This window comes from Emys orbicularis, chromosome 8 (assembly GCF_028017835.1).
Source record: "Emys orbicularis isolate rEmyOrb1 chromosome 8, rEmyOrb1.hap1, whole genome shotgun sequence".
Classification (NCBI taxonomy): Eukaryota; Metazoa; Chordata; order Testudines; family Emydidae; genus Emys; species Emys orbicularis.
Genome location: NC_088690.1, coordinates 29,638,530 through 29,710,618, shown reverse-complemented (window position 1 = coordinate 29,710,618; position 72,089 = coordinate 29,638,530). Strand labels below are relative to the sequence as shown.

The 72,089-nt window shown below is 41.5% G+C and overlaps 1 protein-coding gene across 1 annotated transcript; it reads left to right on the top strand.

The window, feature by feature from the left end:
* The first annotated feature begins 45,027 nt into the window (after window positions 1–45,027).
* Window positions 45,028–65,765, top strand: SSX2IP (SSX family member 2 interacting protein). The gene is made up of 13 exons (XM_065409808.1): window positions 45,028–45,102; window positions 45,867–46,069; window positions 46,315–46,515; window positions 48,233–48,343; window positions 49,399–49,534; window positions 50,726–50,801; window positions 50,885–51,062; window positions 54,495–54,645; window positions 60,645–60,781; window positions 61,262–61,435; window positions 63,214–63,325; window positions 65,317–65,437; window positions 65,681–65,765. Exons 1-13 carry the CDS (start codon window positions 45,060–45,062, stop codon window positions 65,763–65,765), a joined length of 1,728 nt encoding a protein of 575 aa, XP_065265880.1. The 5' UTR covers window positions 45,028–45,059.
* The last annotated feature ends 6,324 nt before the right edge of the window (window positions 65,766–72,089 follow it).

The window sequence follows — 72,089 nt, the reverse complement described above, 5'->3', positions numbered from 1 at the left end:
GGAATCACTTTGTGCATAAAAAAACAAGGATCCAGTGCTTAGCACAATAGGGTCCTGGTCCGTGATTGGGGCGACTAGGTGCTATGAGAATACAATGTAAAATAATAAATAACTCAGCACAGAAGAGCACTAACTACCCTTCTTCACTCTGACTCCCACGGGTGGGGCCAGAAATTGCAAACTGACTGGTTGTCAGGCTGTCATTTTTTGAGGGATTGCCTGGAAAGTGAGCAGAGGCTGCAGCTTTTCACATCTGGCAAAGGATTCCTAAGAAATTCTGGCTTTAGCTGTGCAGATCCCGATTCCGTGCTAATTTTCGTGGCCTTGACTCAAAACCTCTCCCCATGAGTCTATTGGTTCAGGGATTCAAATGCAACCCTGTTAAAGAACTTGGGGCTATTTTGGTCCCCTTTGTGCATTTTTGTACAGGTCAGGGAAATTAGAGTTGGAAAAGAGGTATTAAGTCATCTAGTCTTTTACCTTCCCCTAATGCAGAAGTGTTCCCAGCAGTATATTCCTGAGCACTTTGTCCAGCCTAGTTTTAAATGACTCTGTCAATGCAGTTTTCCCTACTTCTCCTGGGAGACTTGGTTCATTAGGCCCATTAGCGCTATTAAGGATTCCACACAGCACAGTTTGAAAAACATTAGTCCAAAGAGCAGTTATCTGACAGCTGATCCAGCTTCTATGTTACCTACCAATTCCACCAGGAGAGACAGTCTAGTGAAAAATGAATCAGAGAAAAAGTAGATGATGCTCCTGGAGGAGCTTTCATGTGCCCTTTGGTAGTAAAAATGTATATACCAAAAAGGCTGCATACTTTGAAAATCACTTCCCTAAATACGTTTTCAAGAGTTTATTTTATGCAGGAAACTTTTACCAGTCAAAGCAGAAGTCTTAAGTCAAAGACACTGTTTTGTGCAAAATCAAGTTTTTGGTGTCATTTGCATTCAATTTATTGACTTCAAAAAGAGCAGAATTAGGCCCTTTATTTATAAAGGGCCAAATTGTGACTGGCCCAGGGAAAGAAGAATAGAGCTCCTATCACATGGCCCATGCATGAGTCCATCGCAGTTACAGTCCCCGTACTTGGGTGAGTGGCAGAATGTGCACCTTAGGTTCACGGAGGGAGCAAATATAGAAAAGAAGAAGGGGGAAGAGCTAGATGGGGGCTCTGTCTGACCACTCCCTGCACTGCCAGACCAGAGGGGAGCATGTTTCCCCTTCCTAAGACTCCTTACTGCTGAGTGGGAGGTTGCAAAGGGTTGTGGGTTTTTTGCATTACTTGTACAAGAAGAAAGAATGGTCAGAATATTTTATATTGTGGGCAAAGTGCATTTTAATTCAAGGCCTCTTAACTCAGCCAAAGCTGAAAGGATTTTGCTTCATCTTTCAAAACCAACAAAATCTTCATTCTCAAGCAAAGATAAAGCATGTAAAATACAGCCCAACACATGAAAAATGTTGGAAAGTTACAAGCATGTAAAACGGGGGGTTGTGGGTGAGACCCTGAACCACGGAGGTTAATGGTAGCCAGACCGGGCCAATAATTTCAAATTGTTTTGAAACCCTAACTACATGACTTGCTAATAGAGATTTCTATAATAATATTTAGTCATTTATATCTTTGATTTGCTATCCAAATTGTAACTAAAGGTCTAATTCTGCTCACGTGCGCCAGGTTTGAATGATTTTTGGTGGTGCCCAGAATGGGTCCAAGCAGAGCCGTCCCATCCATAGGACAGACCGGGGCAACTGCCCCAGGCCCCGCGCTTTGGGGGGCCCCACACTTCAGGGGGATGTGGGGTCCAGGGCAGCCGGGAGGGTTAGTGGGGGGCCTGGCACTGGCAGCAGCAAGCGACCTGGTGTCGCTCAAGGGAGGGGGCGGGAACTTAGGGGTAGGGGTGGAATTGGGGCAGGAAGAGGCGGGGTGGGGGCGGAGCAGGGGTGGGAAGAGGTAGGGGCTTGGGGAAAGGGGTGGAGTGGGGGGGAGTAGGAGCCAGAAGAGGCAGGGCGGGGTGGAGCGGGGCGGGCTGGGGCCGGGTCGCTCGCTGCTGCCTGCCGCTAACCCCCTAGGCTGCCCTGGACCCCGCATCCCACTGAAGCCTGGGGCCCCCAAAAGCACAGGACACGGGTGGTTGCTCCTGTCCATCCTATGGACAGGACGGCTCTGAAAATTATAAGCCCAAACATTGGTGGAGCTGGGCCCACATTCCTGAATATTGGTGGAGCACGGGCAACATGGGCCCATATAACTCGCCGCCTATGATTTTCTGCTAACACTGCCAGGCACAGTGCTTACTACTTATTAGGATCAATGGGACTATTGGTTAATTATCAGCTAGTATTAAATCTTCTATTACTGTGTAAGGTTATAAAGTGGCAAGATGAATAACATGATTAGAAGTGTCCCAGATACACCAAAACACCATCACCATTGGTTTCCCGGTTTGCAGTCTCAGCAGAGAGGCCAGTGATTGAATAGCCCTGGAAACCAAACAGCCATCTCATCTCTAGAGGGGCTACCTCCAGGATGGATTTGAGGCATATTGGCAGGGTGATATGGGGAAGCTTGCACTTCTACAGTCCAGACTGCATCTGTTCTGTAGTGACAAAGAGGAATTCAGCCTTTAGTGTGGCAACTTTCAGTAGCACTAAAAGAACCAAAATGTGTTACATAAACTCTGTATTTCTAGCAAATCCCCCTGGCACCCAGCAGAATATTTCCTCATGCATGTGTGTGCTGTATATACAAATGAGTCACTTTGTGGGGCAGTGTCACTTTATTAGAGTATCGTTTGCTGTAGTAATCCCCTCTATGACATGTTTGGCTTTTTGTGTTGAAGTTAACATTATAATTGCTTCATTTCTTAAAAAAGTTTGTCTTTTAAAATTGTGTGGGTTAGGAGTTTGTGTCTTAGGGTTTTTTCTGGGGGTTTGATCATGGTTTTATTTTTAATTATTAAAGCCCACATTTTCAAAAGAGTTCACTAATTTTGAGTACCTCCATTTTTGGGTGCCCAACTTAAGAAACTAATGGCCTGATGTTCAGAGGTGCTGGGAACCACAGTTGTCAACTTCAGCTGGAATTCTGGGTGCTCATCACCTTTGAAAGTCAGGCCTGAGGTGTCTCAAACTAGGCATCCAGGAAATGAAGGGACTCAAAATTACAGGCCACTTTTGAAAACGTGGGCTTGTTTCTCTAGCTTTGTTTCCAACTGACTGTTGATTCTGATGCTGTCTCTGAAGGCAAGCACATTATATAACTGATCATTTATAAGTAATGAACAAGAGATTAAAAAGAAACTAGTGATTTTTGGGCCCTTCCATTTTTCAGTGGACAACCTGACATCTTAAAGGGGGCCTGATTTTCAGAAACTGAAAAGCCTCTGCCCTCTGAAATACAGCCCCTTTAAGATGTCCCCAAAATTGAAGCACTCCAAATCACCAATCATTTTGAAACTTTTGGATTGAATGCTGCCCTGGAAACACATGAAGTATGGTAGAGACAGGAATAGAACCTAGCTCTAAGAACCCACTCTCTACAAAACTGCTCCTTTTAAAGTGTCCGAAGTTGGATACCCAAAAATTAAGGTACCAAAAATCATTCACCTTTGAAAATCCTGGCTATTGGTTCCATAATATGACTATATAATGTACATATTTATAAGATGGGTAGATATTGATTTTTATATTTTAATTTAAAAAACCTTCTGAAACATGTGACGTTTGTATATTTTTCTTACAAAAAACATTAAAAAATAGAATCAATGACAAATATATCTCCCTGCTCAACCCACTAGCTAATGGCCTATTCACCTTTAATAGCCTATTTACCACCCTTTTGAGGAAAGCCTGGTAAAACATGTAACTCTTCCAGCTTAAAGTGAACATTGACAAACCTGGGCTGTGTCAGACCAAGGATGGAGGTGAGTTCTAGCTGAGGGTATAATAAGAACTGTCACTGATGGACTACGTGGTTTCTCTTTATAACTGCACATGCTGGGGTTTGCTGGCTAATAAAACCTTCTGAAAAGTTGCCTTATGAAATAGGTTTTTTTAAAGGCATACTCATTATTAGGGTATTTTCCTTCACAGTTTGTTCAGAATTAAAAACATTGCAGGTGAGACTGGCTTCTAAAAATCTCTGGGTTCCTTTTGTTAAAATTCCATTGGCAAGGCTCAGTCATATGAACTGAATGTTACAAGTGTTCTGACAACTTTGTCAAAGGCTGCATTTCCTGCTGCCATGGAAATGGACAGGAGATCAGGGAAAGCTGGGTAATGGGTTTTAAAACCAAGTATATTAAAAAAAACCCCATCAGCTGCTTTAGGTAAAAATAGATGTCCAGTACTGTTATGTTCCCTGTGATATTATTTTGTAACCATGGGTTCTCCTCGGTCTTTGTACTCTCTATCTAATCTAATCATTTATAGTGAACTCATCACCTGGCATTGCTGTGGAGTATGGTTCCTTTTTATGTAGCTCCTGTAATGCTAAAGACAGAGAATCACTGGTTTGGTGGTTTTGATATCTAAAAAGGCACATGGACACAACTGATCATTTCCTTTATTTAAACTGACATTCATAAAGGAATCTAGTACTGCAGGCATTTTCTTTTAGCCAGGGATTTACAGACAGCTTTCCCCAAATTTAATGCCATTCTAGGTTTGTCTGGTGGGTCATGTCCAATATATAGCTAGCAAGTTAATTATATTCTTCATCAGTGCCCCTTAATTATGCTGTATTTAGACTTCGTCTGGCTGAGTCCTAGATTTCCAGGTTTGCAGATGCTTGACTACAGCACCACAGTAACATCTTACTAATCAAATCATCAGAATTGTGCTGGTGAGGCAAATTATGTTCTGCAGATAAACCAGACTGTGAGAATTAATTAATGTTTTAAAAAATAAAGCACGTGGTTGTGGTCATGGGATGAGATGCAGGGATGCAGATAAGCAAGAAGAATAAGTACTAATTGGAAGCTATCCGCTTCTCCACCATCTCTTTGTAAAAACATCTTCTATATTGACCTGTGATTTCTGGATAATAGTGCTCATATGCATTTCCTAACAGTTTATTAAATTTGGAATATCTAGAAAGGCTGTCCACTACATTACTTGCCCCTTCCCCAATATCAGCAAAAGTGCGCTGTAAGCAAAATGATTTAGATTTTTGCACTTAATCTCAGGTGTTGGGCAACAATATTGTACATATGACACTGTTTTCTGATTGCTGTAACATCTTAGGGCCTGATCCTGAAAACACATGCATATGAGTAATAAGTGGCTCCACTCGTATTGGCAGAATTACTCATATATACAAGTGCTGGTCCTGAAACAGTGTCTGGAAATGTTTTAATGTGACTGATGCTGTAAAATTGCAATGTGTAGATAACTGTTCACCTTAATTCACAGACCATGCCACCCCCTGTGTGTTTTACACTATGCTCATTTTTAATTGCCTTTCAGCAGTTTGATTTGCAGCTAAATGAGTCCTCCAGTCTATTTCCTTAAACAAGTCTTTTATGAGTCCTGTCATTTTAAACATCTCCCCCTCAGCCTGACTCATCTCCTTATGCAGCCTTATAGTGTTATTTAGAATTGTTTCTACGTACATTCAACAGACAAATGATTCCTGCTACATTTGTTTAAAAAATCTTTTTTTTTTTTAACCTTAGCATTTACAGAGAACAAGCTGAAACCGGCTTAGTACATTCAGATAGGGCCATGGGAAGAAAGATGGTTACTGCTCTTCTTGCTGAAGTCATTAGGTATGCAGCTAAATTCAATAGCTTATAGCATTCCTCCAGGCTGCAGTTGTGAGACTTTACTCTGATCATACTGTCTCTTTCAGGTAGGTTATAAAGGTACAGCATTGTGCTGTTTTCCTCTAATGCCTACTTTGCCAGCCATGCTTAGATGCCAAGTGTTAGATTACTGATGTGTAAGCAATTTCTGTATATCTTGCTGATTCCTACTAGATGTTTCCTATGGTTTTTGCACACAAGTGTTTCAGGATTATAAAGCAGAAAGCTGAGGTGCTACAAATTTTCATTTGGAGAATGGAGTTCAAATTCTCGTTTACATCAGTAATTCTTGATGTAACGAATAAAGCCCCACTCATTCCAGGTCCCTTTTCACAAGCAGCATAAAACCACCACACACTTTTAGTCTCTGCTCAGGGCCGGCTCTAGGTTTTTTGCCGCCCCAAGCAAAAAATTTGCCACCGCAAGCTCCGAAAGCGCAACTGCCCAAACAAAAACAAACAAACAAAAAAAAGAATGCCGCCCCTGGAACTGTGCCACCTCAAGCACGTGCTTGCTTTGCTGGTGCCTAGAACTGGTCCTGCTCTGGTCAAGAGAGGTTCAGAACTGGAATATAAAGGGACCATTGTAGGTCAAGAATGAAATTCATTAGCAGAGATATGGTAGATACCACACCTACCTGCACTCTGAATGGTTTGAAACCATTTCATGAGTTTACAGATTCAGGGCCAAATTGAAGGCAAACTGCCATTGACTTCAACAAGATAAGGATTTGACACTTAGAGGAAACAATATTAAGAATAATGATATGCTATAAATACTTTGTTATGAATGTGAAATATAAATAACACATATGTACCGTGTATACTCGTTCATAAGCCAAATATTTCTGGTAAAAAAGTGATGCATCAAAGAGCGGGGGTCGGCTTATAAACGGGTCTACACCAAAATTTGATGATTTTAAACTCTATGGAATCATTGAATTGGATATCTAATACATTGTCTATCTAATACATTGAATATCTAATACATTTTGTTTACCTGCAGAGTCTGCAGGCATGGAGCCCCTCAGCTCCCTGTGGCTGCAGTTCGCCATTCCCAGCCAATGGGAGCTGAGGGAAGTGGTGATTTTTCACACTTGCTGTCTGGTCACCCTACCTTCTGATATACGCACAAAATGACTGGGGAAACAGCATCTTAGAGGGTAGAAAAGCTCTAATGATCTTCACAGAACCTGAAGAAATCTTTCCACCCACTAGTATGCCTGTTCAGGTTACACTGCTCTACAGCCAAAATGCTTCTGAAATAAATGTAGTCAAACTTTACTAATTCTGGGTCACTGAGAACGAAAATGATGCTTAAAATTGTTGATTGGCTCTAGTTTTCAAGATATGCTATTGGGTCAGTATATACGACCCTTGACTTGGGAATGGCGGAGGATAAGTGAGTTATAAAGGGAAGGGATCTCAATTTAAACCAGAAATGACAAAAATACATCTTTGACTGGATCTATGAATAAATTTATGACTGGGTTTGGACAGTACTTGCTTTTTAGGCAAAACAATGAATGATGCAATCTGAAGCTGGTATTGCGTCATACATGATATGAATTGCATCATGTTATTCCTAGAAGTCATGGATGATGCAATCATAACGAAGCTTACATCACTCTGCTGAACAAATTGCCCTATATCAGCTCTAGAAATCATACAGTGTCGTGCTCTCTTATTTGTCAGTGTTTGATTTTGCAAAGGGACACATTTCTGTTTAGCCAAAGTGAGCAGAGATGCCTCGTACTTGTGTGAACAGTGCAGATAACTTCTGCTATGTTTGTGGTGAAGTGACTTTTGCATCACAAATGCGCAGTATAATCACTATGGTTAAGAAAGCCTATCACCTTTATTTTGGCTGCAAAATTGGAGATCAGGACAAGAGGTCGGCCCCACACATATGCTGCAACACTTGTGCAACAAATCTTCGCCAGTGGTTGAACAGGAAAAGGAAATCTATGCCTTTTGCAGTGCCAATGATTTGGAGAGAGCCAACAGATCATACCAGCAATTGTTACTTCTGCATGGTGCCTCCAGTTGGGAAAGGTGTGTCAAAAAAGAAAAAGTGGACTGTGCATTATCCAAACATTCCATCAGCTATACGGCCAGTACCCTACGGAGAAGGACTGCCGGTTCCTGATGCACCAGAATCATTCTCACTTGAGTCAGATGAGGAAGAGGAAGAGGATGAAACTTCTGGTCCTGAACCATCAATGTCACAGGACCCACATTTTCTCCCATCCTCCTCCTCTGAACCACACCTCATAACACAAGGTGAACTGAATGACCTTGTCAGGGATTTGGAACTACCCAAGAGTAAGGCAGAGCTGCTGGGCTCCAGACTACAGCAGTGGAATTTCCTGGCAGGTGATGTTAGGGTTTCCATGTTCCGTGACCGTCAAAAGGATCTTGTCCCATTCTTCTTCATGGAAGGTGATCTTGTAGCCTGCAACAACATCGATGGTGTGATGGCAGCCCTCAACATCGTTCACGATCCAGATGAGTGGAGACTGTTCATTGATTCATCGAAGACGAGTCTTAAAGCTGTTTTACTGCATAATGGCAATGTTTTGCCATCAATTCCAGTTGGTCATGCAGTCCATATGAAGGAAACCTATGACAACATGAAACAACTTTTGAGGTGCATAAACTATGACCAATATCAGTGGCAGCTTTGTGGCGATTTGAAGGTTGTTGCTCTCTTGCTTGGTCTGCAGACTGGATACACAAAGTACTGCTGTTTTCTCTGCGAATGGGATAGTCGTGCAAGAGATTCCCACTCCATCAAGAAAGATTGGCCACTCCGACAGTCATTGGAGCCTGGGAGGAAAAGTGTTCAGCATCCACCACTTGTTGAATCAAGGAAGATTTTGTTACCACCCTTACACATCAAGCTGGGTCTGATGAAGAACTTTGTCAAGGCCATTGACAAAACACAAGCAGCTTTCAAGTACCTCCGTGGAAAATTTCCAAGGTTAAGTGAAGCTAAGATAAAGGAAGGTGTCTTTGTTGGTCCTCAGATTCGTGAACTTCTTCGAGATGATGCATTTGACCATGCACTGCGTGGCAAGGAAAAGACGGCATGGAAAGCCTTCCAGTTAGTGGCAATAAATTTTCTCGGAAACAACAAGGCAGACAACTACAGGTTGTTGGTGGAAAACCTCCTCAAGGCATACAAAAGCCTTGGTTGCAACATGTCACTAAAGATACATTTTTTGCACTCTCATCTAGATTTTTTTCCACCGAACTGCGGAGCAGTGAGCGACGAGCACGGCGAGCGATTTCAAAGGAAAGCGCCGAGTAGACACTGAATAGGACTAAACTATGTACAGAATAGTTTTTTGCCTTTTGTTTCATAATAAATTTTATTTATATAACCCTTTTGCTGATTTTTAAAGTGTTACATAAACAGGATAGGTGAAATATTATCATGCAAAGCAACCATAAACACATGAAAAGACCTAGGTTTACAATTTATGATTAAAACTCTACTATCTACACAATATACATAGACATAAAATGTAAAAACTTAAATATCTTAGAAACAGTAGCCAATCAGTTGTTTTAATTGTCATATTTGAATTCAGCACATCAAAATACATAATAAATAGCACATTTTATCTCTGAAGCAGACGACTTCTCAAAAATTGTAGACCAGTGTTATCTACAAAAATTTGACTTATCCAAATATTTAAAAGTAGAGGCCCAAAGATCTAACTCACACAGATTTGAGTTCAAGATTTAAAAACATTTCTCATTCACTAATCCTCTTGGTTGACTGGCAGATGTGTAATTAATATGAAGAAATGCAATTCAAAACTATTTTTATTCCATGCCCTTACTTACCAGATAAGTCTTTAAAACATTAAGTTCATAGGGAGTGTCTGAGTGGAAGTTAGTTCATGTCCCTTCCTGCTAAATCTATGTAGTATCATTTGCTTGTCTGTTTTCCCTGAAATTTCTCTTACCTCCTATAGAACTGAGACTGTTACAGCTGCCTTTTTCTCTATCAAACCAAAGTTGAAATCTAATAAATATAGTAGAGGATAGAAACAAATGATCAATTTGTATGGGTTGCTAGAGTAAGTACACCTGTTCTGATTTCTTTTAAATTGGTTTCTGTTCTCCAGTTCAGCAATGGTGACAAGCAAAAGCAAAGGGGCAGGTGCCCCAGGCAATCAGTGTCATTCTTCTCTTAGGCCTGGTCTACACTACGACTTTAATTCGGATTTAGCTGCTTTAATTCGAATTAACGCTTGACCCGTCCACACAACGAAGCCATTTAATTCGAATTAAAGAGCCCTTTAATTCGATTTCTGTACTCCTCCTCGACGAGAGGAGTAGCGTCAAAATCGGTATTGTTAATCCGAATTAAGGTTAGTGTGGCCGCAAATCGATGTTATTGGCAATTAGATGTTATTGGCTACCCACAATGCAACGCTCTGGAAATCGATGCTACTACGGTAGCTTGGACGCACACCACCGAATTAATGGTGCCTAGTGTGGCCGAATACATTCGAATTTATAAAATCGGTTTCCTAAATTCGAATTATATAAATTCGGATTAATCCTGTAGTGTAGACATACCCTTATTGAGGACTAGCAGTTGCCACAATAGTTTATCCATGTACATAGGGAGCTAAAATCATCAATCTGTTTGTGAATACAAACTCTAATTGCAGACTTTAAGGGCAAGACTGACATTTTTGTGGTCAATCACAGCTTAACATTAAAGATCAAATCTGCTTTTTAAAAAAAAAAATTACATTTTGATTAGGTATGAACTGTGGGTTCAGTATACGCTGCATATTGAGGAATCACAAAGCAACCCACTTCAATTGCATGTTAAAGGTTTCCAAGGAGTAATAGCAATCAAAACAGTAGTTTCATCAATTTACAAGCCAGCGAACAGTTCTTCAGCACAGCTACCTGCAGACTAATCAATCATAGGTGCAAATTACAATAGTAATTGCAACAATGTATAACATTTTGACTATTTCCATGCACTTCTAGCTAACAGGAACACAACAGGGATCTTAGACCACGGGTTCTCAAACTGGGGGTTGGGACCCCTCAGGGGGTCACGAGTTTATTACACGGGGAGTCGTGAGCTGTCAGCGTGCATCCCAAACCCCGCTTCACCTCCAGCATTTATAATAGTGTTAAATATTTAAAAAAGTGTTTTTAATTTATAAGGGGGGTCGTACTCAGAGGCTTGTTGTGTGAAAGGGGTCCCCAGTACAAAAGTTTGAGAACCACTGTCTTAGATCATCCCGATTTATGCCAGGGATGACTCTGCATTCGCTGTAATCTAATTAATTAATCTGAAATAGACTCAAAGATAATTAACCCTTTAGATGCTGGATTAACATACCGCTGTACAAGGTATATATCTAAAATTAAAGGAAAATGACTCATTCCATAGCACAGCATGTGTTTTACGCTTTTATCTCAGGATCTCAAAGGCATTTCCAAGCATTAATTAATCTAATCTCACAAAAGCCTGGCCTGAGCTCCCAAACAACTGGACATTTGCCTGGTGGACCAGTCCCCACAGTGACCACTTTGTGCCCTCCACCAAGCTTGCACATGAACTGCACTGGCAGCATCTCTCTTCCTCTTCCTTAGGGAAGGCTAATGGGTGTAGTAGGCCTCACACCATACCTGGCTTTTGATACACGATTCAGGCATTTGAGAGATTTCTAGGAGTCGGACAACTGCCTCCAAAATCTTGGCCCATTCAGTTGAACTGCAGCCTGGGGCTGCAGGTGATGAAACGGCAAGAGATGCAAGCATAAAAGTGACCTTGAATAGATTAGAGAAGAAATAGAGAAATGAATCCTGTTTCGGCAGGCTGCAGGGAAAATAGTTCTGGTAGGATTTTGCATGGATTGGCTTCCTGAGTGTCTCATTCTGACTCACACTGTAAAGTGCTCTTCTATTTATATGCATTTTACAGATAGGCAGATGCCTTTCAGCCAATCTCAAGAAGGACACCCAAAAACAGAGGCAACCCATATCAGACACTAGAAAAGTTGGGCTGAGGTTTTGTGCAACAGTTTTTGCTGTAATTAATAAAAAGCACCAAAGCAGCTACATGATCCCCAGCAATGCTAGATGCCTTGTTTAGGAAATAAACTGGCTCACAACACATGAAATTTTCAAGGGGAAATCTATTTTTTTTTTCTGAAGCAGAATTAAACAAGGAAAGGTCAGAAATAATGTGGGTGACTGCCATCTTTCCTATGAGAAGAAACCAGAATCAAATGTAATAGCCTGTAAATTGCTTGGGAATTAATGTTTTGAATTATGGTAACTGACCACTGGATGCCACTATTGTTCTACTGAAATAGGTTGCCAGGTGTCGTCTTTTTCTGGTTTGTTTGCAAGGATCTCCTCAAAGGCAGAAGTGTGAATAGGGAAGAATAGAGATCTTCACTATAAAATATGACCTAAATCTGGAATTGTTTATGTTTTGCTTTACTTGAGTATTTGATGTTTTCCATCACAAGAAAGCCCTCTCACCAGGTATCAGAGCACAGTGTGTGTGTGTGTGGGCGGGGGGGGCACTCTCCCTTCAAAGGCCCTGTGAAGATGACCCATGCTTTTGGCTAAAAAGCACTTGTTGTGTCTCCCCCTTCATCCAACCAAAGCCAATGCTGAGTAGGGCTTGTCCACAAAAATGTGAGGTGCTTTCTATAGTATTCTCAGGGCCTGCTGGACCTGTGTGAAGGACCATAAACTGTATTCCAATCCAGCTCGTTCCCTACCTTGGACCAAACTCCTCCCACCTCCACTTATCCACAGTATTCCCCCCATCTTCTATTTGTGACTCCACCCCTCCAGCATGTGGCAATCCCATCTCACCTGCCTTTCAAGCTTCATCACCTCTAATGAGGCCTCTGCACAAATGAGAAAGCTAATACTGTAGGTGGTCAAATCTCAACTTACTTTCCAATTTGGGAATTGGGGATTTTTTTCTTCTTTTTTTTGGTAAATTGCTTTGTGTCCCTGTGAGATCTGCTGGGAAAACCATGGAAATATATACTTCTATTTATTTTGCATCTGACGAAGTGGGTATTCACCCACGAAAGCTTATGCTCCAATACGTCTGTTAGTCTATAAGGTGCCACAGGACACTTTGTCGCTTTGTACAGATCCAGACTAACATGGTTACCCCTCTGATACTTCTATGTTATGATTAATATTCTGATAAGGAAATGTGAGGTAATATCTTGCATTCCTGAAAGCAGGCTAGTAAAAACAGCTGGTTCAAGGAAGTCTGTGAGGGGTGAATAAGATAAAAATGAAGTAAGACTAAAAAATTGTACTAATGGCACACGGAATAGAATGCAACATGTTTAGAAGTAGATGGCATGAGTATGAAGCAAACTGGATGGCAGACGTGAAAGATACTCCCTCCCCAAAGGTGAATTTCTAAATCATTGCTGGAGAAGGGGAAACATTCACTGACTGTAACATGTTGGTATTATTCGCTGGCATCTCTGAATAGAAGAGAATGGCTTACTTCTTCCCCCATCAAATTAGAAACGATCCTACAGTTGCAGAGAGAGATTGATAATGCAACAAATGGAAGCTATCTATAGAAGATACCTATCTGAATGGAGCACCTAGCAAAGGAAGAAGCATTTCATTTGAAGAGATGAATTAGAATTAGCTTCTGGGCAAAATGGGCTTCCAAGCTGTGAACCACCTGTACCTGCAGTTAACTATTAATCTCCATTCTGTTCCTGTTGTAGAGAGATGCAGGCTATCCTGATTATGGATTTAAGTAGAGCTGAGAGCCTGTTTGCAGTAACCATGTAACAGAGAAAGGAACTGTGCAGCAGATAATTCAGTGAAGCAATTTTTAACATTTGTGTTTTCATGTTATTTTGGTTTCTAAGCCTTTTACCATGTACTGCTTTTTTTAATTAAAAAATAATAGTAAGTTTGAAAAATAGGGCCAGTTCATGCCATCTCAATGGACTCATTCCATTATGGAGCATGGACTGGCACTCTCCTTACAATCAACTAGGCAGGGTGTGTGGCTTTTTGAACCCACAGATGGCCCCAAATCTATAGGAAACTACATTGGAGGTCAGGACAAAGCGCAGCATTCATAGAGCTGACCAGTGCCTGTATGCTAATTGCAGGACCCTTGTACTCCACCAATGCCATGGCATGGCAGTACTGCTCTCTCAGGAGCAATGACCAGCAACAGCTGCCCCAGCTGCACCCTCATGAAGCACTTGTAGTTGCAGAGAAGTGGGTGTTAGTATATTATGTTTCACTGGAAATAGTTCCACAAGTTTCAAGGAGAATGCTACAGAGCATGGTCTGGGCTTGTCCCTGCCCCCTCCTCACCTCCATGGAGCCCCAAACATACTATTGGAGTGGGAAGAAAAAGACTCTTAGGCTCATCCTCCAATTCCTTTGATACAAATGGGCTTTTATTTCCTTTTCCCCAGAAATTCTAAAGTTTCTTCATGAGATTTTTCAGATAGCATGATCTAGCCTGATACTGGGTCTTCCAGCTCATTAGTGAATAGAGGTAAGCAGACGAGGCTTATAATAGTAATGTTACAGAATATTGCTATCTGTTTATGTAAAGGGTCATTAACTCCCATAACTACCATGGACTTCAGTGGGTATTTGGGTGCTGTGTACTCCCCAAGATCAGGTTCAGTGATGGCATTTTTTATTATGATCAAAGAACAGGATTTTCCACTTACATTTATGAGAGTTACAAATTATTTTATTTTTATTGGTTTTGTTTAATTACAAATTTAGGCCCCAATTCTGCAAGAAGTTCCATGCAGCAGGACCATTGCACCATGAAGATCAGATTGTAGGATCAGGGCCTCAATATCCAGACTGGTATAATTTTTAACTAAACATTCATCGTTTTCTCTCCAAAAATTATATAAAGGTCAGTCAGATCATTTGTGAGAGGTAAACAATATTTTTTCCATTTAGGCTTAGTATGGCACACAGCCAGTATTTTAAACCATTTAAGTATTTCTTAGGTTTGGAGATTTTAATCCCTAATTATGTCTTGTGTTATAAAAATAGATAAGGGATGATAATAATTAACAGCTACGTCCTTCCTCCAGCAATGGGTAAGTGACTGATGCCATGTTTACACTGCCGAGCCTATGCTGGTATAGCTATACCGACAGAGCCCCCTAGTATAGATACTGCGTACGCAGACAGGAGGATCTTTTTTGCCAGTGTAAGAACGCCCCCTCCCCGAATGATATTCATTTATGCTGACAGAAGCTCTCTTCTGTCAGCATAGCTGCAACTCACTGGGGTTTAGTTGGCATAGCTATATCACTAGTGGTGGTTTTTTTCACACCCCTGACTGATGTAGCTAGCCCGGAATAAGTATTAAGAGTACACCAAGCCGCAAAAAGTGAGGCCTAACGCTCGACCCAATGGCATTTTTGTTTGCCTGACTGCAATGCAATAACTTTTGAAAACCACATCCAATCAATTCCAAAATGTCAGGAAACATGGTGATAAAGTTGCCCACTCCCTTTTTTAAAAAAAAAAAAAGTCCTGCTAGGGTATTTGTTTCCATGCACTCTTGTGGCAGTGAATTCCATAAATTAGCTATAGACTACATATTGTTTTTAAATCAATTTATCACAAATTCTCATTGTTATTTTTTATTATTTGTATTACCATAGTGCCCCAGTCATGGACTAAGTGCTAGCACTGTGCTAGGTGCTGTACATACTGTGTGAGTATGCAGAGACAAAGGAATAACTTCTGTCTGGGACTAAAGGCAAGCAAGCCTTTCCTTCATTGAAAACAGGTCTATTGTAAACACTTATTCCAAACTAAAATTCCTAATAGCACATAGATAGCTTGCAAGTGTAGCTGGGAGAAGCATATGATCCAGATGTTACCATAATCACAAAGTATAGACTTGATTCTGCAAGCATGTGTGTGCATAACTATAAGCTTTGAGCAACCTGTTTGCATAACTGGGGCTCTGATAAGTATTCTCCATAAAAATTGTTTTGCTAAGACATGTTTTTAAAGATCTACATGTTTGTCTCCCAACAATCTTGTTTTTTGTTGTTGTTTTTTTGGCAACAGTTTAGCTCGTTATCAAATACTGTGAAACCTTTCTTAAACTAGTACTCAAGGGACCTGCAAAAATCGATTGCTTATTCACACTTGTCTTTCTAACTAAAGATTGAACACTATTGTACTAGAAATATTGGTGATATTTTAAATGAGATGTGTGAGGAAATTAGGTGATTCTTCATGCAGGTTTCAATATCAGTTCCAAATATTGGAGGTATTCTGACCAGCAAAGGAAAATTAGTTATAGTAAATTACTAAAACTGTCTGAATCTTAAAGCATTTCAAAGAGATCTTTGTAGTTTCTGCAATGCATGTGAAGAATAAAGAAGGCATATAGATTCTCTTTTGGAGAAGGAATTTATCCTGCTGGTCCTGGCAAAAACCCACTTATTTATATATTGTCTTGTCTCATTTTTAAAATATATTTTAATATGGTAAATGACTCATGATACTATTAAAATAGTCATTTGAATCTGGCATTTCCCCAAAAGTCTCTTTTTGGGCTGCAGTGTGTTTCTAGTGCCTTTCTTAACTAACAGGAAAATGTAAATTTGAACTCCATTCAACTTGTGTGCATTAGTATTTGCAGGACTGAGGCCTAAGATGGAATCATAGATATAATTTTATCTCTCAAATGCTTTAGTTGAGGTCAACCTTAGGTGTAAAAGGGATTCTTACTTGATTAGGCATTCTTAGCTATATACTCACTCCATTTCAGGCTGTTCTCATGTGGTCTGACATGAGGCACCTCTCTTGAGGGAGGCAACATTTCTTCTTGCAGCTGAGAACACTTTAAAAACAGAAGCACCAGCTGTGTTCACAGTGGATAGTTGCCGTTTATTTGCTCAGTGAGCTAGTCACAGGATGGCTTAGGTTAAGCTGACCCTGGGCTGAAGTAAAGTTGTCATATTGTTTTATTTTCCTAGTATTATTCTGTGGGTGTCGCATAAAAAGGACTGTACTTTGGTGAACTCCCGTTCTAAAAACGTCCTGGGACTATGTGGTGTTTTTCCCAGTTGTTTTCTTAGCATGGTTGGTAACTTGGTAGTAACCACTGAGTAAAGGTTTAAAGGCTGGCTTCCATCCTGATGCTTGCATAGTTGTTTTTACATTCAGGAAGTGATGCTGCAGTATCTTCATACAGATGGAACCTATCTATACATACATGCATACCCCCGAGGGTGGCATTTTAACTGCAAATAATTACTACTCCCATCCTACTGCGGGTTATGTGGAGAATGGTGAGAACCCATGCTGTGGAGTTAAAGGCACATTTCTCCTGGAACTGGACGCTTCAGAAGTATGTCATGATCAGGAATGGGAGTCAAGAGATCTGAGTTCAATTCCTGGCTTGGGCAGGACTGCCTGTGGAACCTTTGAAAAATTCTTAAAACATTTGGTCCCTCAGTTTCCCCATTTGTAAAATTGTGTTAATATTTTACAGGGGGGCTGTGAGATTAATGTTTGTAAAACTCTTTCTGATCCTGGGATGAAAAATGTTACAGACGTGCAACAAATTAACATGTTTTCTGTCCACATTTTATATTCTAAATGGGAGGTGAGAAGTACTAATTTAATCTTTCATGTCCCAACTTGTTATGCCCACAAGGATTTAGTGTTTTCCTGCATATACTGTAGATCTTTGAAACCCTTTTAATAGTTACTAGCCTCAGTATGTCTGTGTTGCTCCTAATGAGCCTAATCCTCCAGTTCTACCACCTATGAGGAGTGCTATTGATTTTTGATTAAGCTGGGATTTTAGTGGGATTTGTTTTAAAACTGCAGAAGTGGGCCCTTCATGGCTGAAGGCATTGCAGTCAGGTAACATTTTTATATTCCTTCAAAATATTTAGGCCCCAATCCTGCAATAAGCTCAGCACAGGCACTCTGTCTGTGGGGAGCTCATTTTACAGCTGGGGGCTTTAGTGTGCTGACTGAACCAGGAAACAGTAATTAAACATTGGTCACTTACCAGTGGAGAGCACAACCACTAGGTGGTATTTTTAATTGCATAATTCAATCCATAAATCATATGGGTGTGGCTTTGTTGAACATGCTTATGTTCAGAGGTTCTAAGAAGGTTGTTGGACTTAAAAAAAATAATCCAGTAGCCTAGTGCAGAGGTTCTCAAACTGGACAGTGGGCAGAATGTATTGGGGAGGGGGGAAGAAGCTTTAGGGGAAAAAAAACTTACTGCACACATTCAGAGCTGGGTGGGCAGAGAACAGACGCCTCTCCCCAGCTGTCCAGCTCTGAAGGCAGTGGCACTGCCAGCAGCAGAGAAGTAAGAGTGGCAATACCATATCATGCCACTCTTATTTCTCCACTGTTGCTGGTGGCGGCGCTGCCTTCAGAGCTGGGTGCTTGGCCAGCAGTCACCACTCTCTGCTCTGCCTTCAGAGTTGGGTGGCCGGAGAGCGGTGGCTGCTGGCCATGTGCTGGGGGGGAGGGGGAGGGAGTGGGGGCTAAATTACTACAGACACAAAGAAGGGGGGCATGATCAAATAAGTTTGAGAACCACTGTGGCCTATTGCATGACATGATCAGACATTTTAATGAGCTTGTTCTGACAGTCAACATGTCGTTCATCAGCCCTACTGATTTATAAGGATAAAACTAAAGAAAATGTATTCATCTTGAAAGTGACCATTTCTTGAATGTAAACATATAAGAACAAGAGAAGTTTAATACTATTTTAACTTAAGTTTTTTTCAAGATGTACTTCCTCCTCCTCATTTCCCAAAAGATCAACAGTTTTCCTCACTTTTTAATATTTATTGTTAAATTTCTTAACTCCCTTTCTTACTCCAGGATGTCAATGAAAATAGAGGGGAAAAAACCCCAAAACAACAACAGAACTTTGAATGACTTTAATCATCATATGTATCAACACTTCTAATAAATCAGAATTAAAATAAATCAAAGTTAACTTTACCAAGGAAGTCACAAGGTAATGGAGAAATCACAATGAATTAACCCAAGAACTTTTTGATGTACTACTGAATTATAAATAAAAATGAAGTCTCCAAATAGTTCTTACAATTAGATACAAGCAAGTACAGAGAATTAAACTGTTGATGATTTTGTTCATCATACGTAGATTAAATTCAGAGATAGTATGCATTATGGGAAATGTATATGTTTACTTGCTAAAGGACAAGAAGTATCTGATGTGTTCCTCCAATGTATCCAATGACAACAGAAGTTTCCAGTGAGACAATCCCTCCCCCCACAACTTCCTAAATATATCATCCCATTTCTTAATGACAAGAGGCTCAGAAGTATATTTTAATTGTTCTCAATGGGGTTTCATGAAGACTGTCAAACTCATTTGATCCTTTATAAACTAATACAGTGTATGTATACATAATTTTCCATGAGATAAAATATTATCTCTATATATTTCCTGACCAAGAGCTTTCCCAAAAGACTTCTGGTCCCTTCCTCACAGTCTATTTAAAAGAAAAAAAAAAACACATGATCCACAGCAAAGCGCTTGGGGAGCTGTCTTCTGAATGACATCCTTTAGGAACAGCTGCTAAGATCAAATAGACTACCAGAATTCAGCCACAGCATGTGTGGTATCTCTTAAAGATACAGGAGCATAATCCTCTCCAGTGCACAAAGTCAGTCATCCAACTTGCCACTGTCATTAATATATGTACTCTGTACAATCCTGCTTTGGAGGAAGCTAGAATCAACCACATCTGCAGCAAATACTCTGCAGTATAAAGTGTTTACAGTGCATCTGATTCATTAAGGCATGTCTTGCTGTATTATGAGGAATGATGGACAGGTTCCAAACACCTTTTAAAAAGTGTATGTATGTTTTTTTAAAGAACATCTATCACTAGGGTGCAAAAGTATTCATAACCAAAATATCAGTATTTCTGCAAGATCTACACAAAATCAGGGTTATGCTTTCTCCCTGGCAAGAATTAACTCCATTTACTAAGCCTGCAAAATTCTACTTGTCCACTTGCGTGGAGAAAATAACTGTTTTTTGACAAACAAGAAAAATATCTTGAGCTTTTCATCTTGGGGACTTAAGCTTTCATGACTATTTTGAAAAGCTGATCTTGACCGTATCCATGGTTTTGCCATCCTCCAACAGATATTTGGGTATGTTTTATTGAGCTAAAAAGGGAATCCAAACACCGTACATATAGTGGATCACAGATGTGAAAGTGTAGTACAATCAAATCTGTGGCAGGAAAATAAAGAAGACTCACTTTCTTCAGGGACTCCTTCCTTCCTGACTGTGGAGAATGTTGTGCAGATTGTTGCTGAAAATGCTGGTGTATAAACAGCTGCAGTATAAAAGAAGCATGTTGCCACCTTCTGCATTAGAAACACAGAAAAAGAACCACTGGGAGAATAACCCCTAATTTACAGATTTGAAAAAGGACATTGTGAACAAAGAAGTATAAGCTACTCAGTGTTAATCTTTTCAATTTTATTTTATGCTTTCACATCTTTGATACCAAAGTTTTCCTAGTGGTATGATCAATCCTGTACACTGTATATTAAGCCTATTTTTTCCTCTCGAAATTGACTCCTCCTGTACCCACCTCTTGTACACTAGCTTTTGACTAATTGGTTAAACTCCTGCCCATCAATCTACCCTTTTATTTATTTATTTATTTGATTTTGATTTTTTTGAGTCAGTGACTATTTGTGTTGGATCCTTTGACAGAAATACTTTCCTCAAAAGCTATAAATGGAGTACTGAACACAGAAGGTATAGTTTAAGGATAGAAGATTTAAATTGCCGAAGACAAAGTTTAAGAGTAACTAGAAATGAAGATGTTTGCCAAAAAAAAAAAAAAAAAAGTTGGGTGTATTAAAAAGAGAAAGAAAATGGTATGCTTCTCAGCTGAACTAGTGTCTAGTTTTGGTCACCTCATCTTCAGAAAACCAGAGCAGAATCATGACAAATGCATCAAAGATAATTAGAGGCTATAACAGGATTTATGTAAAATGAGGATTATTCAACCTGGAAAGAGCTAAAAAGAAGGTAAATTAAGTATTTAAAATTATAAAGGGCATAGTAAAAACTGATTCGTTCCTCTTGTTTACTTTGCGCAAAAATACGAGGACAAGGAGACTTCAGATAAAGGTCAGCAAATTTAGTATAAATAAACTAAGATATTACTTAATACACATGACCTGCAGAATTCAATGTTCTTAGATATCAAAATAATTATCTTACAAATACCTTTGATAGATTCATTAGGAGGTCCTTGAGTCAAATATTGTGGGCTGAGTTTTATAATTATCAGTAGCACTTTTAGATTTGCAAGCAATGACAACAAAGGTAACCAAAACATGCATCAGGATACAAGATAATAAATGAAACCTGGAAGGAATGCCTTTCTCTGCTATGTATAGCACTGCACAACTAGCAAGATAAATTTTAGGTAAGTTACAACTTCTTCTGACATATTAGGTATGGGTCCTGGTTAGAAGCAGCATATTAGACTAGCTGGACCAATGATCTAATTTGGGAACAGCTCTGTAAGAGACATGAGGATAGCTATCACTATAGAGTTAAAGAAGATAAAAATTTGGGTCAATCACTACTTGAGGGTTCCTTTTAGGTCAGGAGTGGACAAAGAATAGTTTGTGAGCCATATGTGGCCCTCCAATGTAATGGTAGCATAGGATTTCATGATATTACACGCGAGTAGAAAAAGTTTCTTGCATTTGAGCTCTCTCCTATTGTATTGATTGCATAATCCAGAGGTGGCCAACCTGTGGCTCCAGAGCCACATGCGGCTCTTCAGAAGTTAATATGTAGCTCCTTGTATAGGCACCGACTCCGGGGCTGGAGCTACAGGCGCCAACTTTCCAATGTGCCAGGAGGTGCTCACTGCTCAACCCTGGCTCTGCCACAGGCTCTGCCCCTACTCCACCCCTTCCCATCCCCTCCCCTGAGCCTGCTGTGCCCTCACTCCTCCCCACCACAGCCTCCTGCATGCCACGAAACAGCTAATCGGGAGGTGCGGGGATGCACTGATTGGCGGGGCTGCTGGTAGATGGAAGACGCTGAGAGCGGGTGATGCGAGCTGCTGGGGGGTTGCTGACGTATTACTGTGGCTCTTTGGCAATGTACATTGGTAAATTCTGGCTCCTTCTCAGGCTCAGGTTGGCCACATCTGGCATAGTCATTCTGGATTTGTCAAGAAAAAATCATGCCAAACAATCTAATTTCCTTCTTTGACAGGTTTACAGGCCTAACGGATGGGGGAGGGGCAAGGGGAAGATGTAAATGTGATATATTTTGATTGTAGTAAGGCTTTTGACATAGTCCCACATGACAGTCTCATAAGCAAACTAGGAAAATGTGGTCTAGATGAAATTACTATAAAGTGGGCAAAAAACTGGTTGAAAGACCATACTCAAAAGAGTTATCAATGGTTTGCTGATGTACTGAGAGGAGACAGCTAGTGCGATCCCGCAGGCGTCAGTCCTGGGTCCAGTATTATTCAAAATTTTCATTAATGACATAGATAATGGAGTGGACAGTATGTTTATAACATTTGCAGATGACACCAAGAGTGGGGAGGAGGGTGCTAGGACTTTTGAGGACAGGATTAGAATTAAAAATGATCTTGACAAATTGAAGAATTGGTCTGAAACCACATGATGAAATTCAATAAAGACAAGTGCAAAATACTTTACTTAGGAAAAATAAAATGCACAACTACATACTGAGGAATAACTGGGTAGGCGGTAGTACTGCTGAAAAGAATTGGCAGGTTATAGTAGATCACAAACTGAATATGAGTCAACATATTGCAGTTGTGAAAAAGGCTAATATCCTTTTGTGGTATATTAACAGGCGCAGGGCCGTCCTTAGGCATATGCAGCTGCATAGGGCACCATGAAATTTGGGGCACCAAATTGCCCCAAATTTCATGGTGCCCTAGGCAGCTGCGTGCTGCATATGCGGCAGCACCAGCCCCGGCGACCAGCCCTATCCCTCGGCCGGCCCCCCCTGCAAGGGGCAGGGCCGTCCCTATGGCGATGTGGGGCCCCAGACAACTCCCTCCACCCTGCCTCTTACCCTTCCCCACAGCCCGCCCCCATTCCACCTCTTCCCCCAGCAACCACGCACTGACCGGCAGCGGCAGGAAGCGGAGCAACCCGGCCCCAGCCCGCTCTACTCTGCCAGCTCCCAGCCGCGGCACTCTGCTTCCCACTACCAGTGAGTGCGGGGAAAGGATTGCCCTCCGCACTCACCGGCGGTGGGAAGCGGAGAGACGCGGCCCCAGCCCGCTTTGCTTCCCTTGCCCCGGCCCCAGCCATGTCACTCGGGTTGGGGAAAGGACCGCCCCCGGCTCTCACTGGCGGCAGGAAGCGGAGCGCCGTGGCTGGGAGCTGGCGGAGTAGAGTGGGCTGGGGCCGGGCTGCTCCGCTTCCCACTGCTGCTGGTGAGTGGGGGGGTGGGGTGGATCCCTTCCCCCAAGCCCTCTCCCCCGAGCAACACGGCTGGGCCAGAGCGAGGGAAGCGGAGCGGGCTGCTCTTGGCCCCCTGCTAATCCCCCAGGCCACTCTGGGCCTGTGGGGCCCCCACAACTGCTGCCACTCAGATCCTGGGGGGGGAGGGGGTAGCGGGCTGCGTAGGGCAACCAAATGGCTAGGGACAGCCCTGAACAGGCGTTTCATATGTAAGACATGGAATATAAGTGTCCCACTGTACTTGGCACTGGTGAGACCTCAGCTGCAATACTGTGTCCAGTTCTGGGTGTCACACTTTAAGAAAGATGTGGACAAACTGCAGAGTCCAGAGGAGAGCAACAAAAATGATAAAAAGTTTAAAAAACCTGACCTAAGAGAAAGTTTTTTTTTTTAAAAAAAGGGAATGTTTTATCTTGTGAAAATAAGACTGAAGAGAGAAACTAATAAGTCTCCAAATACGTTAAGGGGCATTATAAAGAGGACAGTGATCAACTGTTCTCTATGTCCACTAAAGGTAGGACAAGATATAATCAGATTAATCTGCAGCAAGGGAGATTTAGGTTAGATATTAGGAAAAACTATAAGGATAGTTAAGCAGCAGGGGCACTATTTAGGGCTCCCTCCCCCGAGTTTTGCACAGGAGCATGTCCTAGCCCCAGGCAGAGCTCTTAACTGCCATGCAGCCTGATGAGTGTGCAATGAGAGCTCATCAGAGAAGGGCTGGTCTCAGCTTGTGCTCTGGGGGCAGGGAGTCAGCATTTTGTTTACAAACTGAGGCAGAATGATTAAGATAAGAAAGGGCTGGTAATTAAATTAAGGATCTGGAAGTGAAGACAGAACACAGGGGACTGGGAAGAAATACAGCCAAGTCCTCAGAGCCCAGGTTTCATTCAGAAAAGATGGAGATGTGAGGGCGATGGGTGAAAAGGGGCCAAAACCCAGGGAAGGGCTAGCAGTGATAGAGGAAAAACCCATGCTACCTGTGGTACTTATATGGCCCCATCACCGTAGTATCTGAGCACCTCACAATGTCTAACCTATTTCTCCTCACAGCACCTCTGAAGTAGAGCAGTGCTGTTATCTCCAGTGTACAGATGGGGGCACTGAGGCACACGCTGACTACCAGGCAGATTTTCAAAGGTATCTAGGCACCTAGTAAAACCCACTAGATACCTAGCTGCATCTCTGGTGCCTAAAAACCTTTGAAACTCTGTCCCTAAGGTACTGGCCTGATGTCATACAGGAGGTCCAAGGGGAAGTAGAACCCAGGTCTCTGAAAGCTTGCTCCCTAGCCAGTGCAACAGCCTCTCTCTCTGCTGTATGCTGCAAAAAAAAACAAAAACAAACAAAAAACCACAAGAGGACTCTGATAGATGGGAGCAAAACCAAGAAGGCCAGTTCTCTAAGACTTCAGCAAACAGTCCCAAGCGATTGGGAAGGATGTCATGGTTGACAACATGTAAAGCAGCATACAGGTCAGGAAAGATGAAGAGAGAGAGAGAATGAGAGTCTGATGATAAGAGATCACTTAACCCCCAATGGGTGGCAGGTTCTGCCTCAGGCTGGGCTGTATAGCGCTGGCTGCTGTGAAATTTTATATTTTTAACTGAAAACCATTTTGTTTTGTCATGTTTTGTTCTGAGTTTGAGAAAAGGAAGGAATGAGTATCAAATGTGTTTATGCCTCAAATTCTTAGGGTTTCAGCTGTATCCAGGCCAATTCCAGAACAAAGAACAGAAACTGCATCCACAGAGTCCATAAAGTCGACAATTATTGTCATGATTTGTATTATTCTTTATATAGTATTATTGTATCCCTAGCCTCTGTTTGCAGAAGCTGGGAATGGGCGACAAAGGATGGATCAGTTAATGATTACCTGTACTGTTCATTCCCTCTGAAGCACTTGGCATTAGCCACTGTTAGAAGACAGGTCACTGGGCTAAATTTTCAACCTAACCAGTGTCATCACACAAGATGTAAGAACACGTTAAGATTAGAGCTATTTTATATATATATATAAGCTAATTTCTAAGTTATTGTTTGCAAAATAAGTAGAGCTTTTAGTTGCCTAAGTAGCCTTTGGAATCACAGTTAAAGTTGCCCTCCTCTATCAAAATCTGAAATGGCACCCCTATTAACCAGGGGAATAGGCTTGCAAAGGCTGCAAAATCCCCATCATTGGAGTTTTTAAATAAAAGGTTAGAAAAATACCTGTCAGAACTGGTCTAGGTTTACTTGTTCCTGCCTCAGCACAGGCGACTGGACTAACTGATCTTGCCAAGGTCCCCCCGGCCCTGCGTTTCCGTGATTCTTCTTTATAACTCTACTATACTTTGTCACCCACGTCTTTGTGCTCACTGATTCTATACTTTATTAGGATTTGTCTGTATTTTTCATCCTTGTCTGAGCGGTGACTAGACACACCTCGTGAGAGCGTTGTACAGTATTTCTTGTCCTTTGCCTAAATGAGATCTGACATATATAGGTAATAAGGACTTTAGTTTTCATGCAAGTCTGCACATATTAACATATTAATCAGGGATATGGAAGGTGAGCGATCAGCTGTTGTAACCTGCACAGGTTGTGCCATGTTTGTCTTTCTTCCACAGGACAGAAGCGACTTTGTCTGTACAAAGTGCAAGCTGGTCTCCATATTGGAAGAGAAGGTTCGAGGGCTGGAGAAACGAGTATCAACACTGCGTTGCATAAGGGAAAATGAAGATTTCCTGGACAGACGTCAAGAGATGCTTCTACGGCCACAATGTTCTGAAGATTCAGAGCAGGCACAGCAGGGACAGAAGGATTGTGAAGAGGTTTGGCAGCATGTGACTTCCAGAAGGAGAAAGAGGAGCGTCCATGCACCAGCAATGGAGATACAGGTGAGAAATCGTTTCCATGTTCTCTCCACAGGTACTAATGCGGAGAGTGGACTAGATGACCCATCTGAGGGAAGGGAGCAGAAGGAGACTCCACCGATTGGAAGGCAAAAGATGCACTGTCCTAGGGATGGGGGTTCCACGACCACCACTCCCAAGAGGAGGAGGAGGGTGGTGGTGGTCGGGGACTCCCTCCTCAGGGGGACTGAGTCATCTATCTGCCGCCCCGACCGGGAAAACCGAGAGGTCTGCTGCTTGCCAGGAGCTAGGATACACGATGTGACAGAGAGACTGCCGAGACTCATCAAGCCCTCGGATCGCTACCCCTTCCTGCTTCTCCATGTGGGCACCAATGATACTGCCAAGAATGACCTTGAGCGGATCACTGCAGACTACGTGGCTCTGGGAAGAAGGATAAAGGAGTTTGAGGCGCAAGTGGTGTTCTCGTCCATCCTCCCTGTGCAAGGAAAAGGCCTGGGTAGAGACCGTCGAATCGTGGAAGTCAATGAATGGCTACGCAGGTGGTGTCGGAGAGAAGGCTTTGGATTCTTCGACCATGGGATGGTGTTCCAAGAAGGAGGAGTGCTGGGCAGAGACGGGCTCCACCTAACGAAGAGAGGGAAGAGCATCTTCGCCAGCAGGCTGGCTAACCTAGTGAGGAGGGCTTTAAACTAGGTTCACCGGGGGAAGGAGACCAAAGCCCTGAGGTAAGTGGGGAAATGGGATCCTGGGAGGAAGCACAAGCAGGAGAGCGCAAGAGGGGAGGACTCCTGTCTCATGCTGATAAAGAGGGACGATCGATGAGTTATCTTAAGTGCCTATACACAAATGCAAGAAGCCTGGGAAACAAGCAGGGAGAACTGGAAGTCCTGGCACAATCAGGGAACTATGATGCGATTGGAATAACAGAGACTTGGTGGGATAACTCACATGACTGGAGTACTGTCATGGATGGATATAAACTGTTCAGGAAGGACAGGCAGGGCAGAAAAGGTGGGGGAGTTGCGTTGTATGTAAGAGAGGAGTATGACTGCTCAGAGCTCCGATATGAAACTGCAGAAAAACCTGAGAGTCTCTGGATAAAGTTGAGAAGTGTGAGCAACAAGGGTGATGTCGTGGTTGGAGTCTGCTATAGACCACCAGACCAGGGGGATGAGGTGGATGAGGCTTTCTTCTGGCAACTAGCAGAAGTTGCTAGATCGCAGGCCCTGGTTCTCATGGGAGACTTTAATCACCCTGATATCTGCTGGGAGAGCAATACAGCGGTGCACAGACAATCCAGGAAGTTTTTGGAAAGTGTAGGGGACAATTTCCTGGTGCAAGTGCTGGAGGAACCAACTAGGGGCAGAGCTTTTCTTGACCTGCTGCTCACAAACAGGGAAGAATTAGTAGGGGAAGCAAAAGTGGATGGGAACCTGGGAGGCAGTGACCATGAGATGGTCGAGTTCAGGATCCTGACACAAGGAAGAAAGGAGAGCAGCAGAATACGGACCCTGGACTTCAGAAAAGCAGACTTTGACTCCCTCAGGGAACAGATGGGCAGGATCCCCTGGGAGAATAACATGAAGGGCAAAGGGGTCCAGGAGAGCTGGCTGTATTTTAAAGAATCCTTATTGCGGTTGCAGGAAAAAAACATCCCGATGTGTAGAAAGAATAGTAAATATGGCAGGCGACCAGCTTGGCTAAACAGTGAAATCCTTGCTGAACTTAAACGCAAAAAAGAAGCTTACAAGAAGTGGAAGATTGGACAAATGACCAGGGAGGAGTATAAAACTATTGCTCAGGCATGCAGGAATGAAATCAGGAAGGCCAAATCACACTTGGAGTTGCAGCTAGCAAGAGATGTTAAGAGTAACAAGAAAGGTTTCTTCAGGTATGTTAGCAACAAGAAGAAAGTCAAGGAAAGTGTGGGCCCCTTACTGAATGTGGGAGGCAACCTAGTGACCGAGGATGTGGAAAAAGCTAATGTACTCAATGATTTTTTTGCCTCTGTCTTCACAAACAAGGTCAGCTCCCAGACTGCTGCACTGGGCAGCACAATATGGGGAGAAGGTGACCAGCCCTATGTGGAGAAAGAAGTGGTTCGGGACTATTTAGAAAGACTGGACGTGCACAAGTCCATGGGGCCGGATGCGCTGCATCCGAGGGTGCTAAAGGAGTTGGCGGATGAGATTGCAGAGCCATTAGCCATTATTTTTGAAAACTCATGGCGATCGGGGGAGGTCCCGGATGACTGGAAAAAGGCTAATGTAGTGCCCATCTTTAAAAAAGGGAAGAAGGAGGATCCGGGGAACTACAGGCCAGTCAGCCTCACCTCAGTCCCTGGAAAAATCATGGAACAGGTCCTCAAGGAATCAATTATGAAACACTTAGAGGAGAGGAAAGTGATCAGGAACAGTCAGCATGGATTCACCAAAGGGAAGTCGTGCCTGACTAACCTAATTGCCTTCTATGATGAGATAACTGGCTCTGTGGATGAGGGGAAAGCAGTGGATGTGTTATTCCTTGACTTTAGCAAAGCTTTTGATACAGTCTCCCACAGTATTCTTGCCGCCAAGTTAAAGAAATATGGGCTGGATGAATGGACTGTAAGGTGGATAGAAAGCTGGCTAGATCGTCGGGCTCAACGGGTAGTGATCAATGGCTCCATGTCTAGTTGGCAGCCGGTTTCAAGCGGAGTGCCCCAAGGGTCGGTCCTGGGGCCGGTTTTGTTTAATATCTTTATTAATGATCTGGAGGATGGTGTGGACTGCACTCTCAGCAAGTTTGCAGATGACACTAAACTAGGAGGCGTGGTAGATACACTAGAGGGTAGGGATCGGATACAGAGGGACCTAGACAAATTAGAGGATTGGGCCAAAAAAAACCTGATGAGGTTCAACAAGGATAAGTGCAGAGTCCTGCACTTAGGACGGAAGAATCCCATGCACTGCTACAGACTAGGGACCGAATGGCTAGGTAGCAGTTCTGCAGAAAAGGACCTAGGGGTCACAGTGGACGAGAAGCTGGATATGAGTCAACAGTGTGCTCTTGTTGCCAAGAAGGCTAACGGCATTTTGGGCTGTATAAGTAGGGGCATTGCCAGCAGATCGAGGAACGTGATCGTTCCCCTTTATTCGACATTGGTGAGGCCTCATCTGGAATACTGTGTCCAATTTTGGGCCCCACACTACAAGAAGGATGTGGAAAAATTGGAAAGAGTCCAGCGGAGGGCAACAAAAATGATTAGGGGTCTGGAGCACATGACTTATGAGGAGAGGCTGAGGGAACTGGGATTGTTTAGTCTCCAGAAGAGAAGAATGAGGGGGGATTTGATAGCAGCCTTCAACTACCTGAAGGGAGGTTCCAAAGAGGATGGAGCTCGGCTGTTCTCAGTGGTGGCAGATGACAGAACAAGGAGCAATGGTCTCAAGTTGCAGTGGGGGAGGTCCAGGTTGGATATTAGGAAACACTATTTCACTAGGAGGGTGGTGAAGCACTGGAATGCGTTACCTAGGGAGGTGGTGGAGTCTCCTTCCTTGGAGGTTTTTAAGGCCCGGCTTGACACAGCCCTGGCTGGGATGATTTAGTTGGGAATTGGTCCTGCTTTGAGCAGGGGGTTGGACTAGATGACCTCTTGAGGTCCCTTCCAACCCTGATATTCTATGATTCTATGATTCTATGAACCCTATCACGCCTCTCTCCTTCCCCTCCCCCAAGCAGGACTATTCTTTCACGCATATAACACAAACCTCCCTTGGGGCCGGAAAAGCAGCGCTTCTCTCCACACCCTTCAGCTATAAACAGGGAGAGCGGCACCTTTCCTTAGCCCCATTGCGCCTTCCTGGAACAGGTCAGCACCTCCCCATTCCAGCGCGGAGAAGGGGCCGTTCCCAGCCGCCTTCGCGCCTGCACTCACCCACCCCCCGCCCCAGGCGCTACACTTTTAGGCCGCACGGGCTGGATGAGCGCTGACCCGAGGGGCGGCCCGGCTTAGGCGGGCTGAGTACACACGCCGGGCAGCTCCGTGGCCCGGCCGAGCCGCGGCTCCGCTACTATTTCCCCTGGGGCCGCTGGAGCGTGTGCAGGCAAACCCTGTCCTGAGGGCGGGGCCCCTCCCGGCACAGCGCGGGCTCAGGCAGGCGTGCGGCGCGCAGCCCGGGCCCCCCGAGCCAGTCAGGCGGAAGGGCCCCTGCCCGGAGCGCAGCCCCTTCGCCCGCTTGTCCTCGCCCCCTCCCTCGGCGCGGTTCACTGGGCCCCGCGGGCGGAGGAGGAGGTAGGTGTCGCGGCTCAGGATTCGGCCTGTCAGGCCTGCGCAGGCCCTTGTTGAAGGTCTCCTAGCAACAGCCCGGCCAATGGGAGCAGCGCAGTGTCGGGGAGGGGGCGGGGCGATTAACCCTGCGGGGCCCGGGCGGCAGCGCGGAGCGGCGGCGGCGGCTGGGCTCGCTCGGGAGTCAGCCCCCCGGCAGCAGCAGGTGGTGCCATGCGGGTGAGTGAGCCCGCACCCGGCCATGGCTGCTCCGGTTGAGACGCTGGGGCCGTTCGGCTCCCTGCGTTTCCAGCCGGGCCAGGCGGCTCTGGGGCCGACCAGGGGCTGCCGGCAGGGGGGTCTTTGCAGACGTGGGGGACACTCGCGCGCGCGCACACGGGGGGGAGGGGGTTTGTAGACGGGAGGGACGCGCGCGGGCGCGCACACGGGAGGGGGGAGTTTGCAGACTGGGGGGCCGCTCACGCACACACAAGGGGAATTGGCAGACGGGGGGCATTCATGGGGGCGGGGTTGCTCCTGCACACACAGGCGGGGTGTTGGAACAATTTGTATAGCGGGGGGTGCTGAGAGCTAATGAGCCAAACTGTATGTGATGGAAACCCCTTGAAGCCAGGCGGTGCCTGCGGCAGCACCCCTACTTTCACCACTTATGCGGGGGGGGGTGGGAGGGAGGGAGTTTGCAGATGTGGGCGCTCTTACACACACCAATGGGTTGCCAGTTTTGGTTGGATGTATTCCTGGAGATTTCATCACGTGACATAATCTTTAATTAAAAATTAATTCCTGGAGACTCCAGGACACTCCTCGGGGGCAGGGACTTTTGTGTGCAAATGGCTGAGGGGATGCTTGTGCACACACGAGGGGGGAGTTTCCAGATGGTGGAGGGATGCTCATGCACACATGGGGGGAGTTGGCAGGCAGTGGGGGGATGAGGAGTTTGTGGGGGGAGGCACCTGCGCATGCACATACTGGGGGGGACGGGAGTTTGGAGGTAGGGGGAGGTGCCCATACCCACACCAAGGGGGGAGTTTGCAGACTGGAGTGGGGGGGGGACGCTGGGAAGAACACGTGTGTACACACACGTTGGGGGGGGGTTAGCAGGTGGTGGGAAGCTCGGGGGACATGCTTGTGTACACGGGGGAGATTGTAGGTGGTGGTGGCGGTTGGCGGATGCCTGTACGTACATGGGAGAAGATTGCAGGTGGTGGTGGGGAAGTGCGTTCACACACAGTTTGCAAGGGATGCGGGGGATGCACTTGCACTCACGGGGGAATTTACAGGTGGTAGGGGGAGTTAGTATGTGGTGGCAGCTTGGAGGGGATGTGTGTGCACAGGGGGAGGGGAGTTTGCATATGGTGGGGATGTGTGCATATGGTGGGTGGGAGAGTTTGCAGGTGGGGGGGACGCACGTACTCCTGGCAGTGGGGAATGCGCCTGTAGTGGTCACACACATGGGGAGAGTTTGCAGGCATTTGGGTGCACATAGTTTGTGTTGGGGGAGGGTACTGCAAACTGTCTCCAAACACAGTATTGTAATTGCTTTAGGGAATTAGGCTAGTGTGGGCAACTGAACTGCATAACCTCTTAGCAGTAGCGCCTAAAGTGCCAGTGTAGCATCTGTTCTTGTCTCTTTTTTTTTTTTTTTTTTTAAAGCTGGGGGTGGATAGGAGGGAGGCTGGTAAGTGGTGTGTGAGTGTATGTGAATTTTATTTGTATTGTGGGTTTTCCTTGCTGTTCCAAGCTTTATAACTAAGTACTGTGTTCCCAACCTCTGTATTCCTCGCTGTCAGTCATGTTTGGAAGCAGGGTGGAGTGGTAAAGATATATTCCATGGTGTCAAATTTCTCAGGGGCAACATTTTGTTGATGCTTAGGCTCTAACTACACCAACTGTCAGTGACGATCTTGTAAATCCTGATGTGCACACCCTGTCAGATTCAGGGTAATCTGTAGGGATGATGCTGTACTGGATTATCCAGTCTGTGTACAGTTTTCAGGTTGCTAGCTGGACCCCTTCTATCAGGCCAAACATGTTGATCTGTGTGAAGCTGAAAGTAGCAGATGCTTCTAGGCTGGTGAAGGTCTTACATCTGTTTTAAGAGTCCTGTGAATTTGCAAAATTATTCTGGGTTTTGCTGCTAAATTGGTTTAACATTGGAAATCAGGAGTTGTAGGAGGTAAGAGGCCATGGTGTTTATATTGCATTATCTTGACCCTTGTTTTGCTTTTTAAAAATAATAATTGTTGATCAGGATTTTCTTTTTATTTATAGCAAGATACAGAGTAAATTGTTTAAGATCAAATTACAATGCAAGACCATTTTAATATTATCTATTTTTGTATATCTTTAGTCATACAGAGCACTTCTCAGTTACCAGGCTAGCATGCAAATAAATATAAGTAACTTTGTAGCATCCAGTATGTCCTTCCTGTAGGTATGATGGACACCTTGCTCAAGTTTCAGGGGAATGGTTTGGATATGGGTAGAATGGGAGGTCCATGAAGTAGGATTTGACTTTATTAGATGACAGATTCTTAGTAGTAAACCAGGAGGAAAAGTGGTTTTGAGAGGGGACTTGATATCATTTGAAGCCATCATCAAATGAGGAGGAGTAGCATGGAAGCAGGATTTTTTTCCACACTGGAGAGATGGAGAAATGGGGGAGCAAGAGACAGACCCCTGGTATTTGAAGTGAGTAGAACTTGGGCTGGAGAATAGAAAGACCTAGGTAGGTAGGAAAATATCTTATCTGTATCTTGCAAACAAAATTAAAAGGAAAAGCCAAAAAAAATTTTTTAGAAAAAAAGTTGAATTCAGAAAGAAGGCTCAGGGAGTGTTCGGGGACTAAATGGAAAAGTACCAATGCTAAAATCTTGGTGATCATTAAAGTGAGGTATAGTGGAAGAAGAATGTTTTGTGCTAGTCACATGTAGTAGGTGTTTTGAATACAGAGAAACAAGAATTAGGTACCCAAGATCTCCACAAAGAATACTTGGTTGGATTTTGTCATGGTCAAATGCAGCATTGAGGATGAGGTAAAAGTCAGAAGAGAAGATTGACTAAATAGATCATATCAGATTCAATACCATAAAGCCCATTGTAAGCTATTAAAAATGCTAAAATGGCCACCAAGTGCTGCCTAATAGGGCCAGAAAGAGATACCTAATAGGGAGATGGTAATGCTCTCACAGTAGAGGGATGCTAATGTGGAGATGAACTGGGTAAATGTTCAAGGCAGGATGAGGATTTGGGAGCTGGATGGAATATTTCTCCAGTGGCTGAGTGAAAAGAAAAGATCAGTCATCTGTAAAGGCAGAAGGCATGGTTGAATCTTGCAATAGTAGACGATGCTGTATGAAAAGAGTACTGAATGTACTTAGTAAAGGGGTGTGTGGGGGGGGACGGGACGGTAACTTTGCAGCTCAGTATTTAATGTTATTCTAACTTCATGGTGTAAGGAGCTAGGAACGTGATGGAGCAATTGTCTAACATTCAGGCATATGAGTTAACTTTTACCAGATGTAAGTGTATGTGTTTCTGTGTGATTGTAGGTGTATAACTGGTCAACTTCAAATGAACATTTTACTTGTTAAATTGCAAGTCTTCTTAAAATGCAAATTAAATTGAGAAATGCAAAATAAGAACATAAGAATGAACCTACTGGATCAGACCAATGGTCCATCTAGTCCAGTATCCTGTCTTCCGGCTGTGGCAAGTGCTTCAGAGGAAAGAAACAGAACATTGCAATTTATCGAGTGATCCATGCCCTGTCATCTAGTTCCAGTTTCTGGCAGTCAGAGGTTTAGTGATACCCAGAGTATGGGTTCCTGATCTTCTTGGCTAATAGCCATTGATGGACTTATACCATTAATTTATCAATTTCTTTTTTTGAACCCACTTATAGTTTTGGCCTTCACAACTTCTCCTGGCAATGAGTTCCATAGGTTGACTGTGTGTTGTGTGAAGTACTTCCTTATGTTTATTTTAAAGCTGCTGCCTGTTAATTTCATTGGGTGACCCCTGGTTCTTGTATTATGTGAAGGGGTAAATAACTCTTCTCTATTCACTTTCTCTACATCATTCATGGTTTTATAGACCTCTGTCATATCCCCCCATAGTCTCTCTTTCTGAGCTGAGCAGTCCCAGCCTTGTTATTCTCTCCTCATATGGGAGCTGTTCTATACCCCTAATCATTTTTGGTGCCCTTCTCTGTACTTTCTCCAATTCTAATAGATCTTTTTTTGAGATGGGGCAACCAGAACTGCATGCAGTATTCAAGGTGTGGGCATACCATGGATTTATATAGTGGCATTATGGTATGGGTACCCAAACTCCAAAATGGGTCTGTCTCACAAGACCATAATATACAGATGCATTGAGTGAATACTACAGTACTGCAGGCTGAAAAATTTGTGATTTGCTTTTTTCAAATTAACTTTGACGAGTTTGAATAGCTTAGACGGACACACAAAACTCCTTAATTAAAAACTCTGAATGTAGAAAAATGTTGGCAAAATATGACCCATGCATATTTCTGTGATTAATATAACTGACCTCACTAAACTAGGTTAAATAGTTACCAACTAGTAAACTAGGGTTTATGAATTTCTGGGGTCCATTTTTGACTATCCAGTAGTAACTTTTTATTATAACTATAATGAAAATAGACTTTTAAAATAGAGTTAGCACTAATTGCAAACTAGATTATTAAAATCTGCAGTAAAATAATGAGCAGCTGTCAAGTTTTAAAGGGGGGGGGGAACCTGGATTTTCAAAAAATAAAGCAAGTTTCTTACGGCATTTTGATAGGCATAAAGTTGTAATTTAATGACTTCTGTGTGCCCTAAATTTCCATAGGCTGATATGTTTTTGTTTCATCTGGATAACAGCCATCTGTGGAGGGGATTACTAGGCAAATGTAAAAGCTTTAAGCAGCTTTACATCTCCTTTTGGAATTTAATCGTAGCAGAAGTAATAGTGTTGTATTTTAAGTAAATGTTACCATATTTTTTTTTGTTCTGTTTTATGAACAGCTGTCTGTGTATTTTCTGTGAGGCAACTTACAAGTTGCAACATACCTGCATTCTGCAAAATGTAGTGACTAAAATATTTGGAGAGTGGCTGTTTATATTTGTGATATTCGTTGGCTGGTTGAAGTTGAGTATTTTCTTTTTGTAGAGTAGTTCTGACATCAGGAAAAATTAAAACTTTCTGAGAGAAGAGAACTAGTTTTGGAGAGGAATTTTCTGAACAACTTTATATTTTATTTTACTTTCGTGAAACTGCCCATCTGGTGTTGAGCGACCAGATGGTGTAATGTGACTACATTGCAGTACTATGAAAAGCTATTATTTTCTGACACTTGTTTGCCTGAACTAGTTCTGAAAACTCAATTGAGTAGGAGTAGCAGTCTACATAAGTTCAAACTTGACATTCAAAATCTGTGTGCTTCAAACAACTAGCATTATATGTTGTATATGGTGAGCCCTGTAATCTAGCTACTACACCTCTGACCCGATATAACACGAATTCGGATATAACGCGGTAAAGCAGTGCTCCGGGGGGGCGGGGCTGCGCACTCCGGCGGATCAAAGCAAGTTCAATATAACGCGGTTTCACCTATAACGCGGTAAGATTTTTTGGCTCCCGAGGACAGCGTTATATCGGGGTAGAGGTGTATATATAATTTTAAATTGTGCCACAAATTGAACTCATAAAACTAATTTATGACTGTAGATCTGATTTCCATTTTAAATCATTTTTGTATATAAGAACGGCCATATTGGGTCAGGCTAATAGTCCAGCTAGCTCAGTATCCAGTCTTCTGACGGTGGCCAGTGCCAGATGCTTCAGAGGGAATGAACAGAACAGGGCAATTTATCGAGTGATCCATCCATTGTCCACTCCCAGCTTCTGGCATTCAGAGACTAGAGACACACTGAGTGTGGGATTGCGTCCCTGACCATCTTGGCTAATGGCCATTGATGCTCCATGAACTAATCAGATTCTTTTTTTGAATCCACTTACACTTTTGGCCTTCACAACATGCCCAGGCAACGAGTTCCACAGGTTGACTGAGTTTTGTGTGAAGAAGTACTTCCTTTTGTTTCTTTTAAACCTTCTGCCTATTAATTTCATTGGGTGACTCCGGTTCTTGTGTTATATAAAGGAGTAAATAACACTTCCTTATTCACTTTCTCTACACCATTCATGATTTTATAGATCTCTCATATCGCCCCTTATTTGTCTCTTTTCCAAGCTGAAAAGTCCCAGTCTTTGTAATCTCTCCTCATAAAGCTGTTCCATACCCTTAATCATTTTTGTTACCCTTCTCTACCTTTTCCAGTTCTAATAGATCTTTTTTGAGATTGGGCGACCAGAACTGCATGCAGTATTCCAGGTGTGGGCATACCAGGGTTTTATATAATGGCATTATGATATTTACTATCTTATTATCTATCCCTTTTCCAATGGTTCCTAATATTTTGTTAGGAATGCATTAGCAAACAAACAAGAAATAGTTTTATGAATTGTTTGTCAAAGAAAAAGGAAAAACAGGCATATCTCCAATGTGTCTTTGACATTTTGGGGTTCAACCCAGACCAGCGAGAGGTTGTGTTCCTGCCTGCCCTGTAACCCTGGGTGCCTTAAATGCTCTCCTGCTGTGGCTCACAGCCCAGATACCAAGAGCCAGCAAACAGGTATGCAATTCCTTAAGTGTCTGTGTGCTATGCAGCCCTGGTTTAGCACTCTGACCTCAGCAGCCTGCCTACAGCACAACAGCCCCACCAGCTTTGGCTACTAGTTGCAGGATGACCACAACATGCTTCCAAATTTCCCCCAAACTCTCTGTCCTAATGTCCCTAAATAAAGAGACATTATAAAGTTCATTGCTCCCATAAAGAGAGAAAAGCACAGTTTGTTACTTTAACTGGTGCTATCAATCACGTCAGTTCAAATATAGCACTAGGTTGGTTTAGATTAAAAGTAAAACAAGTTTGTTTAATCAAAAAGAGGCTTTAAATGCAGTCAAGTATAGAGGTAAAGACAAAAATGGTTATAAGCAGATAAAATTAAAAATACATTTTCTAATGTCTCAGACCTAACTTAACAAGTACAGTCTTTGTTCAGGATTTCTTACCCATGGCTGACTTTCTCTCAGTCAGGACCTTCCACGGAAGTATGAGGTGCTGGTTTCCCTTGTTTTCGTAGGTGAAATGTAAATTAGGAGCTCTCTGCTCCTCTCCTTATAATCCAGCAAACCTTTGACAAGTGTCTCTCCTGAAGTTCATTGATCTCTTGCTGTTCTTCCCTTCCTGTGGACTTCCCATCCCTCTGTTGATTTGTATATAAATGGGGCTTCTATTGTTTTGATTCTATAATGCTTACCTTACATTGGAGCCAGGTAGATATCCCTTCTCTCTTGTCTGGGGGAAATCCTGTTTCTCCCTGTGTTTAGACTTTAAAGCATAATATTAGTGAGTATTCATAGTGCCTCATATGGTGATAGTCATCACCAGTGTGTCACAGGGTTTCATAAAATACATCACTCAATACACTTTTATAACAGTAATATTGTATAGAATCAGTTGATTCAATTGCTTATCATTTGAGGTTCAGACCCCCGCCAGAGCTCTTTCCCCCACTCACTAAGTTGATGGCTTTGTTTGCTTTTTATGTAAATGTGCCTTTATTGTCTCTGCCTGATGGCCAGGCTGGTCAGACACACAAATACACATTCCATTGTCTAGGGCAGGCTGGGTTTATGCTTTGCTTGCCAAACACATTTTAAGAACATAAATCTAGCACACATCCATAATGCTTTGTACACACCTCATGCAAAAATATTAATGATTAGGATCAGTCAGTTTTTAGTTTTCCAATGATATTACATGCCACTTCTTGGGTATATATCATGGCAGTGGTGTATTTAGGTGTAGTGGGCGTGTCAGGTCTGACAAGAGTTGCTGACACAGAGTAGTTAACCACCAGTGGGCCTCTGCATCACTGTGCCGCTATTAAAGGGGTATTTTTATTTTGGAGAAACGTAATCTGAGTGAGGCAGAATATTCAGAAAGTGCTGAAACTATTTTTTTTTTTTTTTTTTTTGGAAGGGAAAATAAACTACACAAGCAAATGCTCAGTAGGTAGGGAGGGTGATTGGGGTGGAAGAATAGGAGGGAATGGGGGGAAGGGTTTGGGGGATCAGAGAGAGGATGGGGAGCAGTGGGAGGGGAGCAGTGGGATACTAGAAAGGAGGACATGGGCGTGCGTGACAGGGGCACTGGAGGAAAATAGGGGTGGGACACCTTTCAGCCACACATCCCCCACCGTGTGTGTGCCATAATCTAGGGACTCCCAGCCCATCTACAGGGGTGTGACAATCCGTTCCTCCTGGAAGCCAGGTTCTGAGAGGGCTTGCCTTTTGGGGGGGTCTGAACCCGTATCCCCCTTGTGATATGAGATCTGGGGGGGTCCCTTGCCCATTTATGGGGATGTGACCTCCTTCCTTGCCTCCCCGTATAAGCCAGGTTCTGGGGGCGTGCCTTGCCTTTCTGAGGTTGTCTGAGATCTCTCTCCCCCCTCCCATGTGAACAAGGATCTGAGGAAGAGACCCTCGGGGGTGGGGGAGTTTAGCACAGGCATGCTTAGAGCATGCACAAAGAACACATTGCTGGCATTGGGGTTCTATAACTACATTAGGAACAAGAGAAAGACAAAGGGAAGTATAGGTCCACTATTTAGTGGGGAAGGAGAGCTAATGATACAATATCAAGAAGGCTGAGGTGTTTAATGTCTATTTTACTTCAGTCTTCACTAAAAATATTAATGGTGACCATATTCTCAACACAATATTAACAACATGGGGGAAGAAGCATATGGTTGCTGGGTCTCAATCTGTTGATGGCTTTGAAGATCAAGAGCAAGGTCTTAAACTGGCATTGGGAGTCAATGAAAGGATGTGAGCACATGAATAGTGTGCTCGTGGCATCTCCTGTGCATAGGTGGACTGACACACTCTACTCTTTTGCATTCAGCCCCAAATCCAGTAAAAAGATGAAACTGTACAATGAAGATAATTCTAGTAGCAAAACACTGGCCATTTTCAGAGATGGTTACTTTTTGGAAACTTAATGAGGTCTCCTGATGCTGCACAACAATTTAGGATGCCTTTTGCTGGTGGTTTAGCAATTTTAGACCTTGAGGTTAGATTGCCCTTTAGTGAGTCTTCAAGTTGCTGTTTTGTAGTCTGGTTTATTATACACTTCTGGTGAGTTTTCCAAGACACAAGGATCTGACTTCTGTTTCAGGCATGGGGAGAAAACAACTGGATTCTCAGGACTTCAGTGTACCATTCCTTTTCCATTCCCATGTCTTCCTCCTGGCACCCCCCTCCATTCTGAAATCCAGGAACAGGAACTCTTGAAAGTGGCTTGCTTCTGATCCCACTGGGTTAGATTTCCTAGGTCTTCCTATCAACGTTACTGTAAGCAATAGTAAGAGAATGACTTGAATGCACTGTGTGGCAGAAGCTGAGTGCATTTGGCCACCCCCGAAAAGCACTATTAGCCTATTAATACACACTGTGACATCATGTAATGGTATTAATTATGACTCCTTAACTTCATATTTTATTTTTAAGAAAACATAAAATTGTGTGTGATAGTATGGGATACATCCTTCCACTGCAATGTAATTTTTCTTGTAGAAAGTCAGTTATAGTTACAAACTGCTGCTGAAAGGGAATATTGGCACTTTACAGGGAGGAGGCATGTTAAAACTTTCTTCCCTCTCCCAAGCTGCCTTTGCAGCTGAAGTCTCTGTATTCTTACATATCACTTAAAAATAGGGAGAAAGGTAAAAAAAAAAAAAGGGGGGGGGGCAGGATTTTTGGTGTTGTTTATTGATGAAATCCTATCTGTGAACCACTGGGGATTGATGCCTCAATATGACATCAATAAAGCGCAATTGGCCAATCATTGATCATTGCTATGCTGGCTGACTTTTGGACTGTTCAGGATTTCTGTGTGTATGTGTATTCCCTTCTCATGAATGAGAGGATCTGGTATAACTACTTGATTTTTACCGAGATAAGGATTGCATAGAATTAAAGGAATTTGATCTTTGTCCGTTGCAGATATGCAAATGACAGTAACTTTTAGAGCTACTGTAGTAAAATAGATTTATGCTGGTGTTAAAAGACTGCCTTTAAAGTGAAAGGAATAGGGATTTTTTAGGCCCTGTTTTTGTCAGGGCTCATGATAGACCTGTCTGCCTTTTGAGCAAAGAGGGAAACTGATTTGGTAAATGAAATTGGTTGTGCTGTGACTTGGATAATAGTCTATTGCAAGTATTAGAGAGAGAAGGTAAGGTGGGTGAGATAATATCTTTTATTGTACCAACTTCTGTTGGTGAAAGAGACAAGCTTTTGAACGACACAGAGCTTTTCTTTAGGTCATATTGCAAATATTGTAAGGTTGCCCTTTGATTATAAGTAAGGCTACGTTTTAGTCATAGGTATTTTTAGTCACGGACAGGTCCCAGGCAGTAAACAAAAATTCATGGCCCATAACTTTTACTAAAATTACCAGTGAATAAAACTTGGAGGGAGCTACCCGGGGCCCCCACAGGTGCTGGGGGGGGCGGGGGAGCGCAGGCAGTGGTGTGCAGATCGGGACCCCCGCTGGTGCTGGGAGGGTGCTGGGGGGGCTGGCAGGCTCCCTACCTGGCTCCCCCCCAGCAGCAGCAGAGTTTGGGGGTGGGAGGGGGCAGGGGGTTGGGGTACGGGATGGGGTGAGGCGGGCTCTGGGTGGTGCTTACCTGGGGGGCTCCCCGGAAGCGGCGACATCCCCCTCGCTCAGATGCTAAGCGGAGGCATGGCCAGGCAGTTCTGTGCACTGCCTCTGCCTGTAGACACCGCTCCCACAGCTCCCATTGGCCGCGGTTCCAGGAAATCACCCTAACTTACTGAGACAGAGGACTAAAGTGGTTGGAATGGCAGTAATGTGAAAATGTCTGTAGTTTGATTTGTGTTTTCTGTTTTATTAACAGGACTGCGGTGGGTAATACTCCTGATCTGAATTGATGGATCCAACAGAAGCTAAATGAACATGTAAGAATTTTTTTGTATGGTCTTTGTATTGTGCATAATTTTGGGTTTATTTGATAAAGATATAGTTGATTTTGGTGGGAGAGAGGGAAGGGAAGACCCTCTTCTTAAAGACTCTGCTCCTGAAATCATGGGGGTTACATGAGAATCTCAGCTTTCATTGAAAGTGTCTAGTCCTTGTGGTTTCAAAGAGATGCGGGAAACATGAACCTTAATAACTTAATAAACAGAAGATAAAAAAGAACCAGTTCTTTTAAATCTCTTGACTTTTTGGGGCCTGGCTCTTGACTTTTGTACATCTGGGGTTGGCACTACTGCACTCATTTTCTCTCTTTCTTTATAACATTGTCTCTACCATTACTCCTTTACACATACGTTTTCTAATGGATACATTTGCATCAGGTGGAATGTGTTAATTTGCTGCAGCTATTGAGTAGTAATTCTATACCTTTTTATCCTGGTGAACTTATACCTGTGAAGCATTCTCCCAGTAATATGTCCTTTTTCCCCAACGTTGGGCCTGTCATTATATGGTTGCATCACAATGACCTAGAGCTAGGGCAAAGTTAAAAAGGTGTAGGGAGCTGTGAATGAGGCACTCGTACCCTGTTCTTTGAATTTCCTGAATAATTTTGGGTTTAAATCTCAACCATGACACTATGCTATACTTCCTTTCTTTTTTAAAATAAAACTTCAGTCTGTAATACTTCGATTTTTTTTAACGCTTGCCATGCAAGGATCTCAAAGCACTTTATAAATACTAATGATTTAATTGAGTCTCACAAAACCCCGGTGCAGTGGTGGTATTTATCATTTTATTTATTATCCCCATTTTATAAATCAGGAAACGGAGAGAGCCTGAATAACTTGTCCAGGGTAACACAGGAAGTCTGTCTCATATCAGAAAGAGAAGCCAGAGTTCCTGAGGGCCAGTCCTGAACCTTAACCAAGTCTTAAGTTTTGGGGAAGGAGGGCTACAGCATACTCCTCTGTCTTCCAAGCTGCCATTTTGAGCTCCTGAATAAAACACAAACCAAAGAAAAAAACCTCTGTACTTCAGTTCCCCATCTTGAAAATAATTCACAGGGATGTCTCCAGGATAAACTCACTGCCATAGTATCTAGTGGCGACACATTTGAGTGCCATAGAAAGACTTATAAATAAATTCTGTCTTCAGCCATATTCTAAAGATGGGCTTAAGAGTCACCGACCAGCTAGAGTAAACCTCTATGTTAAGTATGCATCAAGCAACCATTTTGGAAGGGTAGGTTTTAATTGCTGTAGACAACTGAAGTCTAAAGTCTTAACTGCTCTGCTGCAAGTGGTTTATTGCAACAATATCTGACCAAAATATACCTGTGCTGTAAAAATCCTCAGAAGAAAACATGAAACTCATGTGAGGGTATCATCCAAATTGTTCGTTAGAGAGGTAGGTGTGCCTCCCTGTGGGGTGGAAAGTTGGTCTGTTCCCCTTAGGGTGACCAGATGTCCTGATTTTTATAGGGACAGTCCTGATATTTGGGGCTTTTTTTTATATGGGCTCTGTCATAACTATAAAGGGAAGGGTAACAGCTCTCCTGTGTACAGTACTAAAATCCCTCCTGGCCAGAGACTCCAAAATCCTTTTACCTGTAAAGGGTTAAGAAGCTCGGGTAACCTGGCTGACACCTGACCCAAAGGGCCAATAAGGGGACAAGATACTTTCAAATCTTGGGGGGGGGGGGGGGGGGGGGGAGTTTTGTGTGTGTGCTCTTTGTTTGAAGGGGTTGTTCGCTCTTGGGACTGAGAGGGACCAGACATCAATCCAGGTTCTCCCCATCTTTCTAAACAAGTCTCTCTTATTTTCAAAATTGTAAGTAAAAGCCAGGCAAGGCATCTTAGATTTACTTTGTTTTCTCAACTTGTAAATGTACCTTTTACTAGAGTGTTTATCTTTGTTTGCTATACTTTGAACCTAAGACAGAGGGGGGTCCTTTGAGCTCTTTAAGTTTGATTACCCTGTAAAGTTACTTTCCATACTGATTTTACAGAGATGATTTTTACCTTTTTCTTTAATTAAAAGCCTTCTTTTTAAGAACCTGATTGATTTCTCCTTGTTTTAAGATCCAAGGGGGTTTGGATCTGTATTCACCAGGAGTTGGTGAAAGGAAGGAGGGGGGAAGAGTCAATTTCTCCTTATTTAAGATCCAAGGAGTTTGGATCTGTATTCACCAGGGAATTGGTGAGAGAGTTTCTAAAAGCTTCCCAGGGTAGGGAATGGTGGCAGCGGACCAGAACTAAGCTGGTAGTTAAGCTTAGAAGTCCTCATGCAGGCCCCTACATTTGTACCCTAAAGTTCAAAGTGGGGATACAGCCTTGACAGGCTCTTATTACCCCCCCATCCTCTGTCCCGATTTTTCACACTTGCTATCTGGTCACACTAGTTCCCCTAAAGCTGCAGATATCCATGGATCTGTGTGGCTCTCAGCACAGTTGTGAGAGGTAAAGACCATGCTTGTGGGGACCTTATGCCACTGTCCTGGTTTCTAGATCCAGGGCAGCATGGCATCTGTGGATCTAATGCTGCTTTCCCTTTCTCCTGGAAGACCCAGCCAGCTTTATCTTATGAGTACAAGTTCTTTTGGTTTCCAGAAGGCCAGTGCTGTGGTCAGTGGCCAGGCCAATAGATTTGTTCCATTCAGCATATTTGGGATCTCTCCCACCCTATTTTTTTTCTTCCAACTGTTATTTCAAATTTTAAAAATACAAAATTAGGCAAAGACTTGAACTGATTGCCACGTGATGGGACTTTTCTTTAAACTTCAAACCTATACAAATTTTCCTCATCAGGTTGATATTCCTCCTTTGCTCCTATATCACGTATACTAATTTCAGAGCTTGGAAGACATTTATTTTTCTGTTGGGTAATAAGCCCACAGAGATGAGTCTATGATGAAACTGTACTTAACCAAGTAGTGACTCTTCTATAAATAAAATTATGCTGCTTGGTTATAAAATTCCTTACTACTTAAGAGAAACGGTCTTACTGTTTCTCTAATGATGTACACCACTATAAAAAACAATTGGATTAGTTTCGCTGCATCGTGATTCTTTATCCTCTTTATGGGATGCTTGGTGACTTAATTTGTAGTTTAAGGTTATCTAAATACCGTGCACCAAAAATGGTCTTGTCTGGCTATCTGTATTTAAATATTGGTTTTATTTATTGTGCTGTAATCACTGGGTTTCATAGATTTGTTTGTATATAGAAAGTTTATATGGCTTGAGGCCAGGGGCATCTCTTGTATGCCTGATTGTATCTAACACAGCTAGAAGATTATATTGTTAATCTAAAATGTTCTTGCTATTTTAGGAGATGCCTATGTAGGGGATTTTACCAGCAATTGTACTAAATGCTTTACTGCTGAACCAGTTGCTCAGGTACTTTGGCTGTCTGTTGCTATGGGAGATTGGAAGACTATTACAGTGCCAGCACTGTCATCAGGTAACTATTATAGTTAGAAGACAAAACTGGGAACAATTTTAATTTAGGAGGTTGGAGAATCACTAGTGGTACAATACTTTACAGGCTGCTAAACAGTTAAATTGGAGTTTCATTCATAACATATCTAATTCCTTAAGTGGAAATGTTAAATGATATAATCGTGTTTATACTACAATTTCTACTGGTTACGGTAGTTTTACAGAATTGTTATCACTAAAAATTACTCTACCATATGTGAGAGAATTCTAAACATTCATGTTTTTTACAGTCAGTGAATGTCTCACATTGCTGTAACATTCCTTTTGTTTTCTGTTTCTCTTTTGTCCTGTGTTTTGATTAACAGTGTATTAAAGGCAAGACATTTTTTTTTAATGTATGCGGGGTGGTGAGGGAGTAGGTTAAAATGTATAATGAAACTTAATATGTAAGAATCCTCAGTACATTTCTTGGGCATGTATGAGAAATAGTAATCCAAGTAAGCAAATGAACTAGTAATTAGAATGATTTTTATGAGAATCTTTTTTGGGGAGGGGAGAGGAATTTTTTCATGAAAATGCCTTATTTAAAATCTTGTTGATGCTTTACTTTTTGGTAGAAACTCAAATTAGTAGCATTTTGTTTATAGTATTCCCCCCCCCAAACTCTTAATAGTTCTTAATGTCATTTCTAAAGTTGCTAAACAATGATGAGTAATCCTGTTTTAGTCTCTTGAATTGATTTAAATAATTAGTCCTAAACTTGTTTCATAATATTTTGAATTGTAGCTAGCAAAATCCCTTATCAGAATACCTCAGAAAAAAAGAACAGGAGTACTTGTGGCACCTCAGAAAAAAAGATGTCCCCTTCAAGTTTAAACATGCAACAAGTGCTACGCTCGCCACTGCCTTTGTCCAAAAGTACGCACAGCTTTTTCAGTGCCTTCTGCACAGAAGAGAATGTTGAACAGAGCATCTCCTATCTTAACAGGGTAAGCCGTGTTCTCAAGTGGGGTCATTTAATATAACTGTCAATCAGTTGTGGAAATGAGTGTGAGTGGTCTCCGGGGTGAGAGAGTTTATTCCCATGAAGTAGGCTTTTCTTTGGTTACTAATTGAAAGCCAAGGAGGTTTTTTTTTCCTTGCAAAAATGAATGTCTTCTAGTATGCTGTGTGAGAATTTTGTCAAGGATAGAAAGAAATTGGTCCAATTATTGCTCTCTCTGTCCCTTACTAGGAGTTGACAACATTAGGTTTCCCTTCTCTTTATTCGGAGTGCAAAGATAAAGAATTAAATGTAGTATCGGTCTTAAATTGTATGAATGAACTGCTTGTACTCCAACGCAAGAACCTCCGAGCTCAGGAAGAGGTGGAAATCCAGCATCTGAAACTGGGTAGTGATATGGACCACCTGCAGAACTGCTATGCTAAAGTAAAGGTAGAAAATCAATTCTCTCTAACTCATATCATAATGCAATGTGGCACTTTCAGCTAACAGATGTTATAAATTCTCAGTAAGGTTATTTTGCTGATTTATTAAGACTTAATTGTCCTACAAGTTTTTTTTCTGAGGTGTGTTTTCTAACTGATGGAAAACTCATTAAATGTAATGAAAAATGAGTGGAAGAAATAGCTCTCTAATAAAGACATGAATACGTCGTGAACAGTTTAGCGACCAGCTGTTCCTGAGGAAGATTGATTAGATTAGAGGGTGGTAATTCATTATGGAAATGAAGATCTTGGAAGATTTGGCTGGTTTAATCTTTAAATGGGATATTGTGAGTGTTGCTAGATTTTTCAACCCTAGAAAATAAATTACTTCATGTAGCCATAAGAAGTATAGCAAGCTTACTCATGTTGCTGTTCTAACATGCCTCATCCTGATTCCAAAGGGCCATCTCCAAAGGGTAGCGTATAGCTCATTCTCCATATCCATTCAGGTTTTGGCTTCCCTGAGAGACCCGAGGACAACTGTCCTGTCAGAATGTCTATTCAAAAGCAGTCAGCAACACTTTTGGTTACTGGTTTGAATTTAGACCAAATTGGTAGATGAGGCTCCATAATCTGTTACAATCCAGCCTCTCCCAGAATTTTAGGCTAAACTGTAAATGACAGTCAGTTATTGCTAGTGACTTAGATGGCATGAACTGAATGGAAAAATTGTATTTGAAAGTAGGTATAGTTGCTTTATTAGCAGATTCTGAGTTGTGTCTCAGCTCTAAAATAAGCTTCTTTTCCATTGTAACATTTTAGCAAGGCAGCTTTTGCTTTCAGTGCTTTACTTAGTCCCCATAGTTCTACTTTGCAAGAAGATTGACTACCCCCTACCACTTTTGCTATTATTTGTATCGCAATAGCACCCAGAGGTCACAGTTTGAATCAGAATACCATTTTTCTAGACACTGTGCATCAACCCATAGGAAGACAACAGTTCTATCCTGAGGAGTATATAATCTGCATGGAAACAACTCTAGCATGTAACATTAAAACGCTATTGTACAGCTGCACTCCTGCTTTTAAAAACCGTAACTTCTGTATTATATTAATCCCCCAGCAAAGTCAGCCAAACTACTTACCCCATGTGCAGGTGTGTTCAAGGAGAGAAACTGCATCTTACTTCCACAGTACTTTTGTGTTGAAGCAACCCTAATTTGGCCCATAATATGTAACTTTTTTGTGTACCTTCCTGCCTCCTCCAAAAGCGGTAATGATCATTTTAGCAGAAACATCCAGCTAATGTACTTATCCAAGCCAACAATAGCTCCAACTGCCAAAACATCTAGCTTCTCCTCTGATTTCTATGGAGAAGGCATGCATTGCAGCATATTGAATACTTAATAATTTAATGGCAGTGAAAGAGTAATTGCATTCAGTATCAAACTAAAAGTAGTAATGCTGTGTTGCTTATATTCTTTTCCATATTTAACTCAGTAAAAATCCCCATGAAGTGGAGTGCTACAGAACTAGCAATCTGCTGCACTGGGGTAACCATATTATCCAGGCCTCTTGCTGTAGAAATGAAGGTTAATTTGCCATGAAGGGGCCTTGCCTGTGTATTGGACTTCTGATATTTCAGCAAGAACAAACTTGTCTCAAATTTAATTTTTTTCTTTTGTAAATTTTAATTGAGATTGAATTATGGGTCCTTTTTTTAGGAGCAACTGGAAACTTCTAGAAGGGAAATAGTGGGACTTCAAGAAAGAGACAGACAACAGCAATGTAAGAACAGAAATCTGCACCAGTTACTTAAAAATGAAAAAGATGAGGTGAGTCAGCCTGTACATCTACACAAATCATTCAGAAAACCTCAGGTTTTAGTAGAGTTTTATTTTAAAAGAATACATAGGCTTGCATAGAGAAAGTTAGCAAATTTCATGTGCGGTCACTGAAGTTTGGCATACTAGCTGCTAATGCAGGGGTTCTCAAACTGGGGGTCGGGACCCCTCAGGGGGTCATGGGATTATTATGGTAGGGGTCACAAGTTGTCAGCCTCCACCCCAAACCTCGCTTCATCTCCAGCATTTATAACAGTGTTAAATATAAAAAAAAAAAGTGTTTTTTTAATTTATAAGGGGGGGGTACTCAGAGGCTTGCTGTGTGAAAGGGGTCACCAATACAAAAGTTTGAGAACCACGGTGATAATGGGATGCAATTCATGTGCAAATGGGGTCGACGGGTTCAAATGATAAAAATGGTGGTGGTCTCATTGCATAAGTACACGTGCAGACCTGTGATGCCTTTTTTAATGTATCATTCTGAGATAAGTCAGCTAAAGCCTGGCTGCTAGGCTCCGAGACCCAGCTATTTGCCAAAGCCTTTCTAGTAATGTATAACAAAACCAAAGTAAAACTTCAGATATGTGTAGGAGAGCAAACAAACAAAAAATGCAGCCAAAACTTGGAATATCTCCTTGAACCTGGAAGAGGGAAAGGCTAAAATCCACTTGGAAGTTTACTGTAAACAATACTTTGCCTAAATTAACTGTATGGTGCTTAGGGAAAACCTGAGCAGGAGTTCTGTGTGCACACACATGTAAATACTTTTGTTGTTTGGATTACAACGATGCCTAGGCGCACTAGTCATGGACCTGGATATTTACACAATTAGCTTTTCCGTAGTGCCTATCCCAGTGATGTCCATATGTAATTAGCATCTTAATGTTCAGCAAAAAATATTGGACAGACACTGAAAGTTACTACGCCTTAAAATTTATATTTTATATAAATATTTATACCAAGCTCTTTTATTTTTGTTTTTATGTTTAAAGAAATGTATGTGCATGAACTTTAGTTGAAAATTTATGGGGTTTTGGTTTTTTTAGGTACAAAAATTACAAAATATTATTGCAAGTCGTGCTACTCAGTACAATCATGATATGAAGAGGAAAGAAAGAGAATACAACAAACTAAAAGAGCGCTTACATCAACTAGTCATGAACAAAAAGGATAAAAAAATAGGTAAGTAAAGTCTTCCACATTGTAGTGATACAGTAAAGCTGCATGTTCAAGATATTTACTTTAGCTTCTAGCATTAACAATGTGCCAAGCTCCTGACTTAGAATGCACTTTGGTATCCAAAATAGTAGGTCACAAAGAAGGTTTTGCATAAAATATGTAGCATTTAATTAAACTTAACTGTTCATAGACTTAAAGAAAACTGATCTTCTGTTTTTGCTAGTGTAAGAGTGCCCTATCAGAGTTTTTGAGTATCTCCCCTTGTTTTGATAGGCACAAACCAAAGAAGGCCAGTTGGCTGCCTGATGAGAATCATGATCAGTTCCTAAATTAAAACATTTTCACCCTTATAATTTCTGCTTTTGCTAGTACCACTTCAGCTCTGATGGTGGTAGGAACAACTCTAAGTGCTAATGTAGACTGGGCTGTAAAGAGCACTTTAAGTACTATATTTGTGTCCACCAGCTATGAGCAGGTTTAATCAAAACTGCTTAAAATTTTGGCAACCACCTGGAGGCCTGGAACTGCACTAATGTTAGCAAAGGTGGGAGATTCTAGACAGGAAATAAAACTAGTGTAGGCACAGCCTATGGAGGGGAAGGGGGAAGCAGCTCTGTGTCACCTCATTGCAACTTTTATTAAAAATCTTAGGGTGCTCTGCCACTTCTTAATAAGACATAAAACAAATAATGATCATTATGCTGCTCTGTCACATAGTGAGAGTGTTTCTTCCAAGACAGATGTCTTCAGCATGTGACTACAAAAGCTCCTTGCACAGCATAATTTATGCAGTGCATTGGGCATGAGATATTAGTACTGATCTTCTAGTGTTGCAAAACTACTCGTAATGAGTATGTGGGAGAGAGGGCAGTGAAGTGTCCAACACTGCCTGGTTTATCCTGTCTAAAAGAGAGACCATCATATTAGAAACTCTGCAATCTTTTTCATTTATTAATTTTAGATGTTACATATAACTTTACCATTAAAATTTCTTCTCTTCCTTCCATTATCTCCCTTTCTTGTTTTGTTTTCAGGAAATTTTGGTCTCATGTGAGTCCAAAGATTGATTTTTATATTCAGTCCTGTAAGGCTTCTTAACGTAAAGGAAAATGTAGGGTTGCCTGAATATTTAGATATACTTTTGGGATTTTTACTTCACTCTGAAATGTCTTTAATTTCCCTTCTCATTTGTAGCTATGGATGTTCTAAATTACGTAGGTAGAGTTGATGGGAAGAGAGGTGCTTGGAGAACTGGTAAAACAGAAGCCAGGTAAGTTGATACCTATATAAATATATACTTTAATCAAAGTGTATTTTGTAATTATTTATTTATTGTAAGGCTTCTGCTTTCAGGAATGAAGAAGAAATGTACAAAGTTCTTTTAGGTGGCTATGAACAACGTCAAAAACAGCTTCTAGTGGAAAATGCTGAGCTCAAGAAAGTTCTTCAGCAAATGAAGAAAGAGATGATTTCACTTCTCCCACCACAGAAACAGAAACCTAAGGAAAGAGCTGAAGATGGCATTGGGCCGGTAAGTGTTTTTATTTTTGTTTTTAAAAAAACCCCTACTATATATTGAACTAGTACTATGCAGTGTCATTGGGTCATACAAAAATATTACCCTAGCTTCTTAAAACTTTCCACCTGCACTAGTTACTGTCTCATGAGGAGCCCACTGTTCAAATGGACTTAAGTAGGCTGTCCGAATCCTGCATTTTGGTCATATCAATATTTGGGTATGGAAAATGGACTTAGGTGCTGATTTTCAATGTCCTAGTGTGATTGGACAACCTCTTAAGGTGCTTATGTTGGAAAATTGTACTTCCAGTATGTACTGTATCTAGAAAAACATGGTGATTATAAGTAGGGTGGGCTCTAAGACCGACAGGCTAGATAAATCAATGTTTCTTCTAGAAATCTGCAGCTGCTATCAGGAAAACTTTTATCGCTAAATAGAATGGTTTTCAGTTCTGCTAGTAATTCCCTTCCATTGTTCACACTGGGGCCATCACACATTGCTTTATTGCTTGTAGATGTTGTGGCAGAAGTGGGTATGAAAACGTATGTAATCATAAAGGAATCTTTTAAATGTGCTTTAGAATCAAAACCGTTGTGGATGAGATGTCTAACAGAGCTGCTTGATTAAGTGATGTTTTGGGGGATTCAGTAGTTTTAGGCATCTTACTGTAATTGAAATATTACATTGGGCTCGGCCTTCTTGCCACAGGGTATGAGTAATTCCCCTTAACTTCACTGAGAATTACTCGTATATCCTGCAGCAGGCAAAACAGGCCCACGGTGTGTTTAGTGCTCTAATTAGTATGTCAAGTGTCTGACTCCTTCTTTAGGAAAGAATCTTACTGTAGGTTGAAATTCCACTTTATAATGTAGTACTGCAACTCAGTATTGTGGAACTGTTCCACTGCTAAGGCCCCATTTATACACAGGATACATGTTACATACTGTGGCTACAGTCCTGTAAATGGATATGCATGGGTGGACTCCCATGCCGGCTGGGACCCAGTGAAGACAGTGGGGTTCAGCCCAAACTCTATGGGCCACCCATGCAGATCCAGCTTCAGCACTGAGGCATATGTGTGCTTGCGTACCAAGTCAAACTGGAGGAATAACAGGACTTTATGCTTTGCAATGAAATGTTCTTAGGTGACTGAATCAAATTTCTACAGTTCTTTGTTGATCTCTTGGGATATAACTTTTTTTATAGCAGACTTAAAAAAAAACCCAAAACACATAAGCCTCATTTAATTTCTTGGAGGGGCATTCAGCTACTTTGTAAAATGAATAACCAGCAGAGTCTAAGTAGTGACTGCTAAGTACTTATGGGTAGAGCTCTGTGCGGATACAAAATTTGTATCTGCATCTGATCTGCGATCCACAAAAATGATCTGTGGATGAGGATATCTGTGGATACAGAGCGGATATCTGTGGATTTGCAGGTCTCTACTTATGGGGCATATGCATTAGCTGCTCTCCAAATGCAAATATTTCAGCAATTTTTTTACTTCCGTATATTCTAAAAATCTAGTTGGTCTAATGGATTAACTATTTGCAAATACTCACAGTCAAAAGCAGCCCTGGGTTCATTTTTGACATAGGTTAGAGGCACAAAGTATTAACTATTTTTTTTATTTGTCTAGAAAACTCATATGAATATTAAAAAGTTGATAAAATCATTAACTTTATGGGGGGAAAATAAATGTGTCTCTATACTGGGCAAAGCTAACTTGTGCTCCTAAGCAAAGACCTCTTAATGTAAAATACACTCATTCCGGGGTGAAATTTTGGTAAACCTCTAAAAATGGAATTATAATCATCTCCTGGTAGACTTCCAACTAAAGCAGTGCTAGTTATTGATACTTATGTACAGTAATCCAATGATCAGAAACTTACTTAAATTATATATGTAAAAAAGGAAAACATAACTATTTGAACGAGGAGTACTTGTGGCACCTTAGAGACTAACAAATTATTTGTGCATCCGATGAAGTGGGTTTTAGCCCACGAAAGCTTATGCCCAAATAAATTTGTTAGTCTCTAAGGTGCTACAAGTACTCTTTGTTCTTTTTGCTGATACAGACTAACACACTACCCCTCTGAAACCGATAACTATTTGAGGTTCTTTGTTTTGTTTTTAAAGCAGTTATTACTGATTCAAAACAAGCGTGCCTAAATGAACTTCGGTTTAAAACAAAAAACCCTGAACATCTTTTGCTGCCCCAATGTTCACACCGGTGGCTTGGCTTCTTGTTACTTAGCAACGTTATACTGAGTCATGTGCGGTTATTGGCCTGGAATGCAGAGCTTTGGACTAGGGTACTATTGATATTAATATTTATTACTACAGTAGCAGCCAGAGGCCCAGTCAGGATTGGGCCCTCATTGTGCTAGGCACTATACACAAAGGAACCTCAAGAAAAATTGTCTTTATGGAATTAGATAGAATGTTAAATTTCTCTCTATTCCCTCCTTTGCTGATACTGCAGTTTCCAAAATCCCCAGAAACACTAAATTTCATTTAGTGAGTAAATGTTGCAGCATATGTAGAGGAACTGTTTTTTCCACCCTTGAACACGTCAATTTTATCTGTCTGAATTAATTTAGGATCCAATCTTTTCTGTCTGCTTCTGAGTAGGGAGGATTTACATTGGGAGCATCAGGCCTAGAGATGCTAAAGAGAAGTGGGACAAGGGAATTCTGGCTCCACAGCATTGTTCACTGTACTTCACCCCCTCTTCTCACTCATCTTGCCTTTGCCCCCACCGGTGCACTATGAATAAGAAGGAGGCAGAATCAGTTACTTGCTCTCCACAGGATAATTCTTTTCCTCTGTCTAGATGAGTAATCCCCACATATAAGATTATACAAACCCCACCCCTATGTTCTTAAAACATGTCACATGCTGCATAGTGAGCTCCTCACTCCTGGAATTGGTGTTTCAAGGGCAGCCGCCAGGCAGAAGATTTAGCAGCATGACTCCTCGGAACCTTAAATTTTTATATAGAATATCAGGAATGGAAGGGACTTCAGGAGGTCCTCTAGTCCAACCCCCTGCTCAAAGCAGGACGAATTCCCAGACAGATTTTTGCCCGAGATCCCTAAATGGCCCCCTCAAGGATTGAACTCTCAACCCTGGGTTTAGCAGGCCAATGCTCAAACCACTGAGCTATCCACTTCAGGAAGGGGTATGTGTGTTTGTGTCATCAGTATCTTGCTGGCTGATATTCATTCTGCGTATTGAGGGACAAGGGCAGCTAGGAAGTAATGTGGAAGGTCTGCCTTGCATAACCCCTGCAATCCATGCATTTAGAGAGTCAAACTCCCTGCCAGGTCCAAACTGGGTAAATGGAAACTCGCAGAATTTCCTGTTCCCTCATACAGTTAATAAGCCCAATAGAAAAATATAGAGGACTGCTTCAGCAGACTCTTGTTTTTGCTTTTACAGGTACTATCAGACATGGAGGAAGATGCTGTAGAATTAAATAAAGAGAATATGTGGGAACTTTCTTGTGAAACTGTGCGAGAACAGCTTACCAACAGCATTAGAAAGCAGTGGAGAATGCTGAAAAATCATGTTGAAAAACTGGATAACCAAGGTGAGTGTCATCATAAGCCTGTATTCTGCATCATCGTGATGTTTGTGGCAACTCCATTTCCATAGTGTTATTTGTTATACTCTGACCCATTTGACATAACAATACCCAAGCTAGAAAGTTTTTAAAAGAACATTAAAAAAAATCATGACACAGTAGGTTGCCTCAAGTGCCATGCAACAGAAATAGAAATACGAAAGATTTAATCACAGGAGGGCTGAGAAACTGTCATGTAGCAACACTGTTATCCCTGACTGAGGTTATCATTTGTTGAAGGAAAATATCTCTCATTGTTGGTTTGAGCAGAAAGATGGCCTGTGTTAAATTTGACTTCTGTTGTCTGTCATCCTGGCTATTTGTGTTACCAGTGTAGTGAAAATAAAAGAACTTGAAATAATTAAGCACAAAAAGTATCTAAATCATTTTCAAAGTTTTTGGGCTTCACATGACTTTCTAGGGAGAACTGGCTGGTGGCATAGTACTAGTTTCTATTAATTTCTAGCTGCTAAATAGCATTAGAAACAGCTAAAATACATAAATATTTTTACTTTTTCATTAGCTATCAGAGGGATGTTATGCAATCACGAACAAGCAGGGAGGTCACCCACGAAACTCTGAATGGGAGGCAGATAGTCAATGAAAAAATGCCTTTATTAAAATTTGTCCACACTATGATAGTATTTGAGAATGCTTGCTCTGAAGAATATTGATTTGGTAAGTTTGGGAGTAGAGGAGAAACTGGTTGAGAGACAGCTATATGGAGTAAAAAGATCATTTTGCACATTTGCAGTGTTTCTGTCATCGCTTTTTGGTTTTGTATGTGTGTACCAATGTCCAAATTCTTCCCATTAAAGTCATTAGTTCTGCCACTGACTTCAGTGGGATCAAGATTTGGCTCATAATGCAACCATCCAGATATACAAATGGCTATGTCTGCACATTGAAATTAAAGTAACAAAACATGTAATAATTAAAAAATATTGTGTGTGTGCAAGGGGGCGGTTGTTGTAGGAAATAAAACATCTTTCTCCAATCCTCCCCCTTCCTGGGGTAAATGTTTGGAAGGTTATAACGATAATATTGTATTAATTTTTTTCATTTGATCCATGTTTCCTTTATAAAGCTCATAGAATACATGGAGCCCTTACTTTTCCACTGAAAAATAGGTCTATATTACAGTAACTCCGCCCTAGGTTTTTATAATGAAATTAATAACTCCAAAAATATAGTGGATTCTGAAGAACTGGATAACTTTCAGTTAAAAGGTTTCTTTGGTTTACTTGATTCAGTATAAATGTAGAAACTGGCTTGTGTGTGTGTGTGTGTGAGAGAGAGAGAGAGAGAGATGTTTGGAAATCAGATTTTCTTGAGTGGAATGTGCCATGGAGGAAAAAGGCAAATGTTTTTCAATTACAATGTTATTCCTGCCTTGAAAAGGTCTAAAACCTTATCTTTCAGGTTGAGTCACTATAATATTTTTTTTCTTACTTTGAGACTCTGATCTAAGCATTATATTATAAAAATGCTCTACATTTGGATCACTTTGTATTTAGGTATCGGAGGGGTAGCTGTGTTAGTCTGAATCCACAAAAACAATGAGGAGTCTGGTGGCACTTTAAAGACTAACAGATTCATTTGGGCATAAGCTTTCATGGGTAAAAAAACCCACTTCTTCAGATGCATGGAGTGAAAATTACAGATACAGGCATAAATATACTGGCACATGAAGAGAAGGGAATTACCTTACAAGTGGAGAACCAGTGCTGACAAGGCCAATTCAGTCAAGGTGGATGTGGTCCACTCCCACATTGAGGAGGTGACAATACCAAGAGAGGGAAAATTGCTTTTGTAGTGAGCCAGCCACTCCCAGTCCCTATTCAAGCCCAAATTAATGATGTTAAGTTTGCAAATGAATTGTAGCTCTGCAGTTTCTCTTTGAAGTCCATTTTTGAAGTTTTTTTGTTGAAGGATGGCTACTTTTAAACAGGATGGATTTGATTTAAATCAAATTGATTTAAATCACTAGTCAGGAAGACTCGATTTAATCATGGATTCCTACATAAAAGTGCATTCTTCTTGGTTGTTATAACCTTAATACATATTCTTCACAGGTAGAAGAACTTCATTAAAATATTCCCAAACTGGGTCTCTTTTATGGCCGGCTGCCATTACAGGTTTTCCCTCCTAGTGAAGAATGGTATGATAGATCTCAAATCAGTGAAGGCTACACTCAGAAAGACTTCAAGACTTCTGGAATATGCTATTCAAACAATTTCACTTTTGTTTCTACTGCCTGTCCCTCCCTTCTCAAATTTATCTCCAGACTTCTTCTCCTTGTCCAGATCTATTCCACCCCCAACAAACTTCTATTCATTGAACTTTTTGAAACTTTGCACTTTGAGAGAGGTAGGGGATTGACCCTGTGTACACAAATTTGCAGAGGGACAATAGGGTTGAGGTCTGTTATTTCTCACCTCTATATTTTATTTATTTATTTATTTATTTTAAAAAACATTTTTTGCTGTTAACAAGCATGTTATCTCTGGAGACACAAATCCACAGTTTGAGAACTGCAAAACTAAGCATCTCTGATGTTATCTTCTAGATTGAGCACTGAGTCCTATTGGGTAGATAGAAAGATTAACCTAAATAATCTATACAGATTCCCCTGGAAACCATAAGATAGGGTCCCTAATCCATGAACAATTGAAACTCATTTACAAAACTTTTCTTAAACATTACAGAATATATTGTGTCATACTATAGAATTAGAATTTATAATCCCTATTCCATGATGAGATATTTTTGATCTATAATGTATCTTAATTAAAACTATCTTTAGATAGGTTTTTTCCTCAAAAAGCATTTGATCAAAAACATCTGATTTAAATTTAAAAAATCTGATTTTTTTTTTTTACTTAAAAAAAAACATTGATTTTTATCCGCCCTGCTTTTAAATCTGTTATTGACTGTCCAGGGAGATTGAAGTGTCTTACTGGCTTTTGTATGTTACCATTCCTGATGTCTGATTTGTGTCCATTTATTCTTTTACATAGAGACTGTCTAGTTTGGCCAATGTACATGGCAGAGGGCATTGCTGGCACATGATGGCATATATCACGTTAGTAGATGTACAGGTGAATGAGCCCCTGATGCTGTGGCTGATGTGGTTGGGTCCTCTGATGGTGTCGCTAGAGTAGATATGGGGACAGAGTAGGCAACGGGGTTTGTTACAGGGATTGGTACCTGGATTAGTGTTTCTGTGGTGTGGTGTGCAGTTGCTGGTGAGTATTTGATTCAAGCTGGGGGGGCTGTGTGTAAGCGAGGACTGGCCTGCCTCCCAAGATCTGTGAGAGTGAGGGATCGTTTTCCAGGATAGGCTGTAGATCTTTGATGATGTGCTGCAGAGGTTTTAGCTGGGGGCTGTATGTGATGGCCAGGGGTGTTCTGTTATTTTCCTTGTTGGGCCTGTCCTATCGTAGGTGACTTCTGGGTACTCTTCTGGCTCTGTCAATCTGTTTTTTCACTTCAGCAGGTGGGTATTGTAGTTTTAAGAATGCTTGATAGAGATCTTGTAGGTGTTTGTCTCTGTCTGAGGGATTGGAGCAAATGCGGTTGTATCTTAGGGCTTGGCTGTAGACAATGGATCGTGTGATGTGTCCTGGATGGAAGCTGGAGGCATGTAGGTAAGTATAGCGGTCAATAGGTTTCCGGTATAGGGTGGTGGTTGTGACCATCACTTCTTTGCACTGTAGAGTCCAGGAAGTGGATCTCTTGTGTGGACTTGTCCAGGCTGAGGTTGATGGTGGGGTGGAAATTGAAATCCAGGTGGCATTCTTCAAGGGCCTCTTTCCCATGGGTCCATATGATGAAGATGTCATCAATGTAGCGCAAGTAGAGGAGGGGCGCTAAGGGACGAAAGCTGAGGAAGCATTGTTCTAAGTCAGCCATAAAAATGTTGGCATACTGTGGGGCCATGCGGGTACCCATAGCAGTACCGCTGACTTGAAGGTATAAGTTGTCCCCAAATGTGAAAAGGTTGTGGGTGAGGACAGTCACAAAGCTCAGCCACCAGGTGTGCCATGGCCTCATCAGGGATACTGTTCCTGACAGCTTGTAGTCCATCCTCATGTGGAATATTGGTGTAAAGAGCTTCTGCATCCATGGTGGCCAGGATGGTGTTTTCAGGAAGATCACCAATGCATTGTAGTTTCCTCAGGAAGTCGGTGGTGTCTCGAAGATTAGCTAGGAGTGCTGGTAGCGTAGGGTCTGAGGAGAGAGTCCAAATAGCCAGATAATCCTGCTGTAAGAGTGCCGATGCCTGAGATGATGGGGCGTCCAGGATTTCCAGGTTTATGGATCTTGGGTAGCAGATAGAATACCCCTGGTCGGGGCTCTAGGGGTGTGTCTGTGTAGATTTGTTCCTGTGCTATAGCAGGGAGTTTCTTGAGCGGATGGTGTAGTTTTTTTGGTACTCCTCAGTGGGATCGGAGGATAGTGGCCTGTAGAATGTGGTGTTGGAGAGTTGCCTTGCAGCCTCCTGTTCATAATCCGACCTGTTCATGATGACTACAGCACCTCCTTTGTCAGCCTCTTTGATTATAATGTCAGAGTTGTTTCTGAGGCTGTGGATGGCGTTGCGTTCTGTATGGCTGAGGTTATGGGGCAAGCGATGCTGTTTGTTCACAATTTCAGCCTGTGCACGTCTGTGGAAGCACCCTATGTAGAAGTCCAGTCTGTCATTTCGACCATCAGGAGGAGTCCACGCAGACCTTTTGATCTTTCCACTCACCTACCTCTAATAACATTTTTTGGGGATGGAGAACAGGAACTACTTTTCCCCTCCTGCATGGGACTTGCACCCTCGTATGCAAAGGACCTGACCTTTCTTGGCCATAATATTGCTATTACAATACTAAATTCAAGAGCTAATAAGGCTTTGCACAAGTCCAGCTTTTCATCTCGTATTGAGATCTGTGTAGGCCACTAATGTGTCATACTAATCATTTTATTGTGGTTAAAATATTTGAATTCTGATTAATGAGGCACATATGTTGTGAGCTACAATATAATCTCTGAAGTTGAAATGGCAGGTGCCATAGAATGTTCTGGTGGTTACGTGCTGTTTCCATGGAAATGTAGAATGCAAGTTTCAGAAGCTATCTTGGAGAGACTTTATTAGTAGGCAGCGGGGAGCCTGCTTGTGGTCAGGACCCAGGCAGTGTGAGTGCCACTGAAAATCAGCTTGCGTGCCATAGGTTGCCTACCCCTGGTCTATATGCTACCAAATGGTGACCTCTTCATACCAGGAGTGGGTAGGATAATCCAAAAGTTAAGATATGTAATAAGGAAATGGTTCCCTGAATTTATTTTGTTGTTGTTGTTGTCTTGTCTGTATGTTGATTTCTTAATATTTGTTTTTATTTTGTTCAAAACCTGTTAAACTTGCTTTTCTTTACAGTATCTTCAAATAGCTCAGTAACAAGGTTTATACTAAAAGTATTATCTTTTTGTTTTTTCCTAAACCATGGAGAGTTTGTTTTATTTTAAATGGGCTCTTCCCTCACGCTTCCTATCTGACTTTGTCTGAACTATTAGCCTTCAAAGCACACTACTTGTTTTACAAGTAGGGGTCCAGAGAGACAATTGTTAAGCCCAGAAATTGTGAAATAGTTAAGGGGCAATTCAGTGGTATTGTCTTTCCCTGTAATAAAATGATCCACTGAATTGTAATTTATATCTGACTGATTGTGTAGAGATCCAGTACTGTATATTTCTGCTATAACTTATTCAGTATTTCCTGTGATTATTCAGACATACCCAGGGTCTTTCAAATTCCAAGGTTGGACAGTTACATATTAAAATGCCTTTAAATTTATTTTGTAAACCTTTTTTTATCTTAAATTAGCACCTTTATTGAAAGACATTACCAGTGGCTGCCTCTTTTACTTTAAAAAAACAAAAACTAAACCCCCCCTTTTTTTTTCTTTTCTTGTTTTTAGTGTCACGTGCACATTCAGGGGCTTTGAATGGCAGCGATGTAATTTCAAGAGAGGACCATGAACTGGAAACTGAAAAGCTAGAATTAGAAATTCAGCAATGCAAAGAAATGATCAAAACTCAGCAACAACTATTACAGGTTGGAATCTTTTGATTTTTTTTTTTAACTGCTTTCTTCTCTTCCTCCCTTCTTCAGGTAGGAATTGACGCATCACTGTAATGATGCCTCCTTTTATTTGGGTGTTCCTGTTTTTGATAACGGTGGAGGCTGGAGCAGAGGGAGAGGGGATGTGACTCTTACCTTGGCAAACAGTATTTTGTTGTGAAATTAGAACATATAGAAGGAGAAACTGCAGAAGGCAACAAAGTTTAGCAACCTATTCAGAAAGCTTATCTCATCTACTTTCCACAGCTTTCTGAATAGGGTGCTAAACTTCTTTGTTTGCCTTCTGCAGTTTTTTCTTCCACACTTCCTAATTTCCTGTGCCAGTGGCCCATTTATGACCAAGCCTGATTGTCTTTCATGTAATAAATTTTTGCTGGCATCTAAATCTAAACTTGTAGAAACATATGATGATTTCTAAATAACATTTCTGACTTTTGTTCCTTATATCCGCAGCAGCAGCTTATGTCTCCATGTGATGATGATACCTCTATGTTACTACAGGACTGTTATTTGTTGGAAGAAAGAGAGCGCCTCCAGGAAGAATGGAAACTATTTAGAGAACAAAAAAAGAACTTTGAGAGAGAGCGAAGAAGTTTTACAGAAGCTGCTATTAGATTAGGACTTGAGGTATTCAAAAGGGAGGGTATCTTTATAGGCCTTTGATCTTTAATACTGAAGATTAGCCAGTCTTGTAACCTCAGTAAGTGGAAAAACTTAGCCAATGTTGAAAGTATGCATTTGTGTGTATTGTTATCCTTTCTATTGGAAGATCTCTCTTTCCTCTTTCCTCCGCCATATCTTGTAAACCATGTGATGCAGGACTAATGACAATATGATGGATCACTCTGTTCGCCCATAGCAGAATACTACATTTTGTACACAGACATTGGCAAATACAGTTGCTTGACCTAGGATAACTAATTTTCTTTTTCTTTTTATAAGCTTAGGCCAAGATTTTCAAATATCTGCACATGTGCTTTTGAAAATAAGGTCACTTATTTAGGTATCTAGATAGAGACTTAGGAACCTAACTTTAGGCACTCTATTATTTATTTATTTACATTTTGGCCTTAGACTTTATCTATAGGTACATACATAGCACTGATTCACATTGTATCAATATTTTTCAGTTCCAGTAAGACACTATAAAATTCTCCACATTTTCACTTTACTTAAAAAAATATTTTTAATAAGATTGTGAGAGTATATAGGATGTACTCTTAAACTGTATCACAGGCAAATTGCTAAGTTTAACCAGATGTGTCTAAACCTATTGTCCAGATTGCAGCATCACTGCATGCATAAGTTTGCTACTGCTTCTCCTCTTATGCTTTAATACTGTATCTGTATTGTGATCTATGTAGATCTTTATGAAAAATTTGCAGCAGCCCCTGAGCCTAGAGTCGGGGTTTGTTGTGTCTCCTTTGAACATAGGAAGAAGAATTTTGAACAATGGGGAAATTTGCTCCCTTGCGCTTATATCCTGTCCTCTCTCTTCCTTGGTACCTCCTGTTTGTCTGATCTCTTCAGAGGTACAGGAACTGTCTCCTCCCCATCCTGCTGCCATCTGGATTTTTGAGGACTGCCTGACATTGACATCACTTCTCTCCTCCCTTGCCTACAGAGTCACGTGAAAGGGAAACCCTCATTCTTTTCTCTCAGATTTGGGTGGGAGTAGTCAGGACTCCTTTCCAGCTCTTTTTTCTCTTCCCAGAAGGCACTTGGAGTTGCAAAATGATCAGTACCATAGTATTGTAGTGGAGGGTAAATAGCGTTTACCCATTTCTCATTGGGGGTATGTGGAGTTGAGTTTAGGTTAGTTTACCAATTTATTTATTTTACCTTTACGCCACTGAGCCATAGTCATTTCTGGCAGCTGCATAGAAGGTGGGTTTAGCATCTGACTGGTAGTTTCCTGGCCAAAAGCCCTAAGGCAGTGATTCTCAAACTTTTGTACTGGTGACCCCTTTCACATAGCAAGCCTCTGAGTGCGACCCTACTTATAAATTAAAAACACTTTTTTATAAATTTAACACCATTATAAATGCTGGAGGCAAAGCAGGGTTTAGGGTGGAAGCTGACAGCTCGCGACCCCCCACATAATAACCTCACGACCCCCTGAGGGGTCCTGACCCCCAGTTCGAGAACCCCTGCCCTAAGGTAAAGTGAGAGGCACTTGCAAGGACCTTCATTGCACATCCTTGTGAGCCAAACCATGGGGTTCAGTTTGCAAACACCCTTGCCATTTGATCCTTTCTGGGATCTCACAATTGTAGGTCTATGTTAAACTGCCCACTTTTTCAATATAAGAATGAACTTCACTTTGATTTTACATGCAAAACAAATCAATCATTATAAACCTACCACTTTCTGTACAGAATATAAGTGGACATTTCTCTTTTCAGAGAAAGGCATTTGAAGAAGATAGAGGGGCTTGGCTGAAGCAACAGTTTTTGAGCATGACTTCTGATCACAAGAACTCTGAACATGTGAAAACTCAAAGTGCCTACTCAGGAAGCAAGTATTTAACTCACTAACTTTTGTACATTTCATAAAACTATCCTTATTACGTTTTATTTTGTCTCTCTCAGTTGGAAGATACATACACAAGGAAATGGAGACTTCCTAAGTATAAAGAGAATTCATGATGTGATATATAAAAAACATTAAAAATCTATGTGCAAGTCAGGGCTGCTAGGCTCTCCTGGTAGTTCACCTAAGAAGGGAATCCTGATAATCCAGTCATGGCTACATGATAAACTTCTCTTTGAGAAGGGACCTGTTGAATGTCAATTATATAACAGAACTCTTAGCATTAAATAGCATGTTTAATTAGAGAATCAGATGGGAGGCTTTGCAGCTCCCCTGGTCTTCCTATAGACCTCTCTCTACATGGAATTATTTTCGTTGGTATGAAACATTTATGTTTAGGGACAGAAATAAGATTATTTGGGTGCTGTCATTAAAAAAAGCATGTTTTATTGGTGTCAGACTTGTGTGCTATGGCATTTGTGATTTTTTTCATACTTGTGGATTTTTGTGTGTTTGAATGTTACGTGCATTTTAAGAGAGAATGTAGCATTAAACAGCCCTCCCTGCCTGTAGCTTAGATTTGAGGGATGTAAGAATATAAAAATTAAAGAATTCCTTTGCCACTTAAAGGATCGCCATCTTGATATAATGCCATTTGGATACTTTTACATAACGGTTTTCACTAGAATGATTTTTAAAAACTATATATTTCTACTTTAGTTTTAAGGCTTTGTTAGGTTACACTCCAGAGTACTATAACCCTACAGGAAGTGCCATGTAATACTGTATAATTCTGCTTGCCCACCTTTTTGAAGCCTTTTCAAATCTAAAAATGAAAAGGAATTACAGGGCCTGATCCAACTCCCATTGTAGTTAATGCAGATCTTCTCATTCACTTAAATGAGGCACTAGAATAGAAAGTGCTAAGCAATGCTATCTGTTCAGTTTAATTTCTTTTGGACTTTGGGCTAGTTTATGAGCTTTCATGTTGACATAAGTGACTTTTGCATGGGTGTTGCCAGGTATCCTGGACTCTAAAGTAATCCTTGAATCAATTGAAATAAGGTTTGCTAAACAAGAAGTAAAAACCTAATCCAGAAAACACTCATATGAGTATCTTTAAGCACATGAATAGTCCCATTGACTTCAGTGTGACTATTTGTATTCCTATTTTTTTGTTGTTTTCAAGTTAAATATTTACAAAAACAAAACATAGTACTGTGTGTGTGTGTGTGTGTGTGTGTGTACCTATGCTGATTTCAATATCATTTTTAGTCCAATACATCCAATAATAATTAAGGCTAAGATTATATCATGGTGGTCGCGGGGACGGATCCCCAGCCTCCTTCGGCAGCAGAGGGACCCCGGAGCTGCTCAGTGGGCGGGAGAGGGGCCCCCGCAGGTCCCCAGGCGCCACCGCTGGCAGGGGCAGCCCTTGCAGCTGCTCAGCTGCCACGAGCAGCAGCCCCCCCACAGCTCCCTGGAGCTGTTCAGCAGCCACAGGACCCCCACAGCTCCCAGCCGCTGGCAGCAGAGGAATCCCAGAGCTGCTCAGTAGCAGCTCCCCATCTTCTGCTGCTGGCAAGGGATCCCCCCACATCTCCTAGCCTCGCAGGGCAGCAGGGGGACCCCTCCCAGCCATTGGGGAATGGGGTCCCTGTAGCTCCCAGCTGCTGCAGGGGATGGGGGGGTGCAGCAGGGTGCTGGACCCTCCTCCCTCCCTGTTTTGCCAGGGATGTTTTTAGTGAAAGTCAGGGACAGGTCACGGCTTCCTTGATTTTTTCTTTATTGCCCATGACCTGTCTCTGACTTTTTTACTAAAATTATCCATGGCAAAATCGTAGCCTTAATAATAATGAATGTGCATATTTATTATTTTTTTATTATTGGGAGAAAATAAGAGTAATGGAAAAATTCCTCTCTAGATACTTTCATAACTACATTGTTGTTTAATAACATACTTGTATGCCTTGCAGGTTCTGACCCAGACAATCAGTTAATGAACTTCAGGTCTCGGCAAAAGAAACCTCACTGCTTGCCTAGTGTACCTCCTTCAGAGGAACTTTGCCAGACAATTCAGCATATCCCACACAACAGGTATCTGAAATCATATCACCCATCTTTACTTTTTTAGTGTATGTGAACTGCTCAGCTGGAGTAGTAGTGATTAGAGAAAGGGACCATAGCTTGGGGAAGTTCTGAACTAGACATTGACAAGAGTTACGGTGGAATATATTATTTAGCATAATTAATATACAACTTTCGACCACTATCAAAACAATTGTTCTACTTATATTTGTAAAGGGGAATATTAGTTACACTTTAACTTTCTCTTTCCAGCAATTCGAGTGTTGTATTGAATAAAACTACTGAAGACAGCAAGCCAAAGCAATGGAAGGGACTCAACAAAGCAGAAACTGAATAATGCATCAAGACCTCGGTCACAGAAGATTTCTAAAGTTCATGTTCTCTGTTATATAGATAAACTGCCTTAGACTTTCTAGGGTTGTCTGCTGTCTTTTGTTAAAGAAATGTGTCCATAAACTTTTCTTTCTAAGGTGAAACAGGGTGTTATGAGTTTGATCATCCTTTCAGTGAGCTAAGAGATGAAATGAGTTGCAGTGTGTGGGTGTGACTTTTTTATTTTTTAAACAATTTCTTTCCCCTTCTTTGTCTGCAACTTTTGAAAGATTTTTTTTTTTTTTTGAATAAAAAGAAAAAGCTTTGGATATTCTAGTAACAGACACTCAGATTCTGTGAATAAAGGAATGTATGAGATTATTTTATTTTATTTTTTGGTTGTAAATGAAACACTGGAACCTTAGTGTTTCTTTTCATCGCAGACAAAGGTAGCACTTTTAGGAATTGTTTAATTATTGTAAATGTACATTTATATCAAGTGTAGCTAGCATTGAAACTTTTGTCTCAACTTGAATGTACAGTATACTGTAGATTTTTAACAAAGCAGGTTATATATTTATTAAGTCATGTGACTTGAAAGTACCTCTTTCATAGCTTTCCAATGATTAAAGTGCAAGATCTTTATATGTTTGTAAATAGACAGTATAAATGATTCTGCTAAGATGCCATGAAATGAAACATGCATCTATAATCATAGTATTTTACATGCCAATTTAAGCTGGTTTTATAGTGATATTCTGTTTACAGATGTATTAGGACTGTAATTGTTTCAGTCAAGAATCAAATTCTTTGAAACATAATTGAACAATAAATGTGCAAAGTATATTCTAAGAAATGTATTCGCATATGTTATGTGCATTCAATTTTTGCAGTCCAGCGTGATCTTTTTGTATTAACCAGTTGTAAACAGTCATGGTCCTACATCAACAAATCTGGATGGTGTGTTTTTCTTTCTAATGGACTCGAGTTACTTTGGCCTTTATTTAAGGAAATCCATTTTGATCATAACTCCATGAAGTGGTCATACATAAGGGAGAGGTCTTAGCGAAAGGGTAGGTAGAGATAAAAATAAAAATTTGCAGTGGGGAAGGGAGGGTGGAAGAATAGAATGACAGAATTCTGAAACTGTGTAAGAGATAAAAGGGACGGGATTCAACTTGAAAGGGATTCAACTTGACCTTCATCTTGAGGTACCAACAGCAAAACATTTGGTGTCTTTTGTGATTGCTTTTCATTTCATGACGTCACTTCTCCATTTGGAGCTTCCACAGCTCTTTCATATTAAGGTACTTTACTGAGGCCTATGCCATAAATACTGCTACAGAATCCCAACTGTTATGATCACAGAAAAAAAGTTTTCTGAGTTAACTGATTTATTTTGAAGGGACAAACTGAGGCAGTCAAGGTCGCTATTGGGTAAAAATGTTTCCATTCCTTCCCGGTACATTTGTTCAGAGCAGGATAGCATTGTTAACATGTTAATGGCATTTAGCCTTCTATGCATAAATAGTTTACTAGTAGAATGTGTTGCTTCTAGCCCTGTGCTATAGGTGCCTATGCCTAAAATCAGCATCTAATGAAACAGATCTATAGACATTTTGTGAAGGCATTGCTGCTTTACAGAGTTAAATTGCAGAGGCCTCCTTTTTTGTGCCAAGGAAGCCCTGGGGTCCCGAATAGCAATCCTTAATTCTCATTTGTCATCTCTCTTCTTTGGACATGTGTGATTTTGGCCTAGTGTAATTTTATTTGTTGTGGTTTTTTAAAGTGTGCCTCCTCTTTGCTCCAAGTGCAATTAATATATTCCAGCACCAAATTATCATTTATCTATGTCAAAACCCTTGCACCCCCAAACCAGTATGAATGTAACCCCTCTTTGGTCTCTGTCATGTGTATATGTTCATGTACATGTGCCTGCCCAACCCCTTCAGAGAGAGCCTGAGAAAAGTGTGCCTCTGTCAGACTAAGGGCAGGGAAATGAACTCCAGCATTAAGAGCCCTCAGTGCCACTGGCTCTGTCTCCTTCAAACCTGGGTGCAGTTGGTTCAGGTGACTCAGCTGATCTCAACTGCTGTGGTATCACATGGGAAGGGAGGGGAAGAAGAGGTCACTAAAAGAGTCAAGATGGAAACCACTGGAACTTTCCTGGTCAATCCAACACCTCCAGTTCAACCAGAAATGAATTGGAAGCCAGTGTAAACTCCAGAGCACAGGTATAATATCTTCTGCATGAAGCACTCTTAAGGATGCAGGCAGCCATGTGCATTGTGAATTTTGGTCTGCCTAGAGAAGGCTCAAGGCCTCTTAGCCATCCTTTTCCGGAGGTTAGTCATTCAGATTGTCTTAATGCCATAGGTTTTTCAAAATAATAACATCTTTAACAATATAGTTCTTGATTTTCTATTTCGTCCCAATTAATCAATGTGAGTTTGAGCCATTTCCTCTACTGAAATTGAATAACAGTACCCACATGCCACAGGGTTAAGATCAACAACCCTCATAAGTCAATGGGTGGAACTTGGCCTGGTCAATTTATGCTCTCAGGCATTCCATTAAATAAAGAACATATTCAAAGCTGTAAAAATCTCTCAAAAGGGAGGAAGGAATGTGCCAGGAGTTTAAAGTCATGTATAGAATTCTTATTCTGTATTCATATAATTGATTATTCAAGCTCTATGATAAGACTGGTGATTCCAGTATGCCACTAGGTGCTGCTGTTGTTTTAAATTCATTAAATGGTGTTCTGTATATGATGATACACTGGGAAGCTTAGTCAGTTTCCTGTTAAAGAACTTAGTTGAACTCCCATACTTGACACTTTCTCCTCATTACAGATTTTTTTGGGGTAATAAAATGATTTTGAAAGATTAAATAAGTGTTTCTTAGTCATCAAATTTCTTGTGCTTATTGAATAGTAGCTATTGGGGGCTGTCTGTAATAATTTGCTTACAGTTCTGCAAACTACATGCATTTTAGTAGTCGGGAAAACCTCTGAGGCGTCACGCAAACTTGTAAATGTAATTTCAATGCCTCCATGAAAGCAGGTTGTGTTGCAAGCCTGTATGCAACTGAGGCACATGGTGGTGAACTGATAAGCCAATTTTTGAGTTCTGCCAACATGGACAGTATCCTGTAACTGTAGAGCTATAATCAGTCTTGAAGTATTTGGGCTAGTATATGTGTAATGGTCACAGACCTGCTATGTGTTAATGTACAAATACTGATCTGAAATAAGGGTATGAATATTGGAGGTGACCTGGTCAGTGAGGTAAAGTTGCTGTATATGGATGGTGGTTTATTAGAATTTCCTGTGTGCCTGTATGGAGATAACATGGGGGCTGTGGGAAGAGCAAACAGGAAAGCAACACAATAGATCTAGATAAGGACACCCCAGCTCACGCTTGAAAGACAATGGGGGTAAGCTCTTAGCTTCAAGGATCCTTTCTCTGGTTTCCAACAAGTTGCCAGCCTTGTTTTGCCAAAGCTAGGAGCCTGGAGATGAAGAGCGCATTAAACAGTTAGAAAGCCCTTCTCGGGGCAAGAAGGGTTAACTTGTCAAAAGCAGTCTAGGGAGACAGGCTGACAGAGAGAGAGACCCAGAGGAGAGACTCCGAAGAAGTTGGGCCTTCCCAGATCCAGGGATTGGTAAGCCTTAGAGGAAAGGTAGCTACAAGTACAGCCTGTTTTGTTCTAAATAACTTTGCTTTAAGGAACTGTCTGGTCGTTGTATTAACCACTGTCATTGTTCTCCGAGGCAACAGAACTGGAAGGTCTGAGCCTAGGTTAGGCCTGCTGAGGAAATTACTACCTCGCCAGTTACTACCAGGCGCCTGCAATCTGGATCCTGGCCTGAGAGTAGGAGAAGCATGTGATTCCACTCCCAGAGTGAGGGGATGGATAGATTGAGGCCTGAAAACTGCGGAAGTTGGGGTGGAGTTCACCCATTAAGTGTAATAGTATGTACTTTAGAGCTGCATGCGGTATACGACGACGACTACTACTACTGGATGAAGTAATATTGCACATGTACAATATTAAGGTGGGCGCTTCTGAGTTTAATACAAATAGTGTGGTGAAATAAGATTGCCACAGAATCTTTACTCTGCAGCAAGTAACACTATGGATGCTAGGCTACCTTGTCAATCTTCTTGATAAAAATAATGCTGCTTTCTCCAAGTATGGGAGGCTGACAAGATATAAGATTATTTGCCTGGATTTAGTTATTCATGGTTCTTGATCTTAGTCTGTTACGAGTTTAGCAGTGAAGGGTCATAAAATGGCTAACTAAAATGTACCATGCTCAAAAAATTAAAAGCTGCACTGGGATTCAATACCTAGAAGCCCATCTACTTTACAAACATGGTGGAGTACAATGGGGTATATCCATTACACCATGATAGAAATAGGAATTTCATTATTGTATGCTTGACTTTTGTTAAATCCTGGATTATGTTGAGGCCAACCAGCCCATTTAATGTAATGGAGGATTTCTGGTGATTTCAGTAGCAATTGGGTTTGGCCCAAAGTGAGGAAATAGATACTTTTAACTTTGAGGAAAGGTTTCTCCTTATCCACTATCAATCTGGAAAGCAGCCAGAAGAGATTAGCCCAAACTTTTAGCATTGCCCGTGTTCTTATTTTACTAGGTAGCCTCATTTGTTCCTGTACTTCATGATTCACCAGAACTGTGTAAAAGACCAGAATTATCACTGTGGTCTGGGAAGTGAACCAACACCAGCCAGCAGGCCATAAGGTTAGGTTTTCAAAGGTGTTTGGACACCTGACAATGCAGATGAGTGCCTAGTGTGATTTTTCAAAAGCATCTACACAAGTAAGGTGCCTGTCTCCCTGGGAGTTACAGAGGTGTTTTTGAAAATCCTACTAAGTGCCTATTGGCATCTTTAGGTGCCTACTTACCTTTAAAACTCTGGCCTATAGCCTTTCAAAGAAGCAGTTATTTTCTCCAAAGTAAACTACCAGCATCTTAGGGAGACATTCAAACTCATGCTCCAAGCTGAACTATTGCAACCTTAACAAACCCAACATCATTTGTAAACCACCTTCAGCCTAATTCACCATGGAACTGTTCTACCCACAGACCTGAAACTTGCAGTAATGGGAGAAAATCATATATCTGTTTATAAGACCAGAGATATTAAAAATCACCATCTGCCAGGGACTGCTTTAGCTGATGACCAGGATCCCCTCAACTATGCTAGCTAAAAATGTCCACAACATAAATCAAGTATTTGTTAAATTCAGCTGGGAAGGGGAAACCTTCCCACACGTGCTCTTGGCAAATGGGCAGGCACAGTGTCCCAGGTTTTGAGACAAGTCCTGAGTTGCATTAGTACAGTTTTGGTTTGACCAGTACAAAGCTGCCCTAAAGCTAGCATGATCAGCTACAACAGGATCGCTTGCCTGTGCACTTCTGTAAGCAGGGGTGTCACTTGCTATGGGGCCAGAGGGGATGTTGCTCCCCCAACTTTCTATGGGTCTGTATGCTCCATTATGTCTTCCACTCCATCCACCTGGGCTTTGCAGCATATAAAATATAAACTTACACAACTTCCTCCATGAATTTTTCTGAGAAAGTGCCCTGCCTCTAAAGGGATTCTCCGTGTACTAGAGTCTTCAAAGTGGCTACCTTCTGTCCCTCACAGCATGGCAATCTGTGGATTCCATAACAGCCCCCTGGGGCCAATAGCAGCTAGCATAATTTAGAGCAGCCCTCAGGCTGTTCCAGTTTGTGCATGGGAAATTGACCAACATAGAGCCAGCCCCAGGATGGCGGTAGTGCATAACTTAAATTGTCTCACTCATGAGCTGTATTAAGTGCTGCTTCAATACAGCTCAGACTCTGGAAACTTTTATTACATGATTTAATGGAGATTGCAGAGAGTTCATTTGAAAAAACCAAAACACTTTACTCCTATCTGGTTTGCCATTTGAATGGACAAGGCCTGACAGTGCTATTTTGTACATGGAACTCCTTTCCTTGTACTACAAATCTTCCTTTTCCTTAATTAAGTTTTTGGCTCCTCCAGCCCCAATTTTAAACTCATTCTTGACCATACTAAAAAGAACATTAGCTGTTGGTATATGCCTCTCTAGGAAGCAATCCATGACTTCAAACTAGGAAGAGCTTACAACAGCTTTTATGGAGTCTCACTCTGCCTTGGTTAAGGTGCATTAAAAATAGCTGTGAATTTTCCCATGGATTATACTGGAAGAAATGTGGACAAGCTATTATCAGAAGTATTCCACGTACACTTTAACTGGGCCTGGCTAACTAATCTAATAAACTTTCTGGAAATATCAATTTAAA

What these genes read in the sequence shown, in the direction of transcription:
- SSX2IP (XM_065409808.1), top strand. Translation starts at nt 45,060, where the DNA reads ATGGGAGATTGGAAGACTATTACAGTGCCAGCACTGTCATCAG. An exon ending in ACTGCTATGCTAAAGTAAAG is followed by an intron (nt 46,516 to 48,232) that starts GTAGAAAATCAA and finishes TCCTTTTTTTAG; the next exon opens with GAGCAACTGGAAACTTCTAG. An exon ending in CAGCATATCCCACACAACAG is followed by an intron (nt 65,438 to 65,680) that starts GTATCTGAAATC and finishes TTCTCTTTCCAG; the next exon opens with CAATTCGAGTGTTGTATTGA.